Source organism: Lathamus discolor, chromosome 2 (genome assembly GCF_037157495.1).
Source record: "Lathamus discolor isolate bLatDis1 chromosome 2, bLatDis1.hap1, whole genome shotgun sequence".
Taxonomy (NCBI): Eukaryota; Metazoa; Chordata; class Aves; order Psittaciformes; family Psittacidae; genus Lathamus; species Lathamus discolor.
This window is the reverse complement of record NC_088885.1, coordinates 87574532-87646269: the sequence shown is the minus strand read 5'-3', so window position 1 is coordinate 87646269 and position 71738 is coordinate 87574532. Positions and strand designations below refer to the sequence as shown.

Below are 71738 nucleotides of genomic sequence, written 5' to 3'. Positions count from 1 at the left end.
ATCATGCTGTTCCAGTATTTAAAGGGTGGCTACAAAGAAGACAGACTCCTTGTTTACAAGGAGTCACATGGAAAAGACATAAGGGTAATGGGCACAAGTTACCTCTGGGGGCATTCCGACTGGACACAAGAGTGAAATGTTTCACAATGAGGATAATCAGGCATTGGAATACTCTCCCCAGAGAAGTGGTGCATTCCTTAACACTGGATACTTTTAAGTTTCAGCAGGACAAGTAGGTGGGCCATCTAGTCTAGGTTATGCTTTGCCTAGAAAGGTTGGACCAGATGATCCTTGAGGTTACTTCCAACCTGATACTCTGTGATTCTGTGATCATAATGTTTTTGAAAAGTGTGTGGCCTGAGGCTGGTCATACTCCACAGAGTCATTTCTAGAGGGTGCTGAGCACTCCACATTGTTGGTCTTTAATGCTGAATGGAAGCATCAGTAATTGAATAGATCCTGGAAGCTGCAGGACAAGCCGCACAGGAAGGACATGGTGCTGTTACCTAACCTGGCTGGCAGTAAAACCAGCACTGCACTGGGAATCTAAAGAGCATAAGCTAGGGAGAAGCATGGGTGTGCTTTGATGAAAGTAAGTTAGCAGTCATTTACTGGTCTGCACAAAACAGGTAAGTGGGCACCACCTTTATGATGTTCAGGTTATTCCTTCTCTGAAGCAAGGTGCAAGTCTGATTTGGCCCATTCCAGTCAAAAGTCAGCCTGAGGAGTGGTACATCACGTGTGCCTGTCCTCAGTCACGTGTGGCAGATACACGTCTCCCTCATGTATGTGCAGAGTCTGTCACTGGAAAATGTCTTTTTATCTGCTTCATTCTTGTTAAAATACTGTGTTGTTAAAATTGATGATCCTCATTGATTTAATCCTCTTCTGCGCAGGCTCACCAAAACCCCTGGAATATCTGCCATGACTCCTTGATAGAGTTACAAGCCAGTCATGGTTCCAAATCTGCATTCAAAGATGAGTCAAAATAAACTGGAGGAAAGAGGAGTAAGCCTGCATTATGAAATGGTCTGGAGCTCAGATGCTTCTCATAGTCAGGCTTTATGAACTATGGAATGACTAGATACTTCTCATGTTTCTAGGTTTGTGTTACACATGGTAACAAACTCCCCACTGCAGTAAGAAGCATAGGGCTTATTCCCATAATATGCACCCATAAAAATACCTAAAGCATCACATGCTGTTACTGATTTTTCACATTTTCTATGAATTTCTATAAATGTCAAATTGTCTATAAATTTGACAAGATTTATTTTATTAGAATATACCTAGTATTGAAGTGTTCTATAATTATTACACGGAGGAGGATGTTTCACAGTTAGAGCGATTAGGCTGAGGAGAGGTGATCTGAGTCTAGCTTCCAGGTTTTGCTACTGAGTTCAGGTGAAGTCATGGGCAAGTTGTATAACTTCACTATATTCCTCTTTCCCACCCGTGAAGTACAAGTAATCCTCTTGCCAAAGGTCATATGAGGATACATACTTAAAAGTCCTTGTAAGTGGGGGCTCTGTGGGTGTGTGTCCCTGTGCCTAGTATGAAACATGTTGCAGTCAAGAGATTGACACATTTGTATAAACAGAGGAAAAGCACATTGGCTTATGACTCTAATCTTACCAAGTTTGATCTTAACTAGATTAAATGTTCCCAGAGGTAGCCTGCTTTTTACTCCTGGTTGTTTTAGCTTTGTGAAACTTTGGTAAATTTTGAGATTGACATTGTTGTCTCAGGTATTTGTCTTTACAACCTCTTTTAATGGATGGATTGAATTGCTTTGCTTTGCTTGGGTTTAGATCCATGGCTGTGTTTAACTTGGGTAACTACTTCAGGTTACTGATGTGGAGGACCTGTGGGCTGAGGCAAAGACAGGTTGTCATGCTCCAAGCGTTTTCACTTGGACTCGCTCTCAGTAACTGCTGGTACCTGATCCGACAGAGGCGTAGTCCAGAGAGCTCAGCAGAAGGCTGAAAATGTCCCTTTGTCATTAGACTAGCAGGTGCCCATTTGATGGGAGGGGACAGGGATCATCTCTTTTGACAGACACCCACCTTCTCCCTGGAGATGTTAGAGGCACCTTCCAAGAATGTGGTTGGCTGCCAAAATTTTCACAGAATCATGGAATGGTTTGGGTTGGAAAGGATGTTAGAGATCATCTAATTCCACCCCCCCTGCCGTAGGCAGGGACAACTTCCACTAGACCACGTCCCTCAAAGCTCACCCAGCCTGGCCTTGAACACTAACAGGGATGGGGTTGCCACAGCTTCTCTGGGCAACCTGTTTCAGTGACTCACCACCCTCACAGTAAAGAACTTCTTCCTCATACCTAATCTAAATCCACTCTTTCAGATTAAAGCCATTCCCCCTTGTCCTGTCACTACTTGCTGTTACAAAAAGTCCCTCTCCAGCTTTCTTGCAGGCCCCCTTTAGGTACTAGAAGCTGCTCTGAGGCCTCCACAAAGCCATCTCCAGGCTGAACAACCCCAGCTCTCTTAGCCTGTCTTCATAGGAGAGGTGTTCCAGCCCCCTGATCATCTTCAGGGCCCTGTGCTACAACAGGTCCACATCCCTCTTCTGTTGAGGACGCCAGAACTGCACACAACACTCCAAGTGAGGTCTCACGAGAGCAGAGTAGAGGGGCAGGGTCACCTCCTTCGACCTGCTGGTCACGCTCCTTTTGATGCAGCCCAGGATACGGTTGGCTTTCTGGGCTGCGAGCACACACTGAAGCCGGCTCATGTTCATTTTCTCATCGACCAACACCCCCAAGATCTTCTCCTCAGGTCTGCTCTCAATCAGTCTCTGCCCATCCTATATTTGTGCTTGAGATTGCCCCGATCCAGGTGCAGGACCTTGCCCGTGGCCTTTTTTCTTGTTCTTTTGCCAATGTAGACTTTGTCCCACCCATACAATGCAAGAAGGGAATTTCTTAACCCTCATCTGTACTGAAATCGTGCTGCTTACTCTGTGCTGACTTTAGGAAAAGTGAAGTACAAGTGCTCTGTAGCTGTCAAACAAGGATTGGGGCTGTAAGTGTTTATATCGATTAAGAGCTGCTTGCACCAGACTGCACACAGACAAGTGAGTGTTAATAATTACTCAGCTGGAACTCAGATTTTTTTTTCCTGGACAAATAACAGTCAACTCCCAGAAGGAGCAATTTAAAGGATGCTCTAAAGCTGGAACTTGCTGAGTTTTCACTTCTTTGTGTGGATTAATCTTAAAAAGGAGACCAAAAAAGGCGTGGAAATACTGCTTTAGAAATTACACATTTGCAGGAAAACATCCCATTTTTAATTCACTTATGCTGCATCATTAACAGTATTTGTCTACATCATTTTCTATACTGCTTTGTTTTAGCTATAGCTAATAATTATATATAGTGTAGTATAAACTGTGTGCAGTTTTTGAGACATGATTAACTGTGCCTCATCAGTACGTCAAGAAAAAAATATAAACCGCGTAATTGGGAGGAGAGACCATGTATATTGCACTCTAACAGTGATGTTGTGACACACTGAGAGCATGACAGTAGCTTTAGCTACTTGCTTTACCATGGCTTTACTTTTGAATGCTTCCCTAAAGCCAGTGGAAAGATTTTTCTCTGAAACTTATTTAAATATTCTAGAATTAGACTGGTTCAGGCTTAAGCACTGTATTCTTCTGTTACTTATCAGAAAAGATTTGAGTATGTTTGCATAGTATGCAGCTCTGAACAGTTGAGGCCCAAAGCTATTAGTCTCTGGCATATTAATGGAGTACATTATGTACTGGAGACTCAGTGTGTGTTCCAGCTCTTAGAAAATCCACCGGTACTGCATCATCTATAGAGGAGCTTGGGACAACAGACTTGGAAAATGGGCATATCCTTGTGGGTCTCTTTCCTGTCCTGGAGGGCTCACCATGAACGCAGTGTGTGGCACAGTGACTTCCAGCAGTCTTTTATGTACCTCTCTAAACCTTTGCTTGTTTTCTGTCTCTTGACATTTACCTAGAAGTGGGTCACTAAAGTCTGCTATAGAGATCTCTTAAGAGATAAAGAGAGAATGAAATTGTACCCATAAACCGTTATGCTGGCTTAAACAATGGGCCACATTTAGCCCCATGCAGAAGGCAGGTGTGGCATCCCTGCCCATGGCAGGGGAGTTGGAATTAGATGATTTTAAGGTCCTTTTCAATCATAACTGTTCTATGATTTTATGATTCTATGGTTTGCCCTTGGAAGACCAACCCTGAGTTATTTGCATATCCAGGACTAATGAAAGGGATGAAGGGCTGCGGAGTTTGTGTTAAGACCAATGTTAACAATGTGATGGCATGCCTGCTTCTGAGTCTAATAGCTGTGTATTGTTTGCAATGAATACATCTTTTTGTTAACCAGTCCAGGAAAAAAAGTCTAGATATGCCTTAAGGGTTTGCTGTGGCATCTTAGAGATGTGTAGCACAGAGGCTTATGCTGTTTCCAGAATAACCTCAGTCTTGTAAGGGCTGATGACCAAGTGCAATAAAGCCTGGAAAATTTGGGACCTATTAACACAGGGATTTGCATCAGGAGAGGACTGAGCACAGCCTTGCAGGATTCAGGGCCTGGCTACATAGTGCCACAGCTGACCTGTGTTGGCAGTTCAGCTCCAGGTATCCAAGTTGGACTTAGAGACCTCCAGAGGTCCGTTCCAGCTAGTACGCTGGTGACTGTATGATCCTGTGAAAGAACGGCCACCATTATGTAGTCCTGTCTTTCAGGTCGTGCCCACAGTGATTCGACATGGAAGCACACCTGACACTGCGTGCTATGCTAGAACTGTTGGAATTGCTATGGTTGGTTTGAGAGAGAGAGAAATCCCTTCATCACTGCCAGAGAAATGCCACTGAGGCCATCCTGATTCTGGAAATACCAGAAAAAATGTCAGCACTGTTTTTCATGACGCAGAGGCCGGACTTGGCAGATACATTGTTGTAGTGGGATTACAAGGCTAAAGAACTTCAGGCTTCATTCTTGGTATCTCAGTACAGGACTTAACTCTGTCTTTGCACCACTTCATGACATGGTGGTGTTGGGGAAGAAAAGATATGGTGCATCGCTGATAATGATACTGAAGGATATTAAATAGCTACTAGATGTTGAGTTGAATAGTTTTGAGGATGCACTTCAGTGTCACATAGCCTTTGCAAGAGAAGGACTTGCTGGTGGGTTCGTGATTGTGGAAAAATGTGTAGACTGCTGTGGCATCATTGGGAAATAGAAAAGTTCCCAGATTTGCCCACAGTGTTCTGTAAATATGGGTGCCAAATACATGTGAGGTTTACCTCAGGTCTTTTGCAGGAACTGTGCTCCAGGAGGTCTTTCTCCTGTCTGGTATCAGGGTTATAGACTGGATCCTTATCATCTGTTTGTTTAATAGCATTAGTTCAGTTACAAAGAGTAGACAAGTGGCATGCAATTGCTCACTCTGTCATGCAAACCAGCTGCAGCAGGATCATGAGTGAATGAGGAGGCTGAGCGCTGCACATATTCTTCTGAATTTCAGCATGGCTGTGTAAACCAGTTGGATGCTATGGCATTACTTTCACCTTTCATATGTTTCTAGTGTGTTAAAATTATATCTTGAGAAGTACATTGAAGTCACAGCAGATGGCAAAATCTGAAATGTTCTCTCCAACTTTTTATCCCTTTATGAAAAGCACTCCATGAGCATCCGAAAGTATCACAAGTATTTAAATAAGCTCCTGGTGCGACTTCTCAGAGCTAAAGTCAACATTAATATCTTTATGAAAGGCTTTCTTGGGTTTTCTCCGTTGTTTTTAATCTTTCTGGAATGTTTTGATCCTGTTCAGATGCTGGTTTGATACCTTTTCTTGATCCTGTGCTGGGCACATCAAAACACTGGCCATGTAAATGATCTGTATTTCTTACCATGGCAGTAGTGGCATGCATGGTTTAGAGGTTGGTCAAAATGCAGTTGTGCGCAACTGAGCTTTGGTCAGCATTGTGTTTACATACTGCATTTACTGTATTTATCATATTTACAGAATGCAGCGGCTCATAATTTCCTGGGCAGAGTTTAAATGACTGCGTGTTTAAGCAGCAGTCTGAAAATAAACTGTAGTCAGAGCTGGTAACAGTGCCTGTTAATGTGTTTGATGCTTTCATTTGTAATTGTGCCCAAAATGCCTTTTTTTTTTTTTTTTTCCTGGTTAAACTTGGGAATAGCTTTGTGGGAATGGCGAAAAGCTAAAAACCATTAAGACAGTAGATACCACCAAAGTATAGACTCAAAAGTGTCTGAACTGTTGGCTGAAATTACAGCCTTCTTTCTTTATACCTCAGGTTTGCTTGAGGCACCAGAAAGGGAAACTTTTAGTCCACAAGGTTAAATTTCACCCAAATTATAAACATCTGGCAGGATATTGGTTAATAAGAGCCAGTGCTAACCATGCCACCCATAGTTTCTGTCTAAACATAGAAATACATGGGCTACACTGGGGTAGGATTAGCTGGTCTTTGATGGTACAGTTTACATGCAACCTCCAAATGGTACCAGAATGGAAGTGTATTTAATGATCCATTACATTAATAGCAAAGAAGTATGAGAATAAACTCATGGAACAATGCTAATTTAATCTGCTGTGGCTCCATTAACATTTTAGATGATGTGATATTCACTGCATTATTGCAGCACCAAAGAATTCTTACTTAACTTGTTTGAAAGCAGTACGTAGCTGACACTGAACATGAGCGATAGGTGTTCTCAATGCAAAGATCCTATTTCTAGGTACTGATTAGTATTAGTGCTTTGATAAAGCTGGAGAAGACATGGATCATACTGTGCTATGAAGGTATTGAAGGTATCAAAGCCTATCAAGTTATAGAAGATAATAAGTGTAAGACAAGAAATAAATAGCAAATGAACCTAATCCAGGAATTAACTAATAAAGTAAGTTTATATTTGCTTTCGAAAGTATTCCTTTGGTGAGAATTTGAAGACAGTATTTCCTGTGCTGATTTAATCTTCTGTTGTACTTTTATCTTTTCCTTTGTTTCTCTAATATGCTTCCAAAAAAGGCTCAGATTAGGAAGAAAATGCAAAACATGTTTTGTAACAACAAAAACAGTCCTGCGGGATATGTAAGATAATTAATTAGTCAATGAAATTTTAAAAATATGTTACCCGGTTTTATTTAATTATTCCTTTTGTCACAAATAAAAAGAACATCCTCTAAGAAAATTTATTGTCTGGGATAAATCAAGTACCATTCAAATCATCCTTTTTTGGGAAATATTAATTGCCAGATTAGTATGGGGATGGGGAAGGTGTCTTGCTGGTTAGTGTGTCAAGGGGTACTTAAAGAGGAAATGCATTGTTACTGTGAAAATGGCAACTAGGGAGAAAGGCAAGGAAAAGCATCGAAAGGTAAAATAGCTGTTTTTGTGAAAAGCAGAAGGGTATAAATTATCTGTGAGTAAATCGAGGTGGGAATTAGAGGCTGTTCCTAATCTTTAGTTAAGGTAGGCTCTGAAAGAGAAGTCAAATCACACAGAAAAATTACTTATTAAAACAGGAGTAGGAAACAGATCTTTTATCTCATGTGTCCATAGTTTCATCATAATAGGGACGTTACTGCATACAAAAGCCTATCTGTGCAATATTGTGATGACTTTCTAGAACAAAATGATTTGTCCACACTGCAGACTAATCTTCCTCATTTTAGTCCATAAAAATAACTGTGATGCTTCATGAACAGAGTTTGGGTTGTTTTTTTTTCCTTTTTTCCACCTCTGTAAAACTGATTACTTTCTCTGTACAGTTTGTTGCAGGCAATTACAAATACCAATTTTTTGCTTGAATTCCAAATTAACAGTAAAATATGGGAGGCAAATGGTGGCCTGATGCAGCTTTTGAGCAAAAGAATGGAAAAAATGAGAACATGCTAACTTAATTCTTAATAATTGTCACACTGTAATATGGGATCTGCTCACCAAATACCATTTATTCTAAAAAAGACTTCCAGTAAATGCAGTGTATCAAAAAGTTATTAAAATTATTAGACTTGTGATTTTAATAAACTTCTATTTTGTTACAAACCCAGTAGACATAGAAACTTTAAAGGGTGCTATTGCTGTAGAGTGGAATAAGTCTGCAACTCTAATTCTTTCTTGTGTCTCTGTTAGTTGGTAATTGACATGGGCCAATGTGAAAAATAAGGTAACCTATTAATAACTTAGTAAATGTCTCTGTTGCCAGACAAGATTTTGAAATTGTATACTGCCCTGCTTTTAGAAGCAATATTTGATTGCAAAGGAATGAAGATGCAGTATGTTTGAATTTGTGTATTTCCATTTATTATCAAACTTGTCAGGAAGGGGTAATAAACTAGAATTTTTCATGTAGGTTGAAAGCAAGTTGGTTTTAAGGTGCTCCTGCCTTTAAGAAATGCCAGAGCTATTCCTTTCTCACGGGTCAGGTTAGAAGAATGGAGTGCGTTTTGTGGGATGGATGTAATTTTTAGTGACATTTTACGTTGGCAGTGGGGTGTGGGAGGTGAGATATTGGGTAGCCCTGAGACATAGCATGCAGAAACACTCTGCTTTATGATGGTTCTCCAGGGCTGCTGACTAGACCATATTACAAATGTGTCATCAAAATTGGTTTGAAACCTCTTTCCGCCCCCCATTCCCAAGCTGGTACCTCAGCACCATTTGCAGCCTGCCTCCTTCTCCACTCAGGGCCGCTGACCCTGCGGGACTAGAGTGGCCTGGGGAGCCTCTTCTTCTTTCACAGCTGAAGAGGGCTGAGGGGATGCTCGCAAAATCCTTCTGTCCCCAGGAGCCGCCTTGCTGAGGTGCCTTTGCTGTGGCATACTGGTGTGCTCCTTGCGGTCCCTGTCTGCTTAGGGCTGCACCCTGACCCTGTGCAGTGGGCATGAGGGTTGGCACACCAACTAATTTATGGTAGAGGTCTCTTGATTTATTTGCAGGGGTCCCACGCAGCAGAGATGGAGGCGAGCTGTGTGGCACAGCCGCAGCAGCCACCGCTGGTTGCTGCATGCAGGGCAGCATGCCAGCACAGGGGCTTGCTGGGAAGAAATAAGCCCAGCAGTTGTCTCTTTCTGTTTTTTTCCCTCCTTTACTGCATATCATTTTTAATCATCTCTGATAATGCATTTGTCTGCCCCGGTTTGGGCACTCTCTGCTTTCTGGTACCCGTAAGTGAATGCCTCTTGGCCTGATGCATTGAAAAGTTAAGCTGTGGTTTCCAGCGGTGTGTTCGCATGTTTAATGAAGGCTTTCTTTTTTGTTTGGTGCAGGGCCGTATCTGCAGAAAAGCTGGCAAATCAAAAAAGTCATTCAGTCGAAAGGAAGCTGAAGCAACATTTAAGAGTTTGGTGAAGACCCATGAAAAGTATGGGTGGGTCACCCCGCCGGTCTCTGATGGCTGATGTTAGCAACCTGCACTTGACAAAAATGCTGAACAAAAGTACTGTGACATCTCCTCAGTGCTGTACACCGCCCATCCTTTTCTACTTCAGCTTCAGTTACATACCATGAATGTCAAGGAGGCATCTAAGTTATTTATGAACAGATGTGTTTACAGAGGGAGAGGAAAAAAAAATGCTGTGTAGGATTATGTTTCAAGACTGGAGAATGGTCATCATTGAAGTCACTTGAGCGGATGCTGAGATTGCGTCATTTGCCCCCATACAGCCCACATTGTCTTCAGCTTCTTTCCATGACAGCAGCACCAAACAGCAGTACTGGAAAGTCTGTCCATTACTGCTCAGTTCATTTAAATGTAAATGAAACAGTTAATATTTAATAGGGAAGCAGTGCATTGCAGGTACATGTTTGCTGTGCTGTTTATCTTTGTCTCCTAGCAGGTCAACATAACTTGAAGATTTGTCTTTATGTGGAACTGTGGTCTGCTGTGACTAAATTTAGACCTCATTTGTGCTCTATATATGACCTTTAATTCATAAATGAAACCAGAATGAAAATGCCGAAAGGTCGTAGTGTTGAAAAATTAAGTGGAATCACCCAACTGGTTACAATGTGCTATCTATGCTGATATTGTGATGTGCTGTTCAGAAATAAACCAGTACAGTTAGCTGAAGGTTAGGTGGTTTTTTAAAACGCATCCATGCCAGGGCTCAGAGTGGTTGGTTGGTGGTAGCAGAACCATTATTACTCTGTCGGTACCTTCTGCAGTAGCATGTGGCCTGTCCGTTCTTCAGAATGGCAAAACAAACAAATGGAAATGGACAAAGCAACCTTAAAAAAAAAAAAATCTGCTTAATTTTAAGATGAGATGCCAGTAAGAGAGTAAAAATTTTCAAGTCAAATGAAACATGGTTTGTAAGATGATTTGCATGACTGGAATTTTCTTTTTTGTTTTCACTCAATAGGCATTGTATGTACTTAGAGCCCAGTATCTGAGAAAACCCACTGATGTATATAAATGTCCTCTTATTTAATCATGAAGATTTAAGTTTCTGGTAAACAAATCAAAAAAGAAAAAAAAAAAAAAAACAACCAACTTTCTAAGCGACTCCATAAAAGCTGAAGGTAATGTTTAGAATGGTGTAAGAAAAGCATTGAAAAATGTGGATTCCAAATGGAAAATCGTATTGGAGACATGCTGAATAAAATCACCAGTATCGTTTCTGTTGCCTCAGGAATTTAATCATTTTGGCCAACTTTTGTATTCAAAGTAATAGGTTTTCTATTGTGAAAATCTAGGCACCTTGTAGGTAATACCTGTTGTGGTGATGCTTTAATTGAAAGCAGGACAATATAGATTATAAAACTGATTTGGAGGGGGAAGACAGTGTGTGTTTGAAAACAGTTTCCATTATATGGCTAACACAAGACCAAATTGAAATGGTTGACCAATTTCTGTTTGTATTACAGCAACAGTGGAGACTGTACAGAGAGCTTTGGAGGGGTGGAGTTTGATTTAAAACTACAGCAGAGAGAAACAAAAGAGTAACAAAGCATAGTGGAGTTTGAACACAAGCAGAGAAGCAGCAGAGCAGGTGTTCTTGCAGTGTTGGTGCAAAACCACTGCTCAGGTTATCTATAGATGCTTTGCCAGTGTAGCAGTTTGTCAGCTAGATAGGGGGAAAAATAATCAAAGCCTTCACCAAAACGGCTGTGCAGGGCAGAACCACTCGGTTTTGTGGACGTAGCTGGTTTCTTACACTTCTCATTTGCATCAGTTGCCTCTTCTCTTTCTCTGACCATTGGTGGTACCCACAGGGTATGGCTTACCTCAGTTATAACTGGAAATGCTTGGTAGCGCAAATCTGCCCAAATCATGCTGTGGATTTATCTCACCCTGCTTTGTACTTGGAGAGAATACTATAATCAGTGTGCATGTGTTTTTCCCCTCAAACTGTGTATCAATTCTGTGCATCCAGCAGCAGAATGTGGCTTTTGAGTGAGGAGTAACATGTCAAGGAGTTTATTTACTCAGTTTTATCAACACTTCTTTTTCTATCCTTTCTGAAAGAGGAAACAAGGATGTTCAGGCATCGAATAATTTGCCATCCCTACAAGGACTCCCTGAGAACCTGTAGAGGGATGTAGCACTGAAAAGCATAAGATTTATTCTTTCCCTTTGGAAAAACTGTTCCCTCATCAGCACAGTAAAATTATGTCAAAAGCAGTGTGAGGGTATGGTAAATCTTGGAGGGAGGTTATTTCTTTTCTGCTGTTTTTTAACCTGTCTTCTTTTTCTGTCAGTGGGTTATTTTAAATCTTCCTGAGAACCGTATCTTTAATATTTAATTAAAGGGTTAGCTAAAAGGAACATAGTGGGTGGATTGCTACCACTTCCCTCAAGCCTACTTATTATGTGTCTTCTTAAGTGTGCTTTAAATAGTTATAGCAAACATCATTGCTAAAAGTCACAGTTACTTTCTGGTTGTAGGAGGTTCTCTGTATCACTCAGAGCCTTAGAGCAGTAGGAGAGGCAAATCAAAAATCTGGAGAGCTTTGAAGCTGTAGCAGAAGGGGAGCAGAGCGCGTGTGGTAAGCTGCAGCACCAAATCGTGCAAGGAAGAAAGAAGGAAAAGTACACTGTATGAACTGGGGCAGGATGAAGTTCCTGACACACCAAAAATAAGGCTGCTCCTATTGAGGAGACAACAGCTTATAGCAGGAGCAGCCTGTGCTGGGGGAGATGCCGGAAAAAGGGGACAGCAGGGAGCACAGAAGTATTATGCTTGTGACCAGGGAGGAATGGAGATGGCTGGCTAAGAATGTAGTTAATTAAGAGATTTAGAAAGAGGGTTGATCTATTTTAGGGAAAATTAGTCCATGTTTTTTTCTAGCCGTGTGCTAGACAGGGTCTACTTTCTCTGCAACAGTCAAGCCTAAAGAGAGTATTGGGAAAGGAAAGGTCTGTTAGAGGAAGGGAGGAAGACCTGAGCAAGAAGCGTAGGCTGAAGAGGATGTAACTGGGCAACTGAAACTCAGGATAAAAAAAGTCTGGTGATGGAAGGGTATGAAGCGAGGGGTCAAAGGAGAGCAGCACAGCACTATAAAAAGCAACAGGGAGAGGTGAAGGACAGCAGTTTAGATAGGACCTACTGCAGGAGCTGGTTTCAGAGTTGCTCCAGGTGCCTTTTTGTTGAGGAGCTTCACTGAAAAAGATCCTATAATGTCCTTTTTGTTTGTATCCTAGAAAGTCATATGTGCTTCCTCCTTGTTCTGTCCTTGTGGCAGCTGAGAAAGATGTTAAGCTTTGGAGCTGTGGTGTGGAACTCAAACCAGGCCATTGCCTTGCTTTTGTGGCAGGAATAAAGCCAAGTGTCATTCCCAGATCCCAAACTTGAGGAAGCCAAAATCAAAGTAGATTGGCCAGTTGTCTGCTTTGTCAAAGTTCCTCAGTATCAAAGAAGGGGGAGGGTTTCTTTTCAGACAGTAAACATCAACAGTCGCCCTTTACCCAGTCAAAAATCTCCTTAGGACTTCTTGTACAATTAGCAGTCAGCAGAAGTCCTCCAGCTCTCATTAAACCCATTTTATCAGGGATATTATTTTCCATCTGCTGTCCCCAGCACAGATGATTAATTTAAAATGAGCATCTGGGGAGGTGTGACGTATTAGGAAGTTGTTCCCTGGCTTTTTTAGAATATGTCCTTTCGGAGGACCTTCTTTCAGTCTGAAAAAGCTACTTGGTCGAATACACGCACGGAGAACATTTCTGATAAGGGGAGAAAGCTATCTCTGAATACCTAAACACTGAAGGATATCCACAAGGATGATTTGTATGGGAATGTATTTTTGTGTCACTAGGAATCAGTCCTAAAAGTTCAACAATTGAAAACTCACCAAAGACCTCTTGCACTTGTCTTGTTTTCTCTCCCGAAGGCAGTCAGTGCATCTCCTTCATTCCAGCCCCTAAACTTCAGTCCTGAGTCCAAAGAAAGATAATAGGTGTGGTCTGTTCATTTGGTGCTATGACACTGTATTATATAAAACACTCACTTCATTCTCCTTGTCCAAAGCAGGACATAAAATCCTAAAACAGAATTTCTTGCATGAACAGCAGGGTTGGAACAAATCCTTTCTAGTACAACAAATACATGTGATATGACTGTGTAATATACCCACTTTCAGAAGACTCATTTTGAAAGCCATTCAGAGTCACAGCTGCCAAGCAGTGATCGATGTGATGGCCAGTGTTCTGATGTGTGTTTATTTGCATTCCACAGGAACCTGCAATAGAGAGAAATCTATTCTTGATAGGCTGGCTGTACAGAGAAAATACTTCAGAGCTAACTGGCACTGGGATTGAAATCTCAGCGTATTTGCTATATTTTACTTCTCTCCTCCCCATTAAGATTTTCAGGCACAGACCTGGAACCATAGTGTCTTTGCTCTGCACTAGCATTATGCCCAGTGTGGTAATTTACATGATGCCAATGAGGTGGTAAGTTATGAACACACTTCTTGTTGAGAAAGTTTTTTAGAGGAGAAATGTCTTCCAGCTGAATGCTTGGGTGCGGAGCTTGGCTGATGTACTGAGGATTTACTCTTTTGTGCTGGATGGCCAGATGTGATGCTTAGCTGAAATTACATGGGGAAGCATTTGCACAGAGTGAGTCAGTGTGAAAGGTTTATCTCTTCCATGCAGTAGGTAAGTTCTGGGGAAGGAGGTTCCTCTCAAAGTGTACTATGAACCATACAAACAGAATTAAGTAGGCCGACCTGCTGGTACAGTGTAACCTTCCAGTTACATATCCCATTCCAGCCAAGTGCCAACCTGTACTAAATAGCCTGCTACAGACTTCACATTTCAGAGGATGACAATCAGTAGAGATGCTGAAGAAAAACTCCTGGGTATGTATCTCCTACAGCCTTCTTGGTGCATTCCTGGGGGGAAGATGCAGCACTGATGTAAATAAATGAGAGAGACTGAGAGGGCTGTGCACATGCTGTGGGAAGCTGGAGCAGCAAGCCTCCGAGCTTACCTATGCTGTGTGCATCCTGTCTTGTCTGCGTATACTGATCTTGCAAATAATTTACAAATGTGTGTGTTACTTGTACTGAGTCAAAGGGTTCAGTGTATCTGATCTGAGCAAGGATTTGCAGAGCGGATGTGTTACTAAATACACACTGGAGGTTTTTGTGTAAGTTAGCGACACATTTTAAGTTTTTCTTTGCTCATTCTGAACAATAAAGTGGCTGTCAAACTAGGTCTGAGGACAAATAGGTTGAAAGTGAGTCACCTGCTATTATCAGCACAGCTGCATTGGAGAAGTGGTTGCGTTTGTGCATCAAAAGGTAAAGGTAAGGTACTGCAGCAAGAGCAGCTAGTAGGACATTACAAGACAATATAAAGATGGAGCTTGTCTCTGTTCCCCCCCGGTATTATTGACTACTTAATTGCATTCTCTTAAATGTACTTTGCTCTGCTTTGTAAATTTACCTCCCTTTTATATAACTCCCAAGTTTTACTGAAACGCTAAGGAAACATTAAAACAAGTCATGTAAATTTACATTTAAAACCTGCATTTCAATCTAGAAGCATGCAAATGCCATGCTGACACCTGTCAAATTTCACCAACAACTTTCTCACACTGGTAAGTGTTGGACAAATCCATGATGACGGTATTTAACACAAAAATAGAAACTGTGGAATTTGGATGTTTGACTCTTTTTCCCGGATTGCTTTGTCTTTCAGTTTGATTGACTTCAGACGAGAACGTCAAGCTAACAGCAGTGAAGCTGTCATAGTGTTGTTTATTTATAACAGCTCCTTTTGTTCATGCTGCTAAATAAGGTGGCAATAAATATTCATTGCAGTTGTGTTTCACCAAATGGGAATTCAGAGAGAACTCCTCACACTCCTAAACCTTTGCATTTTATACTTAGTGTTTGCCACCACACTTGCATTCATTATCTTTTGCTGACAAACGTTCTTGTATTTTCTCATTCAGTGACCTCATGTGTTTTGAATTATTTGTGGTTTACTAACAGAAATATTCGAAGTATGTTGCAGGTCCTCTTGGCAAAATCAGGGAAACATGACTCAACCAAATCTAATCATCTGTGTGACTTAGAGGAGTTCTTCACTTCCCATTTGCATTAACAGCATCCATAGACTTTTACTAAAGATTCCCCTTTTGAAGTTCCTCAACAAACCAAGACTTCAAATTCAGCCGGAAATCCATGCTGACGTAGATTAGCCTGTATCTTGGGAATGAAAGGAGACCATCCCTAAGAGATATTTAAACCATTTTTTCATTTATGCCAGTATTGTTCAGTTCTGAGAATGCATAACAACAATACAAACACAGGTAATGCCTTATACTGGATGAGATGATTGTTCTTATTACATAATATAATGTTACATAATATGTAATGTATTAGTAGAATTTATGATATTCCACCAAATTGTGAGGAATGATTGATACTCTGGGAGGCAGGGCTCACATTAAGTGAGTCCTAGACAAGCTGAATGAATGGGCCAACAGGAATATCATGAAGTTTGGCACTGGAGTAAGTTGCCCAGAAACAATAGCATCTCCATTGTAGGAGATTTTTGGGACTCAACTTGATAGTGCTGAGTAACCTGATCCATCTTATAAGTTAGCTGTGCTTTAAACAGGAGTTTGGACTAGAGATCTTCATAGGTCTCTTCCAAACTAAATGTTTCTATGTTTCTTTTACATTATTTATATCACAAATGTTGCTGTTCAGAGCTATTGGGGAAACAAATTTCATGGCCAAAAATATGCCTGTGAAGCTCCATCTGATTCATAAAGCTGCTGACCTCCAGGAAGGGCCAGCTGATCATGACTTAATGTGAAGTACTCTATTCCAAGCACCCTATGCTCTAGCTTAACTGCATGGAGGTAGGTGTACAAGGTTGTGTAAACACATTGAAGGTGTCACTAATTAGCATATCCACAAACATTTTTGCATACATATACCAGATACCAGCCCACTGTTATAAGTATTTTCCATGTAAATAGGTGTTCTGAGAGAACTTTTAATTGTGTTTTCCATTAAGAACTCTAAGCTTAACAGGTTTTTCATGTTGTCTGTTATCTTGCAATGCAAGATTGAAATATACTTCCCTCAGCAGAAAAAATAGAAAGAAAACCACATAAAACAAGCCTGGAGCTTATAGATGGGATCTTCTGCAGGAAAACTTTAAATGCTGGAAAGTAAGTTATTGTAATTGAAGTTGTCAGACATTGCAAGGCTATCATGGTTGCTAAGGTGAGCTGTTCTCGAATTCCTAGGGCCAAATCCCCTGTTCTCAGTCTTGCCTGCATTTCATTTTACCTCCATCCTCTAAACATTCTGCAAACTAATGCCTGAGGCAGAAAGGATTTTGGTGGCATTTCTGACAGGGATTATCACCTGGAATGATGTGTTTGATGTCCCTGTTCTGCTGCACAACGTATCCCAGTCTGGTCAGTACACATATTTCCCCTGCCCACCTTACAGAGTCAAAAACAGTCACTGTATGGACCTAGGTTTGTCTTTTCTTTCCCTGCTCCCTTGTATGCTTTGCATCACTGTTCCTGGATAGGAAAGCCTTCTCTGATTGCGCTTATTTTGACCCATTGCTCAGATAAAGTTGTGTTGTCAAGTATCCTTCTCTCACAAGCTCCCTCAGAGCACTTGGAAAAACAAAGGGATCGAACAAAGGACTAATGTATTCAAAGTGACTAGCCCTAGATCCCAGCTGTTCACATTGCCACAGTGAACAGTGTGTGATTCAGCTTGTTCATCCTCTGTGCTGGAGCAAAATGGAGTAATACTGGAAATGCAGTTGTTTTGAATGTTAAGCGCTGCAGGAGCAGTTCTGCTGCTTTCAGTGAGCACAAGAGGTGCTCAGCCTTTACAGGCTATCTTTCAAACAAGGGGTATCTATGTCGAGTTGCCTATCACCTCTCCACCACCAGGCAGAAAGAATCTGAGCCTTGGCCTGACCTTCTGGACAGTTACTCTACGGGCACTTGGTTATTCTTGATGGTTTTTTTTAATTTTTTAATGTATTTTTATTTTCTAGTTACATATATATGTATATATACACACATATACATGTGTGTGTATATATATATTATATATACAGGGGAAACTTGGACCTAAATCAAAAGCAAAGCTGAAACAGACTGTTCTGATATTCTTTCCACCATAACACCCATAAGGCTTTCAAATCTGGAGCATAACTACATACACATCTTCTGCAGCATTAGGGGTATAAATGACAACTTTCTCTCTAAGCCGTTTCTGTTCTTTCTGCACTGGCAATAATAAATTCAAAGGTTTCTACCCATTGGATGTGACCTGGAAAGAAAATATGTTTCTTGACATGAGTGTCACTGACAGATAACATGACCTGCTTGCTAGTTGTAGCTATCTACTCTACAATTCATGCACCATCTCCCAGATGGAGACAGCTGGACGGTGTCCATAATACCCATGGTAAATTCTTTATGGAAAAAGCATAAATGTAACTAGGCAAGCCGCAGTATGAGTGGTGAGGATCCACTGTGGCGAAGGTAGCAAAGGAGGAGTCAGAAACAGTCTCCACCAGTACACCTGCTGACCATAAATTATTGTAGACAACCATGTTCCTGGAAGAACTTACAGGTCCTTTGGAAGGAAAAGAAGCAGAGGCTATTGCAGCCTCCTGAAGGAGAAGCTTCAGTTTGTGCAGTCGATTTCTCTTTAAATCTTCTTTTGACAGAGAAAAACATAAATTCTTGTCAGTAAAGAAAGCCCCACTGGGGTGGACGAGAAGTCAGGGGGTGCCTGGGAATTTGAAGAACTACCAGGAAATTAGTCCTTATACTCTTTCTCCTATATTACCTCACATGCCTGGAGCAGCCGTTCAGTTTAAATGTATCTTCCCTCTTTCCCAGTGTTTTCCCAAGAGATGCGGAGTACACATGGCTCATACCCAAGGGGCTTTGTCACTGAGACCATCATGGGCCAGTGTGGACTCCTTCTAAATGAAAAGTTGCGAGCCCTAGTAGGAAGAAAAGCACTCACAAATGTTTGTGTCCTCAGCCAGCAGGCATCTGTAAGTTGCATGACTTGTACCTGCTTTGCAGAGCTATATGCTTGATTTGGTTATTTTTAGGTAAGTTTCGTGCAACGTACCAGCTGGAGAGAAAGTGGGAAGTTGTCAGTGTCACAAGTAAATTGCAGTGTGTACTGAGCTTACAGAGCACAAATAAACATAGCTGCTGCTTTTTTGTGTGGCTTAAAGTTATGCTCTGCAATAGTGACAGCTATCTCCTGTTAGAGCTAGTGTATGAATCTGAGCGTAGGCAGCCCTGGTTTATACCACGGTCATGTCATCTCTGTCATTGAAATTAATTTCAAGAAATAAAGTCTTCCTTCAGGACACTTTTTCAAGTGATCTGGGATGTTGTCCCATGACATGTAACAACAGCTCTAATGTAATAGAGAAAATGAAATGGCGTTTCATTTCCCAGTGCCTACATCCCTTTAATACTGATGCTGTAAAACAAATCGTGAAAGCTTAAGCATACTCATTAACTCATGAAGTTAAACAGCCGGCATATCCAGCTCCAGCTGAACAGGGCAAAGCATCAAGGAGTTTTTTAAATGTTTGGTCAGATTTTTCTCTATATAAGCAAAAAATAGTAAAAGGATTGGACCTCCCTGTTTCCAACTGAAAAATGTCTTCAAAAGAATCCTTAACTTCTTAGGGAGGCTATGTTCACACCAAAGGCAAACAATCTTTTTAAGCAGAACCCCCTGCACTGTGCTTCCATCTTCCACAGAGGTATCCAGCCCCTGGTTCCGTGGTAGACTCAGCCAAACCAGGAATACCATTGCTCAGCAGATGACAACACTGGCAAAGTTTAGTCAGCGTTAGCACCAGTAACATAGAGATTATCCCCTCCGATTCAAGCAACTAGTAAAAATTTAATCCTTGTAGGCATTACTTCAATTAAATTCTTTCAATCTGGAAGAGAAGCATTTTGGTATCTTTGATGGAATCCACCCACTTGTAAGAAAACACGAAGTCTTGGCTCCTTGACGTCAGAACAAAATAAGGGGACTTCTTTCTATTTTCACAGCTCCTTGACCAGAGATACCACTTTGTTTACAGGCTACATATTGGAAAAAATGGTTTTCTCTGCCCAGTTTTTTCCTTGACTTCTCCAACTGAAGCATCTGCTACTGCCTAATGGATAAACCTACCAGATCCCTTGTGGTGGGCTAGAAATGGAGAGGTGCTCCAGCCCCTTGGTCATCTTTGTGGCCCTCCTCTGGCCTGGCTCCAAGAGGTACATGTACTAAGGACTCCAGAGCTGTACACAGTACTCCAGGTGGGTTTTGCCCCACGTTGCTGCTTCATGTTCAGCTTTTCATCCACCAGATCTTCAGTTTACAGTGATCTCTGTAGATCTTTGTCTGTTACTGCCCCTGATCTCACTGGAAACTTCCAACGTGCTCAAAGCTGGTCAAAGAGGAATCCTAGTTTTCATATTGCTATGCGTGGAGCAGCTTTGGCTAGTTGGTAATTGCCGAGGCATTTGAAGACTCTGAACACGATGTACGAACATACTGGCTTTTCCTAAAGAATGCCTGACAATATTTATATGTTATAACTCATAATCTTTCAATATTACTTGCAAATTCCATTCATGTGTTCATGATATGCAATAAAAACAACTGGTTTATCTTGTGCTAGGCAAAAGTTGAAACAGGCATCTGGTTTGTATTTCTGATATAACACAGAAATGTTGAGATCAGTACAAATGAATTACACATCTGGATGAGACAGTCATTTAGCTCTACATCCTGATGGCTCAGAGGGGAGTGTCCGACTTCTGTCCTGGGGATCAGAATGATTCAGGCTGGAATGGAGATGATCTCGTTCAACCCCTTGCTCCAAAAAGGCCAACTTTGAGGTTAGATCAGGTTGCTTAGGGTCTGCTTGAGTCCCAGATATCTCACAAGGTGGACATCCCACCACCAATCTGCACGGCCTGTTCCAGTGCATAGTCCCCCTCTGGGTTATTCACCTTTTCCTCCTGTCTAGCTAGTACTGTGCCTGCTGGCTCTTGTCTTCTGTCATGGGCACCTCTGAGAGGAGCCCACGTTTGGGAGAGGTGAGTATAAAGCCAGTTCAAGACGAGAGTAAAGAACTTTCCCTACTTTGTGTGTCAATGTCACATCTCAGTGTTGTACCTGCCTGGAATCCCCCATCAAGCAGAAGTCTCCCCTGAGCTGTGTACAGCAGCACCCAGATCTCACCACCGTGTCGGTGTTCTCTGTCTGGAATTCAAGTGTTTGAGGAGTTTTATCTTTTCCCCACAGTGCTCCTTCCTTTGTGTTCACTATGGAGAGCCATTCGTCACGGTATCTCCATTTGTTTGTCTTTCACTAGGTTCTTCTTCATTTGACTCGCCTTGTAATATTATCAGGTTTTAGCTAAATCAGATAGCCATGTGGCCTCTGCAGATCCCGCTAATTCATTGTTCACATCCTCTTTCCAAATTCCCAAGTATTTCGTATGTTATGCAGATCAACTGTTGAAGCTTAATGTTCTTGAACATTTTAACATTTCTCATCTTTTTCCATCCTGAAGATTGGTTTCTCGCTCCTACCCTGTTTGCTGTATCATGGCCAGACCTGTAGCAGAAAGGAGATTCTGTATTTTTGTATCTGCTAAGAAAGGACTTCCTCAAAGGCTTTTGAATGATTGATTGTGTTATGTTGTCCTTTTCTTCATTTCTATTTTTGTGTCAATCGACCCATTAAACCTGTTTGCCAGCTGCAAGCGCGAGGTTTTACTGGCTCTTGGTTCTCTGGATCACCCAGGAAGCTTTTTTTAACCTGAAAAATAAAACCAAAACCCAACCAAAAAACCAGAACAGAACACTCAGCATTTTGCTATCTTTAACCCTATAGCACAAGATCAGGTTTCAGCCGAGTGGAACAGGATAATTTTTATGTGCCATTTGGTTTGGTACCTACTGTTTTGTTCACCAATTTGCCCTGGTACTTTCTGTCTTTACAAGACTTCATCATTGCTCCCAAGCCCAGAACTGCCATGTCTTCAAATTGACTGCAGAGGCAGTTGCCATTAAGAAGTCATGTAGCTTGCTAGCAATGCCCTGAACTGCTCCCTTTAAGCACTCAAGGGATCAGCTCTTGCGTGGTCACATTTCCCTCAGGAGCTGGAACCAGTAAATGCATCAGTGCTTAAATGTGTTGTTCGCTCCTGGGAAGCCACAGTTTTAGCGCTGTGCATACGATGCCCCAGGTGCATGTTTTTATTTTAACATTGGCTATTTGATCTTCAAAATCCTTCTAACATTCCTGTCATCCACAGCCAGCTGCAATCCTTCGTTTGCTTTTCCTTCCAAATGTTCCAGGATTCCTGTTTCACCCAGGAATCTTCCCCAGTTTCCCAGTGCTTATCTTTTGCCACCCTGCTTCCCACCCAGTTTATCACTTCTCCCTGAAGCTTTCTCTGCCTTGCAGCCTCCCTAGGGACTCACAGCTCATTTCACTTACCAGCTGGGAAGCACAGAGCCATTTGTGAATGGACACATCCGCACAAGAAGAAGCAGGCGCAGCGTTTAAGGGTGTATTCACAGTCAGGCCAGACAAGCTTTTCCCCTGTTCAAGGTAAAATGCTGCAGGGGTGTCTATGGGAGGAAGCAGCTTCTATTTGGTGTTTGCAATGGTTCTGCTCTGCGGAAACATCGCTCATGCGCACTGCTCCACTACAGTGCTGTTTCAGCATCCTGGGCTCCTCCAGACCTATTCTAAATAGAATCATAGAATCATAGACTGGTTTCAGTTGGAAAGGACCTTAAAGCTTTTACAGTTCCAACCCCCCTGCCATGGGCAGGGACACCTTCCACTAGACCAGGTTGCTCCAAGCCCTGTCCAACCTGGCCTTTAACATCTTCTCTGGGCAACCTGTGCCTCACCACCCTACATCCTTCAGGGGTGTGGGGAGACTGTGTTTTTGAACAGTTTGTTGAACAGGGTCATCCCCCTCCAGAGAACATTTACATAATGGGAGCTCGTGGAGCTGTTATCACAGGCTGCATATGCTTCAGCTTGACAGGTTGTTTCTGGGCCGTCTCATATGTGCCATATGTGAGAGCCATTTGTTGCTGGTAGCACACTTCTTCCACACGTAAGGGGCAAACAGCTCTAGTGCCAGAGCCAATCTTTCTGTCTGTGACCTTCAAGCTCAGTCAGGGGTCTGGAGGCAAATACAGTGGATTTCCAGTGATCATGATGCCTTTGTTGGACTCCTGTCCCCAGGCCTTGCTTAGGAACACTAGTTGACAGCTTTGCTTGGTGGTAACAAACATAAATTCAAGTCTTGCTCTTACCAGCTGTTGAGACTTCTTTTTATTATCAGCATCTGCTGTTCATTTTTGCACAGTAAGGCCCCTCCATTGGCAATTTTAGCAGTTAGCCTGACAAAAGGTATCATCTGTATACATCTCTCTACATTCTCTCTGTAAATCAATGGTAATTTGTCGGTAACCACTCATTTCCTACCAAGACCTCCCTGTTCTCCCATGTACGGGCTTTGTGTGTGTGTGTATTAAACTCGAGTACTGCATTTCAGGAAAATACAGTAGTATTTCAGCACGACTGTGTAAAAGTCCAGCTGGCTTCTCTAGAGCTACATTTTGCTGAATGCTCCCCTGCAGGAATGGGTGAGCACTGGAGCAGTGCCCACAGGTGATGGACCCTCCACCCTGCAACATTCCCAAGACCCGCATGGACCCTAAGCAACCACCTCCAGCCTTGAAGGTGATCCCTTGTGGTTCATGGGGCTGAACCTTCCCAAGTCCCTTCCAACCCAGCTTGTTCTGCTGTTGTATGGTCCTGTGCTCTTGGTTTAGCGGACAGACTTGATTTGAAACACGGTCTCATCTGCCTCAGAGCATAGCCCGGAAATTAATCTAGAGAGACAGAAAATTACACTAGCTTTTTGTAGTTGGTTGGCACGTTACAAAGGACATATCAGGGAAAAACCCTGCTTCATGATGTATACCTTTTCAGATTAAATCTGAATTAATGTGCTTTTCTATGAACTTCAGGAAAGAATTGGGATGAGTTTGGCTCTCCTTTCAATGTAGTTCACAGGAGTCAACAGTATTGCCCTGTTATCATAGCACTACCAAGGCAGGCTGTGGTACAAAACGTTAATGTTCTGCCCTGTACTCAGAAAAACAGTTTTCAGCACTAGTATTACATTATCCCTGCTGTTTCTTCTCAGCGGGAACAGCACAGTCTCTATAATAGCATGATCAGAGATTTCGTATTATTATAACCCTGCAAGCCCTTTCGTATGACATCAATTCTTAATAGAGCATGTCACTTCCATGGCCTCTTGCAATTTGTCACAGGAAACATTAAAGAGTCAGGATTAAGTTAGGACAAAGAGCTAAAGAGTTAGTTCTTATTTGAGGGTTTTGAGTGAGGTACTACGTGAGCTTTCCCCAATGACGACTGTGAAAAGCAGAATAACTGCAATGGCCATAGGAAGCAAATAAATGGTTTGTCAGTTGTGATGACTGCTGTTATTATCTGACACCTTTTTCCAGGTTTTCCTACAGCTCACCTTTTTCCGGTGCAATTTCATAGCAGTGGTGCTTCAAAAGGCTTATTTTCTTTTTTCAGAATGAAACTCCAGATTAACTGAGTTGTTTTTGCTATTCACTAAACGCTGAAGACCCCCTGACAGGGAAGTTAGATTCAGTTGCCTTAATGTTATCTCTGACTGCCTTTAAGATGGTCTAGAGCATTGGAAACATCTCCACGGGACTGGCTGACGTGACATGGAACCTACTGCACACCCATGTATGACGTCTCTCCACAGACCATTTGCTTTGGGATGGTCTCATGAGCCATCTAGAACAAAGCAAACAACTTGCCATCAACACCTTCAACTAGTATTTCTTCCCAAAGGGGAACTTCCCAGCCTCCTTGAAACAATCCCAGCAGGATTAGTCCTCACATGCTGTCATTCCTTTCATACCAACATTTCCTTTCTGAAATGAGATAACTGAGAAACTGAATCTCCTGAGCCCCCTCATTTTACCACATGCCAGCTGGCAATGTCTTATATCCCCTCTGGGCACAGTGCTGGGGTGGAACTTATTCACGTGGATGGACATCTCTTGGCCAAAGTCAAGGGGAACATGAGCGTTGCTGTGCTGTCTGTAACCAGATAACCCTGCCCTCCATTTCATTTCATTTCATTTCATTTCATTTCATTTCATTTCATTTCATTTCATTTCATTTATTTTGTTTTCTTTCCAGGAAATTAAGATGTTCTAAAATTGCTCAGATCTGCCCTTTCTATCTGAAATTCATAGTTGTTATATACAACTCATGCTCTGCCTCTAGAGACAATGTAACATTTACAGCTGAACATATGACTTAACGAAAACAAGAACAATTCAGATCTGTAGATGACTCAGATTACTCGTGTACTGCAGCTTCCTTCAGTTAGGAATGCAGCATTTTGAAACACAGGACACGATTCACCAGCCTTGTACCTTCTGTAGTGTTACCGAAGCAATGGTATGGTGTGGTGACACAAAAAGCCAAGGTGGAGGCTCCTTTCTACCACAGCAATCTAACACTAACAATTTCATCAACAGTTTCAACTCAGTTCTCATTTATCCTCTGATTTATGACAAAGTTGAACTAACAATAGCGTTGTTCCTACTGCATTTTGGCAGATTCCACTGAATTAACTTGAACTACAGTAAGTGAAAAGCACTGGCAGTACTAAATGACTGCACATAGTAGGGGATGCAGTGACTATGCTGTTAAACCACTGCATCTGGTTTAACTTGAGTTAAACGTGTGCACATGCTTCCCTCATCGCTAAGTGCAATACTTTGATGTCTGAATAGTCAGAGGGCGGCAAAGGTGCATTGAGCAGAAGAGTCTCAGAGGGCTGCAAGTGTCTGTATATCGCTGAAGGCATTCACCTGGGGGTGATCCCAGAACCAGAGAAAGGCTAAGGTTTGACTCGGCTCTGGAGGTTAGCTCAAAGCACGGCTAGCTTCACGGCTAGGTCAGCTTGCTCAGGGCCTCCTCAGCCAAGTTCTGATGATCTCCAAGGACAAAGACCCACAACCTCACTGGGCACCCTGCCCCAGCGCTCACCTCCTCATAAACTGGAGTTTCCCTTGCTGCATCTTCTGTCCTTTGCTGTGAGTCCCACCACTTTGCCTGGAGAACTGGCTTTGTCTTTTCTATTGCCACCTATTACTTACTAGAAGACAGCAATTAGACCTCATCTACCATTTCTTCTACAGGCTGAGCAAACCCGTTTTTCCTGGCCTCACAGGTCATGGGCTCCAGCCTCCTAACCACATTGGTGGTCCCTCAGTGGTAGACATTTAAGCAGAAAAAGAACTCATAAAAAGAATGAAAACTTCTTCTATTTGCTAAAGTGAATGTAAAAGAATACATGCATCTAAGGAAGAAATATGTGAAAAATGAGATTCAATTTGGTAAGAGAAGTACAGGATATCAAGAAATCACTCTGCAGTTTGTTCTTACCTTGTTGAACAGCCCGAGGAAAACACTGATAAATAGATTCAAGGGAAAGGACTCAGCAGTTGATTTCAAGCTGACTGCCTATTATTCCCTTTGAATCTCTCCTCTCTAAATCGTAATTAACGTATCTAAAAAGACGAACTTTCCCTTTAAACAGATGGGGTTGTTCATGCACATAGTCTCAGTGAAAAGGTCTGAGGGACCAGAGAAAGAACGAGATAGAGAGTAATGAAATGTTAGACCTAATGGAATAAATAAATTAGACACCTTCAAATTAGACAGCCTTGATAAGCATTATATAAGGGTGCCTAGAGATGTGGCTTCCGCTGTCTCAGAAGCCTTAGCAGTCATCTGAAAAACTGCGTTATGGGAGATTAGAAAAGAGCAGATGTCTCTGAAAGGCTGGGAGAAAGGAGCTGGGAAATAATGAAACAATCAGCTTAACTTCAAGGCTGTCAATCTGGCACCTTCCACAAGCCCTGCATTAGTTTTACCATAACAATAAAAAAATACAGATCCAGGTAACTTAAGCTGACTTTGCAGCAATCAATTTAAACTCCTCCCCCCCCCCCCCCCCCTTGCAAATGTATGACTAAGGTGTAGAGGAACACATATTTCTAAGACCACTTCAGATCAGATGAGTGTACTTGTCCCTCTACACTCAAAACAAAGCCAAGCCCTGAAAGTTAGGAAATGATAGGATATAGAAACATGCATGAAAAATAAGCTTACTATATAAGCACCATAAGGTTTGCGCGTATGCAAATGACAGATCTGGCACTGCAGAACTCAAGGAGGTGTTATAATGGCCATAGCAGCAATTAAAGTTTCACAAGAAAAGTGGCAATGTTCAGCCGTTTTGGGAAGCGGGAGGCTGGTTTCTTTTCGTCCTTGTGAACAGCCATTCAGGACAAAGGTGTCAACACACTGCTTCTGGGGATTCGTGCTTAAGATCCTATACGTGCTAAGAAATTACATTACAGAGGACAGAGGGAGCTTTCTTCAGAAAAGGTGGATATCTGGGCCACTAAGTCGCGGCTCCACATGTTATCTGTGGGAGGAGGTGCAAATACAAAGAGGTAAGAGCTCCTCTTTCTCTGTAGTTTAGAGAGGCTTTTCATCAGTGTGATAGGTAACCTGTTGCAAACAGAGACCTGTGAGCACTGTGAGGGCCTTACACTAAATGGTCTACATACTCCGGCTACGTGGGCTATCCAGAGGCCTCTTAGCACCAGCCCAAACCTAAGAAAACACAGTATCTTCCATCCACCATTCTGTCACAGTTACACTTTCTGCTGAGTTTCTTCCTTTTCTAGGAGGGGGAAGAAGTTGGGTGGATTCAACCCTGCTCAGGATCAGAAGCTGCGCAATCTCAAATCCTGACTTGTAGGTGTAACAGGATTTCAAGTCAAGGTGGAGAGCCCCGCTCAGAAACCTAGACAGGACCTCAGAAGAGGGGACGAGAAGCAGTTCGTACTGCTGCCTCACTAGTAACTGCCCCCGAGAGCAGATCCATTACACACCGACCCAGACAGAAAGACTCAAAGCACTCAAACACTCTTTGCCTGCAGGACATATGTGCGTAGGCAGTGGACGAAGCTGGGAGCTTTTGGCTGTTCCTTTTTTATCATGATGTAGTCATGCCCTTTGGCTCCACTCTATGCTGCAGTCAGAGATGAGAAGCATCTTTTCTGCCTCCATAGCCCGTATTTCTAGAACAATGTATTGGTTCTCTAAGTGGAGATCATGTGGCATTCCCATGAGTTCCAGGCCTTTCCTGCATTAAGTATTTTGAGGCGGAAAAAGAGGTACGCAGCTTTGCATTAAATACGATCCACACATTAATTATAGTTTTGAAAATCAACAGAGTAATTTACATTCTCATCACGAGTGTGTCACCACACAAAGCCCTTCAGCAACGATTACTGAAAAATCTGTGCATTTCGTTTTATCTTCTCTTTCAGTTCAAGAGAACCTTGCACAGCACTGGCTGTATCTTCTTGTGCAGTCAACTGGCGTATCTTGAACAGCTGCGCAGATCTGTGCCATCAAGAGAACAGCGATCTGAAAAACCAGAATATGAAGTTTCAAGGCACGGAAATCCACCAAGAATATTCCAGAGTAAATGCAGCAGCATATACTTCCTGAAATTTAAAATGATCATGAAGTAGCTATGGGTTTGAGGACAGTGATTACTCCCCTCTATTCGCCGTTTGTGAGGCTGTATCTGCAGGACCGTGTCAAGCATAGGTCCCCTGTTAGATTTCCCAGTGAACTGGAGATGGCTAGGAGGGTGCAATCTATGATGGATGAGGAGGGGAGAAGAGAGCTGGGCCTGTGTAGCCTAGAGAAAATGGTTAAAGGGGTTCCACCTGCTCTCTTCAATACCCCAACAAGCGGTTACAGAGAAGATGGAGCCAAACTTTTCCCAAGGGTGCACGTGATAGGACAAGAGGAACAGGCAGCAATTGTAGCAGGGAAAATGGGAACATGAAAAAACTTCTTCCCCGTAAGAATGGCTTGTCCAGACAGTTGGAGCATTGTTGGATGGTGCTTGCACCACCTTCTGTGCACCACTTGAGAATTCCTACATTTTCAAGATGGATCTGGACAAAGCTCGGAGTAAACGGGCCTGTTTGCTGGGAATAACAGAACTGCTGTTGTACCCACACTGCTTTGCTGGGCCTTGTTTACAGGACTGGTCCTGGAAAGGCAGCAGGGCAAGACCACGTGCCAAGCTCAGCTCCAGCAGCAACGTGGCACGAGCACACCGCTGCTTGCTTTCCGGGGTGGAGTGTCGCCACTGGAAGAAATGCATGCACTGATTTCCCTGTGCTGCAGCCCCAGACAGGGATTGTTCCAGGAACTAACCTGCTTTTTTTCACTGCCAAGGCTAACTCTGACGTTTTCAGGCAGGAATTTTCAAGGGCTCTATATACATTGAGAAGTCTCATTGGCTTCTAGTAGCACTCAGACATTTAAGAGAAAAATAAATCACTTCAGTGGCCCTACACTACTGTATATTGATTTTGCATCAATCTAAAGTATGAAAATTGTAACAACCTTCCAAAGCAATTACTACCTTTAGATAAATACTAAAGAAAAAGCTACAAAGGAATATCGCATGTGGTGTTTTCCTTCCTTTTCATTCTAGGCTTTTCAGTCTAGAGATTATCTTCTGAAGGCTGCAGCTGCTTCTCCTAAGGACATCTCTACGTAGAACATAATCACACCATTTAAATGCATGAAACTTTTTCTTGCCCCCCTTCTATCACATACAGAACCCCCTGCTATCAGTGCAAACATCTAGAGTCCTTTGTTTCCGAAAACCAGCAACGCTAACTACAGGACTCTTTGGACTTTAAATCTTTAATAGGGACTGCTTACAAGGATGGACTTAGTGAACTTGAAACCTAATGATTTTTAAGACTTTTACATTTTCAAACTTAACTTGATTGCACATTAATTCTCTTTCGCCTTTGTTTGCAGCAACCCACATTCAAAACCACCAAAGCAGAGGTTCAGCACCTGACCATCAAAGCTGCAGTAGGACATAGCAGAGACAGACAAACAAAACACTCCGTTTCACTAGGCTCCCAGCGCGAGAAGCTCGGACAGCATTTTCAGCCACCATGTACAGCTTTTGACATCTTCCTTTCTGGCAGTCAAGGCAAGACTAACTGGGACAGAGCAAGTGATGTAAGCAACCTCAGTCTCTGGGGGGTTTTTGAGATAAGGAATAAAACTGCTCATCAGCACAAGAAAATTACCCTCCCGGTTTCCTGATGAAATCTCCCATTTGCACTTGCCAGGAAAAAAAACAACTCCAAAAAAAAAAGCCAGATAATGCAGGACAATGGAACTATTCAAAGGATTTAAAATGATGCAGATGCGGGCTCTTGCTCTATGACAAGTCTAAGTTATACCCAATTCCAGTCAGTTTATGATCCAATAAGCTACTTTTCTTTACCGCCCAGATAAGATCTTTCTACTCTCATTTTAGTCTGCCAGTGGTAAGCTCAGTCCATAAAAAAACAAGATTCTTAATTTTCTATAAAGTTCATAGCTTTTGGTGATTTGTCTGGATTGTCTATATCACAAGTATTCTTACCAGCTTGTCATAAACTCGTATCCTTAGCAGAGCCACTGACTGAAACAAAGCTTAAACTGCTGCTGAGGCACATCAGTAGATACAGGCATAATTCAAAAACTAATCCTGGTTTCTTCACACGAGTTTTAACACTTGACCTTCTAGTAATTTATGGAGATCATTACAGCATAAAAAGATTAGATAGATTAAAATCAAGTCATCCTCAGGGTTGAGTACTGCAGACTGTGATGGTGATGAGGATTTAAAAATGATCCTGGTCTTCCACTTCAAATGCCAGAATAAATGCAATGATGTTTCACGCCTGAAGTTTCAAGTTGCTACTATTTTTTTCCTCATACACTTGTCAGAAATTGTACTCTGCATATACCTCGATTCAAAAGAAATTTCCCCTATGCTCTTCAGCCTAAGGAGCTGCCAAAAAAGCACCTGTCCAATTGTAGCTCCTGATTGAAAGAACAAACTCAGACGTTAGCAAAGTACAAGGGCAAGAGCTGATGTTTTATTAACCTATTTTACAGACTCTCAAGAGGAAACGAGTCCTGTCAATGGGTCTTCACTGCATAAGACTAGCATCTCATCAGAGGACATGGCATTATTTCACTTTTACATCTCTCCCTCAAGAATACTCCCTCTGATGAAGTAGTTCAAGGGCAAGCATCACAAAGTGCTGTAGCAAGGTACAGCAAACGGATCCAAGCCACATTAGCACGTCATCGGTAAAAATAAACATGGTGAAACTCAGTTTGACAAGCACCACAAATATTTGCATCACCATGTGATTGGCATTGTCCTACAGAAGGACAGTACCTTGTACCATGGGTTGCTTTTCTTTCAGGTCCACTTGATACAAGTATAAAGAGTACTGCTGAAACTAAGCCACAAAGGATGGAATTTATATTATAAGTTTCTGAGGTAGCCAACTATTTTTTTTTAAAGTCAGATTAGGTAAATTACCCTTCTGCACCTAAATAACCTCTTTTAGACATTTACTATACAACAATATTTATACCTCCACAGGGCTTTTTAAACTGTTATTTCAGCTATAAACAAGTATGTTGCAAAAATTAGAGATGTCTCGCACCTGAAGAAATGATGGAGAAACAGATGACTGCAGCAGATTTGAGGGAAAGTCACAGACTTTTAAAACAGGCACATTTCAAGGTACAAGTCTCAGGCATGCTCAGCATAGCTGAAGATCTAGTAAACAACATTCACTAGCTGCGCCTGTCAAGCAATTTGTCACTCTGAAGAAGAATTTCAGACATTAGTCTCTGGCAAATTGCGTTCTGCATTTTTTTTTTCCAGATGCGTGGTTTTATTAACCAGGTTCTGTTATTTATCCTACACATGCATTTTTATGCATACTGACACTGATTCCCTTACCCATTTAAGAACCTGTGTAAGTAGTCATCAGACTGGGTGGTAGATGGAGTAAGCAATATTAAGAGAAAACTGTTGCTCCAGAACTAATGTGTTTTGAATGAAGGTGTTTTCTTCTGGACGAATTCTCGACCAGTTACACAGGTAGTCTGTTTGTACATACCAGTATTCCATTTCAAATATGGGCTTTAGCTTTTCCTGGTGCATGGTCTGTTGCCAGCAACAGACACAGAAACCCAACAGTAACAGAGAGCTTAAAATGGTAAAAAGAAGACACACTTGAAAAGAAATAGCTTTATATAGTATTCACTTAAAAAATAAAATAGGTGGAACTTTAAAAGAGGAACATCCCATTCCAAATGAAATTTTAAAATACACTTCCATGCTAAAAGCACAAATCTGGATGTCCGCCTCACAGAAGCTGCCAAGTAACAGAGAAAGAAACCTAATCTTTCACATTACTCCTATCTGTGTCTTTGCTCTCCTGGATTACATGACTATTGGCATTTTTACCAGATTGATCTAAATCCTCGATTTTATTTTCTACTTCCATAGCACTGTTTTCCACAGGACTGTGGGAAGATTCTTCACCTATTTCTGCTTCCATTTTTGTGACTAAATCATGTTCTTTGTCTTCCACATCCATTCCTTCCTCTGTTTGTGCCAGCCTATGTTGAACTTCTTCCTCCGTTTTACTTTCCGATTCGTCATCTTTCCTCTTTGCTTTAAACACTTCAACTCCCATCATCCTCAGGTAATGAAGTCTCTCATTCCTGGGCACAAAGGCACGGAGTGATGTCTTCCCTTGCCAACCACACAGCAGTATAGGGCACTGAAGATCATCAGGTTTTCTACAAACAAGCAGTTACATTCAGTCGACTGTGAGAAAGTTAATCTTCAAAACTTAACTTTATAGCCATACCCTGTGTGCACGTACATAAGTAAGTGCGTAATCTTTAACTCTAAATGCATTATATAACTATTTACAGAAGACAAGTAAATTTGTCTTAACTTATAATACCTAAACTTAGTATCTAAACAAATGCATGGCTGTTCCCAAGCAAGCAAGCAAAATAAATAATCTCAATGTTATTAAATTTCTGCAACAGGCAAAACAATCTTCTGGCTCTGGTTTCAAACTAATATAAGCAACTAATATAAGCAACAGCAAGATGAAAGCTTACATTTTAGAAGTTCTCAAGAGCTTCTAATACTACTTTTACAAGAAAAAAGAACAAAAAAGTTTAGCTTTTTCTATTCCAAATACTGGACTTCACAGGGTAACAAATCACATGCGGTGATACTGTGAACCTCTCGCAGAACTACTAGCTCTCCTTTATAAAGCTAAACCCTACAGCTGTTTTAAGAATACATAGGCAAGATAGCTTCTTTCCCTGTTATATTCTTTGTATCCTGTCTGATGCTACTGCTGGCCTCACAGCCCCTCTATGCCTCCACTTCTGTTTTGGCCGAGTGAAGAATTCTTGTCTAAGTTATAAAACTGCATAAATGGAAAGCAACACATCTACTTACGCAGGGTCTGGGTCATACTTCAGAACTATACTTCCCATTGCTACAAGGAAAGGGAAGAGGGTGGGGGAACAAAACCAAAACAGATGAGTTACTTGGTACAATGTTAAAATTACTGCAATTTGAAAATGTTCAAGAAAACAAGTTTTCAGACAGTCACAAAACATGAGCTGTTATCTATGTCAGTACAGTGAGCTAAAGACCGTATCAGTTTTATTCTTTTTATTTTGTCTTTTTCTCCAGACCAAAGTGTTTCTATAATTACAAAAGCAACTGTTAACCCTACTGCCACACAAACAAAGAAATTTCACTAAACAACCACGTAGTGGATTACTTTACTCAGTGAACCTAGGAAGCAACTTTCACTTAAGTAAAATGAACATTAAGAGTATGCCAGCCCAAACTTTAGAACAATTGCTCCTCCCATTTCATCTCATCAAACACTGAAGTACAAGGACCAACGATGACTTGGAAATAAAACACCATAAACAAAAGACAGAAAACCAGCCTTCATTTCTTCAAGCATCCAGCACAAAGGAAATAAAAACTCACTATAACTAGACATTGATCCCCATATTTAAGAAAATAAAAACCTGAATAACTAAATTTGATAATCATGATAAACAATTGCAGATGACAAACAGTTTCAGCTGGAGCACTAACACATAAATATCAGTAGCATATATAAAATCTTTGGTCATCAGGTATTTTAAATGCTGCCTCATGCCACTGTGCCACAGAAGTCACAAGTTTGGCAACTCTTCTGTTCTCTGGAGTTCATAAATCTTAAAGGCTGAGATCAGAAAGGACTACAATTTGTAGCAGCACACTGGGTTTCCATAATGCTTACTTACTTAATTACCAAGTATATTTAAGATAAATCTGGTCAAAATTTTTAGCAGTTTATGTGGCAGGATTCTCATAGTTTTTTAAGCATATATATAATATATATATAATTTTATACTATATATAAAAATACATATGTGTGTATATATATTTTACATACATATAAATATATACAATATGTATATGCAATCCTTTTGTCATAGCACAGATTAGAAGGCTTACCCATGTCTTTGACTTTCTTCTGTGTTTCACTGCTAAATTTACTTAAGAATGGATTTTCCTGGGTTAGCAGAATTTTAACATCTTCTATGCAGACATTTACAATCCTCGCATGAATAAATGGGTACAGAGTATAAATTCCCTGTTTAATAAATAAATATAATTATTTCAAAATGCAATCTCTACTTTCTGAAGAAAATTGTTATACTAAGTATTTTCTTTAGCTAATGTCAGAAAACAATTTTCACATTTTAAACCATACTGAAAATGCTAATTGTCATTAATCTGACAAAGTTAATGCCAGCTGTGCTATAGACTTTAGGAGAAATGAAAGTATCTCCATTGAAGATACATTCTGAAATTACCTCTTGTGCTAATCTGAACGCACATCCAAACTGTTCCCCATCACTGTTGCGAGACCAGACTTTTATCCCTGTGTTAATAACCTGCAAATGGCAAAGCCAAAGATTATCATTAAGGAGTATAAATTCTAAATTACCACTCTGAACTTTACTTTTTCTCAACTGTTTCACTAAAAGGAGGAATAAAGAATAATTCTGCTGTAATGTTCAATTCGCACTGGACACTAAATTAAATTCATGTGAAAATTAATTCAAGAGAAAAAGAAATTCCTGCTATCAAATCACCATTCTTTCTCAACATAAACGTTTTTTACTCCTCTTCATGTTTAAACCTGAACACTGTGAAGAAGTGGCAGTCTTAAAATGAGGGCAATGAAATATTAAGATCTAATTTTAATTTTACTTTGAGAAAGAATTTTCTGGGCGATTCTGGGAAGGTCAATCAAGGACAGGATTTTTAAAAAGCACAAGTGCTTCATATTAGGACACGACATCCTTTGCAGTACCCCAGAGTCTCACTACCTAACATAACTGACAAAATGTTAAGGAACTGGTGCATTATGTTGCCACTTCCTGTACATCAGATAGAAGTGTAATTATTTATCCATCTCAAAGATCTGCTGCAAAGATGTAATGAGTATCTTTGGACATCTTCAAGATTTGATTGGACGAGGCCCTGAACTCTCTTATCTAGCTTTGAAGTTAGCTCTGCTTGGGGCAGGAAAGAAGCTGGACTAGATAACCCCATTCTAACTTAAATTATTCAACAAGTTATAAGACAAATCTTTAGCATTTGCAAAGCATTTTCTATGGGGAGTCATATATAAAATAAATGTATAATTTCCCCTTCTAATTCGGAAAAAATACTTATCGCATTACCATTCAGCTTAACAACTTCCCAAAATGTTCAGTAGTTGAAATTATTTAAACAATATCCCCATGTAACACAGCCAGCTAATAATTCAGCTGAAGTTAACCATTATTTCTGGTAGGTTTTCAAAGCTCTTAATACTTTTATAATGAAGGGCCTCATAAATAAAACAGCCTTAATGTAAACTTGTGAAAGTAACTGAAGACCATGCAAAAACGCTGGTACACACACAGTAGTTATAGATTCCCTTCCTCTATTCTCAAGTTCCCTTGCATCTGCCAAAAAACATACCGATTTTAACCTTGGAGACTGTTATTTACTTCTCAGAGACAACTCTTCATCTCTTGAAGAAAACATTAATACAAAAAAACCACCCACCCCAAACAAGGCCTATCAGAAGGCTAATCTTCTGTATAAACAAAAAGCTCAGCAATAAAGTTCAAGGTTACATTCACTGATGTTTATAATCTCTGTTGTGAAAACCTGAGGAGATGAACCGTACCTTCATCTTCTCACTGTTGTTCAGAAGCACATTCCTTAGCTCCTTAGAAACCATGTACAGCTGTCTCTTCTTTCCTTCTTGAGTTCGGGTTAGTAAATTCATCTTGGGAAATGATGGGTCCAATGCATAAAACTTCCTGTGGCCATAATACTTGTTCTGATTAACTAAGCAATGAAATTACATACTCAAAATGCATGGGTCTGCCCATTTCCTCAAGCTCTCTCTGCAAACACTTAACACTGGCTCCAGAACTAGACTTTCTAAGATGCATGACATCAGAAAAGACAAGCTGTCACAGACATGAAGATACACTTGAAAATTTCCAGTGCAAACTAGAGTTGGCTATTTTTATATAAGAGTTTTAAGTGTTGAAGAGAGGGGCACCTGGTACAAAGTCAGGGAAAAGTTTTATGTACGCCTAGCTGGACCCATCTTTTGTGACGAAGGGAATTACTGATATTCTTAAACTACTAGAAATCTTACAGCCAAAACAGAAACATTTTTTTCTTACTGGATAGGAAGGAACAATGGATCATCTTCAGGGAGAAACACAAAAGGGTCTTCTTTAAAACCAAACAACTTCATTTTTTTAGATGGTGGTGGTCTGAAAAGAAAATGCCACTGCAGTTTCAATTTTAATAAAAGTACCCGGTTTAAACTCAGTATATTCAGTTCATTTAGTCAACATCTGTCATATGGTAATGATAATATACCAAACAGAATACTGACATTTTCCTGCGCTTTATTAAGAAAACACTACCCACAATTTAACTTTCTCATTTTAAGAAGTGAAAGCAATGCTTGAGAATAGAAACCGTAGAAATAGTAAATAGAAATTTCTGAGGGAGTAATTGTGAAGACAGCAAAGATCTTCCAAAGGTTAACTTCTGAAAGTTTTTTTTCCTTAACAGAGAAAAAAGACTAACAGACTTTACAAATGCTAGCAAGAAAAGTAGTTATTTTCCTAACTTGCTGAAATACAAAACAGAAAATGTGGAAATAGAGGACAACTGATCAAATTAATTTATTCTTCTTGATCGACTTCTAAATGAGTCCAGTAACAAAAGAACTATAGAATGCTCAGCAATTATGAATCTGTCACAGGACAAATACTCAGACATGGCCTCTTACCCACATACTCCTTCCTTTTTGCTTTGTTCAGTGTCTGAATTCTGCAATTCTTGCTTTTTCTTAGACTCTTCATTTTCATCAAGTGTTGGTTCTTCAGTAATACGTTCAGAACCATTATCTGAATTGGCTGCTGTCACTTCAGCATCTCCTGTTCTTTCTGGTAATTTCTGATGAACCTATTTCAAATTACAGTATTTTCAACAAAGCAAAAATAGCGTCTAAGCTGTAATAAGAGGTACCTGTATTCTCTCTTTGCACGTACTTAATGCTTATCAATTTGTATGTAAGGGCTTAAGCAGATCCATTTAGGGAGTTAATCTGATTACTAAATGAAGATACCATTACAAGTTGCATTTACCTCTAGTACTGATCCAGACAACTTCTTATTAACTGTTCAGGAAAGCTATTTTTGTACCATTTACAAAATCGTGCTCAAGCACTCAAAGAGAAGACTATTTTAAGTCAGGATCTCCTGCTTTCCTCCTAGCACTCAAAATGACTCACCCATCTTGCTGCTGCACACTTTCTGTAAGAGTGCTACAACATTAAACTTAGAACAGCATAAACTGTTTGGATGATGCTCGCTTCTGAATAAATGCTTCTTCCTTACTGCCACATACACTTGACTCATACGGTGTTCTAATGATGCAAATCAAATAAACAGAAACAGCTAAAAAGGGTACCCACAAGAAGTTTTTCTCAAAGATATCAGCAACGTAAGAGATCAAATAAATCATGTCAACTTAAAATCCTGTTGACAGGATTTTAAAGATAATTGACAACAAACGGATTAAAGTCAGGTGGCTGAAGCTGCTGCTGCTCCTAACAGGTTTATATCCATTCCCTGGCTGCTGAGCTGCTAGACTAATGTTGGTGAATCACTCCTGAGCAACCAGCCCAGAGTAAGATAAACTGAAATCAGAATTTGCTTACAACACAGCAGAAAAAAGCCTTCAGCAGAAGGACCACACACAGCTGAAAGAAGTGACAGCTCTAGCGGCCCAATCTGATCTGCTTCTGTAATTCTTTCAAAACCTTAGCTTTAGGTTCAAGTTTTACCTTGCTATTTTACTATGATTTCAAAATCCCTCCCCCCCTTTTTTTTTAGATTCTTCTTTTTTTTTAGTTCTTAAGGGATTTAGGAATTTATTTTTAATTGACAATCTGAGCTATGACTGAAAGGCAGATACAAAACAGTTGTAGTATATTTTCTATCATATAAGCTTTCCAAAAATAATCCAGAAACGTTATTAAAAGTTAACATTTTAGCTCCTTTAAAAGAACTTACCTTAGGCTGGCGTTTATTCCATGGCATTGGTGATTTTTTAATTAACACAGCCACAAAGAAACCTCCTGTGTTCTGATGATGTGGCAATATCCTAAGACTAGAGAAAAAAAAATGTTGCAATGTATTCATCAGCAGCATTCAGGGTTTCACAGTACTAGAAGCATCACATTTATATTTACTTTCAGGGTAAACTAAGTATTCCCAGTAGGATTGTGCAGATTTAATTTATCAAGCTAGAAACATGATCTAAAGTAGAGCGTCCTGGCAAAACAACTTACACAAGTGCAATGCATTCACTTCACTATTCACTATTCTGAGTTTTAATGTCTCATTTCTGTAATTTACTTTTAGAACAGTTACAGAAAGTAATTAATAACAAGTAAGTCACACTTTTAAAATGTTTACGTTTTTACACTTTTCCAGCAATTTAGGCTATGCATCTCTACTGGATGCAAAGAATTTGGCCTGTTTTTGTGAGTACTTATTCCTTGTAAGCAACTTCCAATAATTTCTCTCAGTTCACTGGAATTCAAATATTGTGTACGGTCATTACTGAGACAAGGGGGGCACAAAATTACAAAATGGAATATATAAACCTTTAGAATCAGTTTTAAGTAATGTTAAGTTTGATGGCTTTGTAACAGTAGCAATAGAAAATTACTGAGGTGCATGATACATAGAAAAAATAGAGTGCAGAGAACACACTGAGAATTCTTGTACAAGATAAATCGCTACAGTTGACATAGTTTTAAGAAAAACAGTCTAGAAGAACAGGACACAGGGATAAGGAGTATCTGGGAATGGCAGGTGTCCAGGATGGGCTACAGTTAAACTAACTGATAAGTAGGAGGATAGGAGGATTATGTCTCTGGTGCTAACGAACCAATTAAACTGGTATGAGCATCTACTGCGTGTGCTCCAAAGGCTGCCAGAAGTGATGAAGACTGTTGGAAGAAGTAAACGACCCTCAGAGACCACCACCACAATTCTGTCCGCATGCGGGGAACTTTCTGGAGAATGATGTAATGTATGTATGCCCAGGGACTATATAAGGACGGCTTGTGTAGCAACACAGGGACACACATTAGGAGGAGCCATCCCCCGTGTCTCCTGGCGCCACAATAAAGAATACCAGCTTGTCAGCTTGAAAACTTTGTTGGTAAGTTTGTTCCTGGAGTTTTCTCTGAATCATTCCACATAAAACAATTAAAATATCCTAAGACCTATACAAGCACATTCCTAATTTGACCTAATGATAATTTGCCCACCACCACACAAAATAAACATCAAAACCTAATAAAATCTACTCTGGGAAAACTTACCAACGCTCTAGATTCATTGCCTTCAGCTTCTCTTCATCTTTTACAGGAAACATAGTGGGACGTATTTGTGTTTGTCTATTTGAAGGCACATCTTTCCACTCTTCAAGCCACTGTCCATCTTTCAGCATTACCTTCAAAGGAGTAAATATAAATACTGTGAAGAATACACATCACCATTTTACAAGTTTTAATTAAAACACTTTCAAACCAAGATTCAGATGCTAAAAAAGGAAGTTATTTCTGGTATAGTAAATTAAGTTCTTTAAAGTATATTGTTTCTTTGTGCACTGTATGTGTGCATGAGATTCTTGCCAGCTGCACCTCTTAGCTTCTTGTATGCTTCAAAAAGTGTGTAATCAAGTACAGACTTGTGCAGAATAAAATCCAGTAATCTCTGGTAACTTGCTACAACATACAGACTGCCAAAATCCAAAGGAAGAGCAGTAGTAGAATATGTAAGAAGATTAGTTAAGACATCACTACTTTTTTGCCATACAACTGGCTGTGAAACATTCTGCTATAGGCAGCTTCTGTGCAATATACAAAGACGATACTGCAGCTTAATAAGGGTTTAGAAACAAGGAATCCCAATTTCATTACCTAAGGAAGATCCAAGAATGCAACACAAAAGCTTGGTAAGCATGGAACCGCTGCCACAGTACATATAGGTCATGATAAAGATGTTTTCAAGGGAAGTTACTGAAGAACCATGAATTTTGTAGTGCTTGTATTTTCAATCAGGATTCAGAACATACCTATAACTGCACTCTAAGATTAATTATATAATATAATATTATAGGGAATAAGATATACTCTTAGGGATCTTTATATATATATATAGTAGCTCTATGCAGTAAAAATATAGTAAAATTAAAATCATAAGCCAGTTATGCATTTTACATTTATCCTTCAGTTACAAGCATGAAATTCAATTTTTCAGAACTTTCAGAAGAAAGAAACCAGCTAGTTTCTAGGCTGAATTTCCAACTGCAGAACATGACCAAATCTTTATTCCATACATCTTGTGGACAGGCATAAACCTGCAAACTACCATTGAAAGAGACTGGTGAAATGGTGAGAGAAGACAGAGCCACCAATGGGGTCACAAAGGCACATGCTCATAATTAGAAGTTCATCAGAGCTTCTTTTCCTACTACCAGGAAAACCTTCTACTCTTCTGGATTATACTCTTATCACGAAGCTGAAGCAGCTCTGGGGGGTTTTGCTCCTCCCTGCCAGTGTGCTTCCAGAACTGAAACCATGGAAGTTGTGGAACAGAATATATAATTCCACTAACATTCTAGGATTACTCACAGCCCTGCAGATTTTATTGCTGACTTCCAGAAAGGGTTTAACAGCTTTTACTTCCAAATGATTCAAATGGACCAGCTAAAGAACTGTAAAATCTAACACAGGTTGGAGGGGTAACTTAAAAGTGGATGAAATTATGTTGCCACCTACAGGCCACACGCACACATTAGAAAAGGGAATTCTATAAAATACAGGAGACAGCAAAGAAAGCTAGAGGAAAAAGATGACAGCAAATGAGGAGATAAGAACTTACAAAGAGAAAGCTTTTTAGCCATCTCCCCTATAATGCTATATTGTCTAAAACTCTAAACAGCAAATTACTACCATTACTTCAGCTCAATCTTATGTTTTGAAATGTTAAACTTCAATATCTCCCTAATTTAACTCTACCACAGACCAAGAACTTCACAGAAGTATGAGGTTCAGTACCTTCCATTTTGTAACTCCTGGCATCCTCTTCAAACCTGGTAACTCAGAAGAGACATCAGCAAGTTCTAAGGCACCTGAAATCAAGAATATACACGTTCTTTAGAACAGATTTGAGAGTTGTGTTCCTAACTAACTTTTATAAAGACAGTTTTCTGTCAAGTTTAAAGACCATTTTAAGACCATTGCTTTTTAAAACTTTCAAGGAAAAAAATATCACAAAAGCACTGCCATGTAAATTAACAAGATAGATGGCAAGAACTGTTTGTAATAACTCCGTATGTTTGCAAACTATAAATTAACCAAAACATACTGGTATTTTTTGCAGCAGCTGCATACAGCACTACTGTACAACCCGTATCATAAACATCAGTGCTCCAGGCAATGCAGTCATAGAAGTTTTTATCCTCATTTACTCAGTATTTCTCAGAAAGGTACTCTTTGGGATGACTAAGCCTTTTAAAATGCTTGACAGAGTCTCATTTTATGGACTTAAAATCTTAATTTATTCCAGTGTGAGAGGAAAAAGAATTTATTATTTTTTAAATGGAAAGGAAAATTTCAAACTGTAACAGTAAGGTACATGGACCTGCTTAAACAGTTCCAGAGGAGCACCATGAAGATGATCAGAGGGCTGGTGCACCTCTCCCATGAAGACAGCCTGAGAGAGCTGGGGTTGCACAGCCTGGAGAAGCCCCAAGGGAGACCTTATAGCAGCTATCCAGTACCTAAAAGGGGGCTATAAGGAAGCCAGATAGGGACTTTCTACGAGGGTGTGTAGGGACAGGACAAGTGACAATGGCTTTAAGCTGAAAGAAGGTAGATTTAGATTAGATATAAGGAAGAAATTCTTTACTGTGAGGGTGGTGAGGCACTGGCACAGGTTGCCCAGAGAAGCTGTGCCTGCCTCATCCCTGTCAGTGTCCAAGGCCAGGTTGGATGGGGCTTTGAGCAACCTGGTCTAGTGGAAGGTGTCCATGCCCATGGCAGGGGGGCTGGAACTGGATGATCCTTAAAGTCCCTTCCAAACCAAACAATCCTATGATTCCACAACAAAAGGCAATGTGCCTAGAATATATAATGCTACAAATAACATATAAATACGTCATGCTACCAATACATATAAAATAAATACATCTACAAATGACACAACAGAGTATAACTTCCTCTACTGGATAAGAACTTAAAGCTGCCCCAACTCCAGAAAGAATGGTAGAAAAATTTACTGTTTAAATAGGTGATCTCTCTAAAGAAGAATAACCTGAAAATTTCTTTTTTGTGATTCTGAATTCTAAGAGCTAGGTAGGCTTTTCCTCATGTTGTACACAATTTAACAACCTGTTCTAAATGACTAACCATTTACTCTTACAGTGACACTTTAAGCAGGTCTTAAATAAATGACTGGTACATGAATTTATGGATGAATTCCAAAAAAGACATTTCAGATCTGATTAAACCTGATGTTTGCATTTGTCCTTTAAATATTCCTGCCTACCTACAGCATGACTTCAACTGATACCTCAAGACTACATCAGACTGAGCAGGCACTAAACAGTTTGTCAGAAATACTACAATTCTCAGGAGAGAAACACGGTACGAAAGTGCCTTTTTCTTATTCCAGCCCTAAGGGGAAAGCAATCTCTGATCTGCTCTACAAGTAGCCATGTAACACAGTGCTAGGATTAAGTTAACACCCAAGAACCAACAAACCTTCTAGACTGACCTGAGCAAATACTTGAGGTTCAATGCCCCCTGCAGACTACTGTGCTACTTCATCCTTCTTTCACTACATCTACATTCAAGCCCCAAGGATAACATTCACTCACTGGGACACATCATAGCCTCCAAGTAAGCTTCAGAATACCTCCACTGGGCAGAGACAAGATCCAAATGCCATAATAGCCGGTCAAGAACCTTATTTTCAAGTACTGAATTTGCCCAAGATGCTGCAATTGTTGGCCTCATTAACATCCATACTGCTCTATGCTCCTACCCAAATTAGTCCTTATTGCTTTCCAATAACCTTTTAACTTAACTCTGGTGTACTCCAGCCTTCAATAAGCCAAGCATACTGTAATTTACTTGAAACACGTCTATGTTGTAGAACATGTTGTTCTCCCACTCACCTACCAAAAAAATTACCTCTAAATAAAAATGTCCTTTGACTGGAAATTATGAATAGTCAATTCCTAATTATCTCCAGGCATTTTAGCTAAACTGCTGTTTCTGAGACAATGAAATTTCACATGTAATTGGTGGCCAGAATAGTGACTGGCACAAAGAAAACACTACACAAAACAGACCAAATTCCACTGATCTGTAGAAGTCTTTTGTGTATTACTAACACAACTTGCTCAGGTTTTATATTTGCACCTGATTTAAGATGACTGCTCATATCGACACTGGCAAAATCCTACAGGTACCAAAAAATTGCTGCAGTTTTGCATACTGGGAGCACATTACCTACACTAAGCTTATTACTAGTAGTTTCATACACATACTGTGTTTTGGGCTCAGGAAAAGATTTCCCCACCTTAGGAATTCTCACCTTGGCTCTTTTCCAGCAGAGATGCGATCACAGCTTCATTTTCAATGGGGTTCAACGAACACGTGGAATACACCATTCTCCCGCCTTCTGCCAGCTGTTCAACACCACGGGTTGCAATCCTTAACTGCAATCTAACAGAACACTCTTGATCTAGCCAGGTATCATTCAGGAACCAGAAATATTTGTCATCAAGTTTCTTACATGTGAAGCTATACCGCAGGCACATAATGCTCCATGGGCTAAATCAGCACTTACCAATCTCCACAAGTGTCACCAGTACACAAAATAAAGTCAGCTTTAAAGTAAGTCAGCTTAGTGCAGCCTATACTGCAGACACACTCACAATTACATCTATTAAAACCGCAATTAGGTCAAACATTAACACTACCGCATGATAACTTTTAACATAACATTCTGTATGTTGTTCTTTCTAGTGTCCCATTAAGTTTATTATAAAGTATTCCATACTAGAAAAATAACCCCTCAAAACCTGGCTCTCCTTCTCAGAAATCTACAGTTAAAATGAGAAGCAATCTATTACAAATATTATGGACAACACAGCTTAGCTAGTACTGGCTTTCTGAGAAAAGTATCACTGAGCCAGACAATGAGCTTATAACCTACTTGCATACTGACAACTAAAACAGAACCTGCAATTATGAGTTATCTAGCAGTAACACCACAGGTCAGCTGAGTCACAGTAACTGACAGCATTCCCAACTTGTTACAAAGGCACAGTAAAAAGTTCTAAGCTTTTCCATCTGTGTTTAAATTACTGCTTTTTTACCACGTGCCTGCACTAGGCTAAGTACTCATTCACCATCATTTAACATAAACCAGCCTCAGGTAACTGAAACCGTGTATGTATCATCTCTAATATTCTTAAGACTTTAAAACATTTCTATTAAATCTTGCAAGTTGCTGTATTTTCCAACAGTATTTTACCTGCCTAAACACTAAGAATCCCAACCAAATTATTTGTTCCCCCTTTCATTAGCTACCTTGTCTAAATTAGTTCAATGAATGTTGGTATGTCAGATATGCTTAAGAATACAAGCAATTTAGATTCACATCTCATATCTGAAACACTACACTTACTCTGAATGGTACACCAGCTCTTGATCTGAGAGAAAAGTGACTCTTCTCAGTTTCTGCTTTGTTATATATTAACATATGAATGCATGCAGATGTTAACGGGAAAAGGAGCAGAGAGAAATGAAAGTGCAGATGTGTAATAAGCATTTTTACCCATGGAGCTGTAAACTGTTTTGTGTTGTCCACTTCTTCCATACATCAATGTTTTTCCTCATAGTTCCATCTCCACTGTAACAGAGGTCAAACAGATTTGTATTGTTTGTGGGTGAAACTTATTTCATATCAAAGTCATTTATAGCAGCAAAGTACTAACAATCCCTCTCCCACACTAACTAGTCCTCCTCTGCCATACTGTTTGCTTCAATACTATCTTTGTATTTCAGAATCCTGAGCCCAAGTTCAAAATTGGTGCAAACTTAAGTACCACTTAGAATGAAAAATGTTCACCTTGATTTGGTATCTTCTTACCTAAGACAGTTTAAGGCATTCACCTGCTTTGGAAGTTACTATAAATCATAATTCACAACTCAAAAAGCATAACTCAGTAAGACAAAAATTGTAGCACTGCACTTAGTGCATTAAAATCTGCACACTGAAGACTGCATGCAAGATACCTGCAGGGGACGTCACATAAAATCCTGTCATAGAAGAGGACCTCTTTTCTTCCATCAACATCTATTTGTAGATTAGGAATGCTGGAGGCATCATGATTTACCACCATGATGCACGGACTGTTTAACCGCTTAGCCTGATGAACCAGCAAATAGCAGCGCTTGTTGTCGACATCATTAGCAATTACAAAACCCTCTGGAAACAAAAATATTGGGACGATGCTTTACTATTCAACAGCTAAGTAATTTTACATAGTTTACTGCTTTATCTTCAAAGTTGGATAAGCCTTTCACTAAACACTTTTATTCAAAAGACTACTTATGAATAGAGGACCCCTTACTGAACATAAAATAACGTTAAGTATGCTGAGGTTTAACTCATGTGTCAAATACAGTCTCAATAGTTCTAGATTCCATGCAGCCACAGTAAGTAACTTCTCAAAGTAAAACCTCTGTAACAGAAAGAAACTCCACTGCCACAGAAGACAATCTCTGTAAGTCAGATTTCCAGAAGAATTCAGAAAGAATCTGCTCCCCACAACTTCACAATTTCCATGGGCAGTATTTTCTGTGAGCGTCTGACTGAAAGTAAAGATTCTGAAGCTTAAAAAGAAATAAACAAGATAAATATAATGACCATTCTAAAGCTAAAGCTCCTCAATCCAGCATTTGCAGGATACGACTAAAACACAAGGGCTTATGGGCCACCACCTACTAGGTAAACCTTATATATATAAAAAATTAAGTGCTAAGCAGATCTACTGTAGTCTGAACTGTGAAGATATCTACCTACATCTGTATGTAATCTCTCTCTCTCTCTCTTCTAGCCAAGGAAGCCCACAAAGTGTCAAGGCAAAGGTGGGGGTAGTTCCCATCTTGTATCATTCCAACACACTGGGGATTCAAAATGTAGTTAAGTGCAGTTACTTATCTGTGATAATTATAACAATCTTTTACAAGAAAAAGCAAAAATTCAAAGTCACAAAAGTTTTTGGTAGTTTTTCCATACTTACTGGGAAAAGGATCATTCATGTCTGCATGTAGCATTTCAATCAGTTGGGCAGTCTTAGATCCAGGTGCAGCACACATATCTAGAATCTACAAACAGTAGAAAATTAAACAAGTCCTACCTTTACATGGTTTTTAAGTCTGAGAAATTTACTATGTGTTCTTGTTGAAATTAAGTATTTTTGCATTTGCAGAATTGTAATTGTTCTGAAGACCAATTTACGAAAACATAAAGTTCTGGTTTTTGTATGCTTTATCTCTGAGGGTCTAATATGTAAAAAGGACTTTAGTTTCTAGGGAACAAATACACTAGCTGAAAAAGAAAGATTGGAAAGAGAAATATGAATATAGATGGGGGAATACAGTCCTTTTATCAGCTCACAAACAATTTCAGCTGAACTGGAACTTTACATACACACATACATTAAAAGCAAAGTTACACTAAAGAGCAAGTAGTATTTTTCTTTAACTATCAGTAAACTAATCGACCCAGTTAATTATCCAGATTTCATAAAACTTAAGTGCTATCTCTCCCCACACATTTGCATTTTAATGCCAAAAAAATCAGGGAAGTACAAACTGTTTGTTTCTAATACCCTAGAAAAAGCACTTGGAAATTATCTGAACTGTCCTCAGCAGCAGAACAGAACAGCACAGATACCAGCACCTGATTTCTAGCATTATTTCTCACTCCTGGCTCACCACAAACTTGACTTGCGATTGAGTCATTCATACAGTCACTTTCACAGCAAACCATTTGACACCTAACACTGCTTTCTTAAGTAAGGAAGCTTAGAGTCTTTCTTCTTGCCCAGTTACATAAACATATGACTATCTTCTGGACCTTTAGCTCCAGAAATGTTAGCTGAAATTGCACAACAGGATAAAAGACAGGGATGGATCTGCTCTAGTCCCCACACAAGCTCCTGCCATGAACAAGACTAACCTGGATGACAGACCCCAGAGAGATGCAAAGAGCATTTATGCAAAGCTTCAGGCAGCGTGTGATAAGCACTGATTAATGCATCATGAAGAACACTCAGCAAGACACTGTCATACCAGCCATTCAAAGTAACAGTTGTAACACTGCCAGTTTCCGCTTTTGCAGACAATGCACAAAATAATCAAGAACACCTTCTCCTGGAAGGCACATGAAAAACAACAAGGTGCTTGGTGACAGCCAGCATGGCTTCACTAAGGGGAAATCCTGCCTGACCAATTTGGTGGCCTTCTATGGTGGGGCTACAGAACTGATGGACAGGGGTAGAGCAGTTGATGTCATCTACCTGGACTTGTGCAAAGCGTTCAACACTGTCCCACACGACATCCTTGTCTCTAAATTGGAGAGACATCAATTTGATGGATGGACCACTCGGTGGATAAAGAACTGGCTGGATGGCTGCATGCAGAGTTGTGGTCAAAGGCTCAGTGTCCAGCTGGAGACCAGTGACGAGTGGTGTCCCTCAGGGATCAGTGTTGGGACCGGTCTTGGTCAACATCTTTGTCGCTGACATGGACAGTGGGATTGAGTGCGCCCTCAGCAAGTTTGCCGATGACACCAAGCTGTGTGGTTTGGCTGATAAGCCGGAGGGAAGGAATGCCATCCAGAGGGACCTCGACACGCTTGTGAGGTGGGCTGATGCCAACCTTATGAAGTTCAACCACGACAAGTGCAAGGTCCTACACCCAGGTTGGAGCACTCCCAGGCACAGCTACAGGTTGGGCAGAGAAGAGATTCAGAGCGGCCCTGTGGAGAAGGACTTGGGGGTGCTGGTCGATAAGAAAATGAACATGAGCCAGCATCGTGTGATTGCAGCCCAGAAAGCCAACTCTGTCCTGGGCTGCATCAAAAGGACCGTGACCAGCGAGTCGAAGGAGGTGATCCTGCCCCTCTACTCTGCTCTTGTGAGACCTCACCTGGAGTATTGTGTGCAGTTCTGGTGTCCTCAACATAAAAAGGACATGGAACTGTTGGAACAAGTCCAGAGGAGGGCCACGAGGATGATCAGGGGACTGGAGCACCTCCCGTATGAAGACAGGCTGAGAAAGTTGGGGCTGTTCAGCCTGGAGAAGAGAAGGCTGCCTGGAGACCTCATAGCAGCCTTCCAGTGGCTGGAGGGGGCCTACAAGGATGCTGGGGAGGGACTCTTCACTAGCGACTGTAGTGATAGGACAAAGGGTAACAGGTTCAATCTTAAACAGGGGAAGTTTAGATTGGATATAAGGAAGAAATTCTTTCCTGTTAGGGTGGTGAGGCACTGGAATGGGTTGCCCAGGGAACTTGTGAATTCTCCATCCCTGGCGGTGTTCAAGGCCAGGTTGGATGAAGCCTTGTGTGAGACGGTTTAGTGTGAGGTGTCCCTGCCCATGGCAGGGGGGTTGGAACTAGATGATCATGAGGTCCTTTCCAACCCTAACTATTCTATGATTCTATGAAGAATAAGCAAGCCTAAACATGCTTCAAATTTGTCCAGCAAGCTGGCGGTGAGGGAAAACCAAATTGTGAAAAACAGATTAAAAATTAACACAACCACAGAGAGGTTTGATGGACATCAAGCTGATTCTTGCATAACAGAATTTTGTACCAGCCTTGATATCACTCTTGTAATTTGTAGTGCAATCAAACTATCTACTAGGGAAAAAATCCAGTACACAGCATATTCTAGAGTTACCTTATGATGAGGGCTAACATTAAGCAGCAGAGGTGGGATCATACTAACAGCCTCCTGTCGACTGATATTTCCCTTGAAAGGAAAAAAAGAACAAAAATAAAGATCAGCACCCCCTCCTTTTTATTACACAAGAGAGCACATTTCTTTTGCAATACTTTTTTTTTAATCTCTATAAAATAAAATAAAGCAATCTAAACCACACTATTATAAATTCAGGATTGAATTTTGGTAGCATGTAAAACAACAACAAAAAAATCAACATTTTTCATCCAACTGAGGTCTCTGATAATTGCATATTTACTCTAATTTTGTTAAATCTATAGATATAATTTCTGCTCAGAAGAGATGAGAAACTGGCTTCAAACAAATGAGAAACATCCGTTACTAAACCTGTTGTTACATATACACATATGCTTTTCACAGAATTTAAACACCTGTTTTCTAAGAACAACTCATTATTTTACAGGGACTCATTTTCACATTCTCAAGCAAAAACCAAATGCAATTAGCATAAGAGAAATATTTGTAACTGCAGTTATGTGCCAGTTGTAAGATGAATCACTGTCAACACCAACATTAAATCGGGAATCTTCTGAGCTACTCAGCTGCTGAGAGAAAAGGTGCAGTCTCAATGTCTCATAACACAGTTAAATTAAACACAGCTCAGGATTTGCAGGAGAAAAGAAACAAATCCAGGTATATCTAGAACTTACACATTCTGTCTCGCTAACCAGAAACTGGTGAAACTTCTCTAGCTGTGGTGACTTGCGCAAGATTTTTCTGCTGAGGTTGGTGTGCCAGGCTAGCTCTTCTGGGTACCTGGGGCAAAGAGGCAGAAGAAGGGCAAAGGCAAATGAAACCAATTCGCCAGGCGGTGTGTCGGGATCGCACAGGATGCCTGTTTGGCTTGCACCCCGCTCACCAGCTCAGCGACTGCGGTATTTCGACTTTCTGGCCATCCACTTCCAGGTCCTCCAGCTCCTTGAAGTATTTTTCCTTTAAGCAGTGGAGAATCTCTCTGGCGTGGCTGCACAGAAGGGAGACACGCAGGGTGAGGCAGGACGGGGACTCGCCTTCCCCAGGCAGCAGGTAAAACCGGCGGCTACTCCCGAGCCCGAGGCCCCCCGCCTGGCCCCTACCTGCGGTAGCCGGTGATGCGCAGCGTGGCGGGCAGCGGCTCCCTCAGCGCCGCCATGAAGTCTCCCCACTCTCCGTGGGGCACGATGCCCAGCTCCCGGTAGTACCGCTCGAACAGCTCATTCTCCTTCACGATCTCGGGGTAACCGCCGGCCCAACCCTGAAACACGCCGGCACCGTCAGCCCGGCAGCGCCGCCGCTCCGCTCCCCGCCCGGCCCGGCCCGCCCCTCCCCTCACCGCCTGCTCCCCGCCGCCGTCACCGCCCCGCTCCTGCCGCTGCCGTTGCCGCCTGCGGTCACGCGCGCGGCGGCCCATGGCGGCCAGGCGCCGCGCGAGCCCCGCCCCGCGCCCCGCCGTCGGTGCGGCCGCTTCCGCCCCTCCCGCACACAGGGCGCCCGGGCTCCCGCGGCGGCCGCGCCTCGCGCTCGCGCCGGCACGCGCATGCGCCGGCCCCGCCCCCCCAACAGCGCCTTCCGGGTCACCTCTTCCGCGCCTTCCGCGCCGCCGCCACCGCGGCGGAAGTTCCGTTCCACAGGCGGCGCCCGCGGCGGCCCCCACAGCCGGAGGGTGGAGGAAGCGGGGCCGGTCACGCCCCCCTACGGCGCCGATTGGTCCGCGGCGCCGGTGGGCGTGCCCTCGGCCGGCAGATGAATGGAGGCGCCCGGGTGCCTTCGGGCGTGTGGTGTGCGATGGGTGCCGGTGGCGTTTGCGGGTTCTGGCTGTGGGTGTCGGGCCCGGAGGAGCAGCGGCTGCTGGAGCTTCTCTCCTACGGGCTGGTGGCGCTGGGCGCCGGCTCCGCCGTCCTGCTCCGCTTCATACGCATGCCCTATGGGCGTTACTCCTCCCGGCGCTTCGGCTGGCTGCTGCCCGCCCGCCCTGCATGGGCGCTGCAGGAGCTGCCCTCGCTCCTCGTCCCGATCGGGCTCGTCGCCTGCGGCGGGGCTGTCTCCGGCGCCTGGCCCAACCGCGTCCTGCTGGGCTGTTTCTTCGTGCACTACGTGCATAGGTGCGGCGGGGTCTGCGATGGAGTGCTCGGCTGGGGCGGGGGGGGCCCCCTTCTGTCTCCCCTGGAAAGCAGGGCGGACGGGTGGTGGTGGCAGGGGTGCGGGTGCCGTTCTGCAGCAGTTATGGGTCAGTCCCGGCAGAAACACCGGGCTGCTGCTCTCCGGCTGCAGGGACAGAAATTCTGCCTTTGATTAGTTAACTCTTACTATTCGCTGTAACAATCGCTGACGTCTCTTCTGCATGTGTTAAGATGCTCTAGGCTTTTACATGAGCTGAGCAAGTAATTGTGGCGCTGCCGTGCTCGCTGCTTTGCCCTGCTGTGTGGGGTGTGGTGGAGTGCTCGGGCATCTTTCGGAATAGAGTATCTGGTGTTGTGAGAGCAGTGTTCCAACACGGAAAGTTCAGCTCTGGATGCTGATACAATTTTACTGTGGGGAAACGGTAGTGATTTTCCAGTTGGGGTGTTCACTTCGGCAGTTTGACTCAATGATTCTTGTGGGACCCTCCCAGCTCAGGACATTCAAGGAGTAGTTAAAGCACTAGCAGAGCTGGGGCTGAGTGCCCCGTGTTACCATGCAGTCAATGGTATTTGGATATTCTGTAAACTACTTGGGAGAAAGCAGACTGACTATAGCTTAGGCAAGATTTTGCTGTTCCCATGAAATCATAGTAGCTACTGGTAATAATCCACAAGTGATAATATGGCAGAGAAAGATTTGTCAGGCTAATTTTGAGTGTGTGATACATGTGTTGGTGTCAGCTGCGTACAGTGCTTATTATGACGGGCTGTTGGTTTTAACCAAAAGTATTGCATATCCTGGTGGTAGAGAAGGATGCAATGTGCAGTTTGCCTGGTGGCTAACTGGCTTTGCAAACCCAGGACTGTGTCTTTACTCCCTCTTTTCCAGCCTTATGAATAAAGAGATTAGGGTTGACATGGGATGTTAACTCATCCTCTGTGTCTGGGAAAATCTGGCAACAAAAAGTCAAGGCTTGTACAGAGAGCTGAGCTGTACTGCAGTTTCTGGTTTTCCAGATGCTTACTGCTGTCTCTGAACAGAGGGACTGTTCTGTAGGTGAATGTAGACTGTTACCCGCTTGTTGTAACCTAGCGGTCTTTAAATAATCATATTAATGATTTTGTTACGCTTTCTTGAAAGCTGTCATGGTTTTGCTTCCTCTGGAGAGCCTCCTCTGAAGCAGTAATCCTGGGGTAGCTGGCAAAACACTCAAAGAAGGCTCAGGCTTCAGTAATCCTGTTCCTGTATCATTATAGATTGCAATTAAATTGATAGGTGATGGAAAGTTGGCTAGCCATGAGAGACAAAGCACAGAAACCCTCACCTGCTTTTCTTGTTTGGAGCCTGTTTGTTTACTCATGTAATCGCCAGGAAAAGCAATCAAGATTCCTTTCCAAAATGAGATAGCAGTTGTGGATTTGTCACCTGCCTTTATCAGGTGCCATAGGATAGCCCAAGATTATCAAGGCAAAGGAATGAATATTTTCAGGTAACTTTAAGAGTAAGGAGGAAACTGGGTTCAGTTAGGTTAATTTCAAGGGGATTGACTTTCCCCGGGAAGGGCTCATGGATTTGATGTAGGGATTATGAGACCTGGCTCATTTCAGAAAGCTTTATGATACTAATGAGGACTTGGGAACAAAGGTGGACAAAAATATGCCATGTTTAAAACATTGGTTGCCTTTACTCCTGTGGTCAAAGTAATTGCCTTGGATACAAGGTTCAACAATTCTGTCGTAATGAGTGAGAGGACTGATCTTGTAATTCTGATGAGGCAACAAAATCATTCAGGTGTCAAAAGAAGTGTTAACTCTCCTTCTGAACTGGGATTAAAGACTGCTGAGAATTTCAAAAGCAGGGTAATATGGGCTATGGATTACCGTTCCAGACACCAAAAATATCTTTTCTATTTGTTAATGCAACAGTTTTTTCTTTCTGTGTCTGTCATAGGGCACTCATATTTCCTCTTCTGATCCGAGAAGGAAAACCAACACCATTTTTTACTTTTGTGCTGGCACTTCTGTTCTGTGTTTACAATGGATACTTGCAAGGCCGAAGCTTAAGCAACTATGCAAAATACCCTTCAGGCTGGTTAAAAGATCCGTGTTTTATTACAGGTGAGTTAAAACACACTATGAGAATATTAGGCATAGTTTTCCTTTGTCTTCACAGCTTTTTATTTTTCATTATAATTTTATAGTGTCTTCAATCCCATTTTATAACTTTTCTCATAGTTAATTCTTTTGTTTGAAGTAGCTGGAAGCCTTTTAACCTTTTTTGTTTTAGAATTGTGAACTTGCACTTCTTCCCACAATGTCAGTCTTAGCTGAGCTGACTGTCATATTTATTCTTTAACACCAAAGTAAATATGGGTCATGTGGTTAGGTTTTTTTTTGTTGTTGTTTTGGTTTTGAATATAAGAACTTGAGGCCTGAAATGAAACCATCAATATGCAGGCTTAGAACAAGCAAAGCAGACTTTCCACATAACATGTAGATTAAACTGAAATCCCTTGTTTCTCAGTGTCGTGGGTACTAAAGGTTTGTATGTGGCCAAACAGAAGTGAATGAATTCATGGAGTACAAATCCAGTGAGGGTTAATACCAAGATACCATTTCTAATGCCCAAAGTCCTTGCTGTTAGGGTATTTAGGTGTGCACACACACACATGCACCAGCCCACCCACACCTGTAGTAGGAGTGGGCTTTGCCAAGCAACATAACTGGCCCTCCAAGAAGGGTTTGGAGGGGTGGATCACTCACTCCTATCAGGAAATGAGGTTCCATTTATACTTGAAGCCATGCATATGATTAAATGGCTATGATGTATAGTGGCACCAGGAAGATCTTTTTGATCTGAGGATAAACCAGAATATTTTTCCTTGTCATTCAAAGGCATAATACTGTGCTGTGTGGATCCTTGATCTGACCCAGTACCACTCTTGTTATTGTAGAGTCAGAGCAAATTAGTGTTTCTGTCAGATTTCTCAAGACTTTTAGAATAAGAAGCTTTTATCTTTACTGCAGTGTTACTGTGGATGACAATAGACTGCTGTGTTAAATGCTGTCATGACGGTAAGATTGACAAAATGTAAATCAAAATAGATTCTCTTGCCAGGATTAGGAGGTTGTACTGCTTGTGTTCCAAAAATGGAGAACTTGAGGCACAAGGGAGTTACTTCAGTGGGTGGTAGGCTCTTGAAGTGCTTGAAATTCTCTCAGTATTTTTGAAATTCCAGTCTTGTTAAACTTGGATCTGCCAAAAAAAAAATAAGAGAGATTAAATGATCAGTGGACCAAAACTGTTGAAGACTGATGCACCATAGATTTGTTTCTGGTGCCCTAGTTTAGTACCTTAATCAAAAGATATCTCAATATAGTGCTCTTAAATCATGAGTCAGGAGCCATAAAACAATTCATCCTTACTGTAAGATCTTAAAAACTTAAGGTCATAAGACTGCTGCTCAGGTTTCACTAGTTGGTTTTTTGTATCAAGGATTTCTGATAGACGCAAATGTATAAATAATAATAGCTGGATTTATCTGCCTTCTGTTGTGAATACTTCTGTGTATGAATTAGTTTAGTTTGGATTTGTTTGCTGGTTTGGGAGTTTGGTGGGGCTTTTTGTTTGGGCTTTTTTTCCCCAAATAATATCAGTTTGGAATATATGCTTGTGTATATTTCCAATAATGCCAATTGTAAGCAAATTGTTGCTTTCATGACTGTTTTGAGTCAAAATATTGCTTTAAAAAGTTATCCTGAAAACTATGAAAGTGAACATTCCTGTTAATGGTATTAATGGTACTATTATGAGTACTATTAATTAGTATTACTAATTAATGCTGTTATCAGTTCTATTAATAGTAGTATTAGTACTATTAGTAATGCTGCTGTTAATGGTAGCAACCATTTTGGATGTCACTTGCTGACTTTTCTGAGTGTTACTACAGTAAATCTTTAGTTTGGCATGGCTATGAAACAGCCAAACCGAAGATGTCTTGTTTCTTCCTGTACTAGAACATCTTTTGGGCTTTTGGGGTTTTTCTTTTCATTTTGTAGTGCACATCAAGATAATTGGAACACAGAGGATATTTATAATTATTTGGTATTCATCTCAGCTAGGTATCACCAAATTTGCAGTTTCTGCTTTAGCTTTGTTCAACTCAAATGCATCAGTGCTGTACTGTACACTGGATACTCCCTGAACAACAGGTTTATTATGTTCTGGTTCTTAAAAAACATCTGTCAGAAAAAAATGAGTAGAAGATTATAAACTAAAAATTACAAGAAGGCATATTTGCTGAGGGTTAATGAGGTATTTCTTAAGTCCATATGAAGTTACTGAGTAGAGGAGAAATGGGAGGGTGTTTACAAGTAGCAGCCAAACAAGGTTCAGTAGTTGGAAGCTGAAGTTAGATAAATTTGCAGTGCAGACAAAAATTTGGAGAAGTGAGGCTGACTGACCATCATGGTGGGAGGTTTCAAACAGCTGATGTGTTCTCTCTGAAGCCTTAATATACAGACTGTTTTCAGATGTTTAGGAATTAATTCTGTGGAAGAAATAGCTTATCCCTACACCAGCAATTGTTTTGGAGCAGCATACAGTTTTGATGTGGTTTGCTCAGTTTCTCTGGACTGCATGCAGGTTTAGGTCAGAGCAATGAACTTCAACACTTGATAAAACCATGAGCTTGCAAATCAGTGTGGGAGCAACTTTGTAATTTTTTAGCATGTACCTTACACACATGTGCCAGTAGAAAGCCTGTGAAATTACCAAAAGAACCCATGATACTCTGAAGTGGTGAGTGCTGTAAACGGGTATATATGCATCTGCATGTTTCCCCTTTCTGTTCTTTCCTAATCTGTCTGCACTTCTAGTTGGAAGCTCTTTTCTTCCTTTGCTTGCTTTAGCTTCATCAAACCCTTTGTAGTATGGGAGTGTGCCATATGTCTTACTACTTTAAATCCCCCTTTAACCACTTCTTTTCATGTTGATGGCTGACCCTTCTGTTCATCAAAACACTTCTCTTTGCAGCACCTATGTGAAGCAGAGCAGTACCTGTAACTCAGAAGGTGCAGATGACAGAATATCAGCACTTAATCTGCTGTGTGAGGCTTTTTATCTGGCAGTTGGCAACCAAGCACGTGTGCCAACTCGGCTGTCTATACAGAATAGATGTGAGGAGAGCATGGGTAGTGTCCATATCTTCATATTGTCTTGTGACCAAGGGATGAGGGTTAGTCAGTATATCTCCGAACATCTATTGGCGTCTGGATGCTCCAAATGATTTTGTGCCTTCTTGGAGAGACTCATCACAGAGATGAGATGAGGCACTTGTTCACCCTAAGTGTATACAAGGCACTTCTGGCACCTGTAGAAATTGGCCTCCTGCTGTTTTTTTATGCATAATCTTGCACTGCATATTCCTGAAACCCAGAGTGTCGAGGTGAACCAGATGGCAGTTATCATGCTGTCACTCTGAAATAGTCTGAAGAAGGGTAGGTCATTTTGCATGGGATTCTATATACGTATGGGTGAAGAGGGCACTGGTGCAACAATGCGTACGTGCTCTTCTGTTGCACTACATTGTTTGGTAATACACACCTAGTTGTTCTTATGCAAGGGTTCTCCTAATATGAGGCCAGGCCTTAACCTCCAGGTTTATCCAGATGGAGAAAAGCCTCTTGAGTTGAATAGATGACCTCACAAGACTATTATGTATGGGGTACCCTGTGGTTCTGAGAATCTACTGGTATATGCTGTGGCTTCCTTCCTGTTTACATGTCCACATTTCCCTGTAGTGGAAGCCAAGTCAAGTAGATTGTGGTGCATAACCAGCTCTTGGCTTTGTAGAGTGCAGTCCTAGGACTTAGTCATGGTGAGAATCTGAGGATTAGGACAGTGAACCAATCACAGAATAGAATAATCATATACCATATCATCTCTCTCTCTCTATATATATATATATATAAAATCTCTGTACATACACACAAATATCACTCCTTAGTCAATGGACAGTCCCCATAAAGTTTGAGTTCATTCAGCCGATGATGTTGGGTTTCATCTGTCGTAGCAGTCATTCAGGGCAGAAGAATGGTGTTGGATTGTTGCCTACTGATGTCAGTTCTGATTTCATCATGACTGAGCTTATCTGATTTCATCAAAGTTCATCCGTTGTTGGGGTGATGATTGAAATGAAGTCATATTTAGTCAGTGGTGATCTGTGGACAGTACTGGGAGACTCCCACTGCTGCTGCCACAGCTGGCTTTCCACAACTTTATTCTCTGTCCATTGAGTATAGGTGCAGGAAACACAGTTAGGCGCAGTACTTCAGCAGGGGGAAAGTGGCTCTTCAAATCAAAGAGGGGTGCTGTTAAAATAGCCTACCTTCATTGGCTTGCTGTCTATGAAGTAAGATTGGTTTCCTTTTGATGTGATAGTTTTCAACTAGGAGGGGTAAAAATGCACAAAATCAAAATAATCTTCTATAGTAAATGGACACTTTTAAAACAAGCTCCATTTTTTTTTTTTTTGCATTATCTGAAAACTTCTTATAGTAATTTGCAAACGGATATGAATACCAAATACACAGATAATGTTCTCAAAAATTATGGTGGCATTTCAGAGTAGAAATGTATGGGTAGAGACAATGACTTGCTTATTTAGTTGTATGAATAACATCCCTTGTTTTCCAAGGTAGTCTCAATCTCCTCTGGCAATTAGTAAGTTAATACATAATTACTAATGCTAAGAGAAGCAAAATACTTTTGTTGCTGGATGCACTGGGGAGTCAGTATTCTCTGTTGGGATAGAGATCTGTTCTGAAGGAAAAAAGTTAAAATTATCTTTTTTCCTAAAAGTGGAATTCAACAGCATTTGAATTATTCATCCTGTGTTTTTTGAACATTGTTGTTATATGAATTGGTCTGTAAATTCCTCAGCACGTTGATCTAATTCATCTCTAATCTATCTCATGATGATGTCATTACTTTGAATATATAGTTGAAAGGATTATGGTAAAATTTCACTGCAAAAGACTTCACATACAGCAGCTACACACCTTGATTGCTACTGGAAACTTACTGCACTGTGCTGTATGAGCAAAAGGTTAAGAAACACTCTTGTCCACATGACTAAATTCTGCAATTAGTTTTGTAACATAAGCAGATTGTAACAAGCTAGTCAAGCAACTTTCTTTATATAGGTAAATATGGAAGGAGCTTTCATGCAGAAACCTTCATTTCTCTGCAGAGTAGTCATTTCCTCCTAATCCCTTTGAAAGCAGACAGCTAGATGCTGTAGGTAAATGTATCCCATAGGGGAGTATGAGAATAAGCTGCCCGTTTGTTGTGGTTTAAACCCAGCCACACAGCTCATCCACTCACTCCCCCCATTTTTGCACTCCCCCTACTTCCGGAGGGACAGAGAAGACAATCAAAAAGGATGCAACTCCCATGGGTTGAGATAAGAATGGTTTAGTAACTAAGGTATAACACAAATCACTACTGCTACCACCAGTGATAATAAGGAAATAACAAGGTAAGAGAACACAACACCTCACCACCAGCCGACCGATAAATTGCCCAACCCCACCCGACTGAGCACCGACCGATACCTCGTCCAACCCTGCAGTCCTAGCCCTTCCCGGTAACTCTCTGTTACATGCTGGGCATGATGTGCTGTGGTATGGAATACCTCTTTGGCTACTTTGGGTTGGGTGTCCTGTCTCTACTTCCTCCTGGCTTCCCCTCCTGCCTGGCAGAGCATGAGGCTCAGAAAGTCCATGGTCAGACTAAAACATCAGTGTTATCAGCTCTGTTCTCAGGCCAAAAGTCAAAACACAGTGCTGCACCAGCTACTAAGAAGGAGAAAAATGACTGCTACTGATGAACCCAGAACACTGTTGAACAACATGTTTGAGAGGCAAGGTTCACTTATAGCTGTAGCTTCACTTTGAAATGTAGCTTAAGTCTTGGTAAAGTATGCTCTGACAACCTGCTCGTCTTGCAACATGGCCCTTTACATCCTGATATCCACTTAGTGTCCTTGCTGAGATGGTTGTACTACTGGATTGCTCTGTATTGAAAGAGAACCATCTGAAAGACTCGCATTATGGGTGCAAAAAGGGAAAGCTGTCTCAGTCTGGTATGTAAAGGACTTTGTCCTAGAAGCACATCACTGGCATATTCTTGATTTAAAAAAAAAAAAAGGCAATAACTTTGGAGGTAGATGCAAAGCAATACAACAGATCTACCCTCAAAACCAGAATCCTGTCTGCTGCTAGTAACAGGGAATGCTGCCTTCAAAGGACAATAACATAGGTAACATAGCCAAAGACTGAAAATCAAAGGGTGAAAATACCAGATTTCAATCCTAAATTCCTTTTGACTTTATCCCATGCAATTATGGCAACAAAAGGGTGCAGAATGCAACAATAATCTTAGTTTCTGTGAAAGCCTGGTACAAATGGTTAACACATTTTATTGATCAACCCAAGTAAATGGTGCCTGAATTCTTTCACAATTTCATTATCTCTCCTATTACACAGAAGCCTGCTGTGGAAACTCTGGTGTGATGTCAGTAAAAAAAGAAAAAAGTGGGACAGTGGGAATAAGATGTATCCCTCTGTCCTCCATCAGGAATAAAAATGGCTGTTACTTTCAGTGTTTGAAATTTTAATGTATTTTCCTGTATGGAAGTCAGTGAAATATTACATCTGTATATATGTACACATGCATACATTTATATAAGAATAAACTTTATACTTGCCGTTCTATTCCTTTCTAGAGACCTGTTGATCACTGTGAGGTCTGCTGAAGAGCTCAGTGTGGGAGTGGGATTGTGTAGCATGTCAACAGAATTGCTTATACTGCTTACATTATTACTGTTTTGAGATAATATGCCTAATAAGTGATATATGACTGTAGTTTGTTTTCTGAACATACTTTGGCTCAAGTGTATTAATGAGAGTACTTCAAATATTTCTCTTCAGGTTTTATGGGGTGGTTGATTGGCATGGCAGTCAATATTCATTCTGATCATATTCTCAGAAATTTGAGAAAACCAGGAGAAACTGGCTACAAGATACCAAGAGGTGAGTAAACGTGTTAGAAATCTATATAGCAAAAGAAGCATCTCCCATACAAGGAGAGGTGGAGAGAGCTGGGACTGTTTGTTCAGCCTGGGTAATTTAGGGCTCAAGAGAATCTTGCTGATGTGTAATACATGATGGGAGGGAATGCAGAAGAGAAGAGTTGGGTTCTTCTTGTACCTTTCATGAGAGTAAGTAGGTGGATGGAGAAAGAAGACCTTAGATAAGGTCTTAGGTAATCGGAAAGCAATGACTACTGTGATAAGGGAGACACAGGGAAAAGGGGACAGACATCCAGAGGAAATTAGGCATTATAAATTCTGTTCTTTGTGGGGGAAAATGAAGGCTATGAAATGACTTTTTATGGAGTCTAGTGAAGTGTTAACATTTATTGACCCTTTTGGAAACATTAGACTTTTCCAGTTATATTACAAGGTATATTGCACTCAGTGAGAGAAGAAAAATAGTAGTTACCTCTGAGTTCTGATATTTCTAAGTATTTCCCTTAAGTTGTTGCTCTTTGGGTTTTTAGTGAGACTTTAAAAACTAAAACTGGAATAACTATATATATATATATATATAAGGCAATAGATTGTTATTTTTCACCAAGGCAACTAATTAATAGAAATAAATCAAAGTGCCCGTGTGAAAATAAGTGTACTGTATTACGTTCAGTGTACAAAAGTTCTGAAGGAAATAACATGTTATTTGATGTACAGTCAGGACGAGTTGGTCTTTTTGATATTGGTTATCCAGTTCAAGTCCTAGAATTCTGCTTCTCTTTTGTCAGAGGCTAAGGAATTAAACAAGGTCAAAACATGTCCTTTATTACACTTGGCAAATACTTGTTTGTTTAGTCCCACTGCTAAACCACATTAATCAATTTGTACACTAACGTTGGAACTAGGGTGAAAGTTCTTCTTTTATAAAACTCCCAGCAGGTAGTACTGATTGTTTATGTGTAATTGGCTATAAAACACATTTAATGCAGCCTGGTAATTACTACTTTCACTGAGTGCTGGGGCTGAAGCAGTAGACCAGACAGGGGATGATCTACTGCAACACATTTTAAGCTAGAGGATAAATTTGGAACTTTAATTCATAATAATGTTCATAATTAACTTAATTTCTGAACTACTTAAAGAAATAAAACATTGTATGCGAACTAACCCTATGGGTATTTTTTGGGACTCTTAAAGGGGAGCATATTTTCTGGTTTTATGTATTATAAAACAGGTTTAGTTTGTGAGCAAAGAAACAGTTTTATATAATTTTAAAGTAATAATTTAGAAAAACATGAACTTCTGATATTGATAAATCTGCCTTTCTTTCATGATTTAAAGAAGAAAAATAGAACTGGAGAAGGTCAGTCTAGGAATAAGGTCTGAAGTGATCCTTTATTGTACAGCTTGAAATGAAAACCACTGCCTTTAAAAATTATATAGAGACACTGGTGGTATAGCTCTTATGGAGCTCTCCTTGAGCTCTTATTATAGCTCTAAAACCTTAATAAGAGTTTTAAACTAACTCTGTCCTGCTTTCAGGAGGAATGTTTGAGTATGTCAGTGGAGCCAACTTTTTTGGAGAGATCCTGGAATGGTTTGGGTTTGCCCTTGCCTGCTGCACCATTGAAAGCCTTGCATTTGCGTTGTGCACACTTTTCATCTTGGGTTCAAGGGCAAAACAACACCACCAGTAAGTGTTTGGGATTTATAATTTGTTGTCTCTATGCCACTCTTCATTTCCATTTCACAAATTAGCACCTCATTCCAGAGGGATGTTGCAGAGCAAGTCTTGTGAAAGACTGCTACTGTGGTGGAGAATACAATAGAGAACACTGGGTAGTATTAAGTGCTGCTGAATTTCAACAGGATAGTACTGAGCATAAGTACAATGAGGTGGTCAAAATAATGCTTAAATGAACACAGCTCATCCTGGATCTGTAAAGATTATAGGTAAGTTTGGGGAAAATTGTCTTAATTGCTCATCTGCTAAACTTTCCCTTCAATTCAAATTTATTGCTATAATATTAAAATCTTGAAAATCACTCTGAAGTCATCTGTCTCAGGCACATTTTATAGTCAAGTCTGTATCATATTGTCTATAATCAACTGTATAGACAATATGAAGACACTTCTGGTAAGTGATATTTAATAAAGTTTCTGCTTTGTAACTAAACAATCTGACTGCTAATGTGACCTGCCTAACAGAAGGATTGTAGCTTGAGAAGACTTGTTTCTTGAAAGGAGTGGTGCTTAGGAACATGGTTTAGTGGTGGACTTGGCAGTGCTGGGTTAATGGTTGGACTCAATGATCTTAAAGGTCTTTCCGACCTAAATGATGCTATGCTATGGCTCCCTTTAAGAAATAGCATTTTTAAAGGAATTTGAACACCTTAATCTTGTTTTGGTTATTTTCAGCTTCCTGCTTTGGTTCTCATGCTGAAACGTAGTGGCATGAGAGGAAATAAGCGTGAATTTATGGAGGAAGTAGGTTGCGGAAAAAAGAAAAAACAAACCAAAACATTGCTAACAGTCTGTCAGGACAGCCATGGCTATGTCTAGTGAGGTCTTGAAAAACTCCAGAAACAGATGTTCTCTTGCAGCTTGTATGCAGGGTGTTACAGATCTGTATTATTTTCCCAGTGAACAAGCAGCCTGCACCTTCCAAGCCTATTGCCTGTGCCATCTCTCCTTGTTTTACTACCTGCTGTTTCTGTGGAATCACAGAGTATCTTAGGCGGGAGGAGCATCCAAAGTTTGTCCAGTCATCTGGCATAACCTGCTCCAACCAGGGCTAACTGCAACTATACATAGTTGCCCAGGGACTTGTCCAGTTGAGTTTTGAGTGTCTCCAAGAGTGGAGGCTTAAGCACATCTCTGGCAAAGCACTGGAACAGGACTTTTTCCATTCTCATTGGGAAAAGAGTTTCTTCCTTGCATCTAGTTGGAATTTTCCATGCTGCAACTTTTATCCCCTGTCACTTGTCCGCTTGCTGTGTGCTTAAAAGGGAGGATATGGCTATGCCTTCTCTCTAATATGGTGGTAGGTAGCAGAAGACTGCAGTTAACTCCTAACTTCATTTCCAGGCTGAACAAGCCTAGTTCCCTGAACCTCACCTTTTATGTGTTGCAGCGATGTAGTCATCTTGGTGGCCATCTGCTGGATTCTTATCCAGTTTGTGGACATCTCTGTAGCACAGGAAGCTGAAAACTGGAGGCGGTAATGCAGATGCAGGTGCTTAACTGCTGAATAGTGGAGAATAAGCGCTTGGTAGCTCTATACTTGTTAAAGCAGGACAGTATGTGGTTAGCCTTCATCATTGCAGGAATCCCTACTGACTTGTGTTCAACCTGTACACCAGGATGTCCATACCCTTCATGCAGAGCTGCTGTCTAGCCAGTCAGTCTCTGGCCTGTACTTTTGCATGGCGCCATTGCATTCCAGCTGCCAAGTTTGCATTCATTCATAGTTTGGCTCCATTGTCTTTAACTCCCCTTCCAATACTTGTAGGCAGCAATAACAGTGATTCTTAGTCTTTTCCTCACGAGACAAAGCAATACCAGGTTCCTCAGCCTCTCATTGTATGTTACGTTTTATCTTATGCCTTGACAGAGCTCTTTCAGAGCTCTTGACATACAGAGCATTATGAGAAGGTAAATGTTGTTACAGGAAGTAATTGGCACTAAAGGAAAAATCCATAAGTGGAAGAGGGATACAGAAAGAAAAAAAGAACCAACTATTAAAAATAGCAAATCCATGTAAATCAAGAAATATTTTGATGTAATCTGTTTAGTTTGAAACACTTAAGTTACCAGTATTACACTATCTATCCTTTTCAGTATTCCACAGCTGCAGGTTATTGTGCATTGCATGCTGCTTACTTCAGCTTTGATCTTGCAGTTAGCTATTGATAATATGAGTACCTGCACCTCTGAGGAGCCCAGATGAAGTTAATTTCTTTTGTAGTCTTAGAGAAGCAGAAGAATAAATACTTGAAAATGGGAGTAAATGTGTCTGTGTTATAAGGTCTAGATTTGAAAATTGTGATGGTCTTTGAGGGGGATTAGCAGTAAGGGTAGTGTGATGTTTGTCACATTCAGTTTGATTATCCCTATCCTGACTGGAGCTGATGAGCCACAAGAGGACTGTCATTCCATTATATGAAGTATTCCTTGCTTCCACATGAAGTCATACAATTTGATGTGTTATCCCCTTGAATGCTTTGGATTCTTCTTTCCCCTCTACTTCTAAAATGCAAATATTCAGGATGCACAACAATATATTTTGCAACAGCAGGCTATTCCTTCCTTTCCTGGCCTCTCTCACCGCATCTGTTGATTTGATTTCCCATTGCTGGCAGCAGTAACTTTGTTTCCTTATAGTTAGTGGTTAGATGTCATAGGGTGAGGATTGGAAAACAGTTCTCTATCCGGAGTAAGTTCTAAAAGCTCCTTTTGTTTGTTTGTAGTTTTAGAATATATGAATTAAGCACATTGTAAAATTACATTATTTTCTTGACAGCATTTTGAAGATTCAGTATTCATGAGATTCCCGTCTTTCTTTTTCAGATGGTACCTTGAGAAATTTGAAGACTACCCGAAGAACAGAAAAATTGTGATTCCATTTGTGTACTGAGCTGTCCTTTTAACATTGGTTTGTGAAATGAATGCTTTCTGTAACAGCTAATACTTTACAGTTGGTACTCTGATCATCACTGTGACAAAGGCCTTGCATCAGTACTACTTAGTTACTGCTTTTCCTTTTCATGAAAACCTGGAATCAGATGGATGTGCTGAACAGAAACAGAAACACTTTTTCAACAGTGGAGCACCATCATAAATACATTAGGCAATGTGTCTGAGTTCACATTATGGAAAATACTGTATGGGACTTCAGGTGATTCCTTTTCTTTCAATGCAGGCTTCTGCTGTTTCCACTCAATATAGCCACTGTTCTGAGGATTACGCTGTTAGTCCAGTCACCCTCACTGCAGTCTGGATGGTGTGTTACTTGCCAGCATACACAAATGGGGTCAGTTTTCTCCCTATGCTTTCCTAATCCTTTCTTCCACCAACCTGCATTTCCAGGAGAACTGATGATGCAGACGAAGGACATTAGATGAATATAGTTGCTGTTAGGTGAAAGACAGTGTTCTTCCTCCTCTGCATAGGTAAGACTTAACACCATTTACGTAAACAGTTTTGTGCTACCTTTCCCAAATAATAGATTATAATCTACCTCACAATTTGATAACTATCTCAATATTAATCTGTCTTCTCACTCCAGACTGTTTTTTGGAAGACATTATGTATTTTGGGATACTTAGGCCAGTACAGCACTGTGAACAATTGTGTAATGTTTTCTAACTTATTTTATAAAAAAACCTTGGATTTTTACAAGAACTCCTTACTATGCTGTTTTAAAAAATTCAAGTGTCTTCCTGCTCCTGTTGGTAACACCAGATGATTTTATATTCAAAAAATCTGGAGTGTTCTAGTGCTGTTCATTTTATTAATGTCAGTTCTCATACACCTATATTTTCCTCCTGAAGGACTCCAGAAGGGTTTCAGAAACATGATTGAATCCCAGGTATACTGACTTTCAAGTTTAAGGCATATCTGCATCCTTTGCATGCTCTTGATGCTAAAGAATTTTTCAGAATTGCTGAAAAAGAAAATTCTAAGAAATTCTAGAGAAAACTTAAACCTAAAACCACAAACCTAAACCAGCCAAACAAAGCCACCACAAAGTCAACAAACCCAAACCAACAAAAAAATAATAATAATTAAAAAAAACAAAGCCAACCAAACCCACCAAACCCAAACCAAAAAGCCAACAAACAAAACAACTTCCCACAAAAACCAAAACCTGCTGCTGATATGCTTCAGAAATCAATGGAAATCAAACTTTTGCCAAGTATCTTGTGATCTGTTTACACTTGATATTTGGGTTATGTTCTTCTAAAGAAATTGGTAATACAAGTTTGCCAGATGTTGACTTTTCCAGTTTGGCATTGCAGTAAGCTTTGTCTCAAAATCCTGTGTTTGCTGTTGAGTTACACTGCTGTACTAACCAGAGTAATGCATATAATGAGATTTACCTTTAAAAAAAAATTAAATGCAAGTTTAAAAAAGTACATTCAGGAAATGGGCAGTGAAAAAGGACTTTGTGACCCAAGCTTCTGAAATGTTTATTCAGTACTTGCTGCATGGAAGTCCTGGCTATCATTAAGGATTTATTCAGTGGTGTAGCAAAAAGTTCTTCCTTTGACTATTTCAGTCTATAGTGATAGGATGGGAGGGAAACGGGCAATCCTGCAGTGATAACTTATTTAGAGTTCAACCCTTGGACTGCTAGTTGCTCCTCATAGCATTGACGTCCAGTTCCAGGAGCACGTAGTAGTATCTATTCCTTTAATACTAGTGTCATTACTCAATTTTCAGATTGTTTAATAATTTCTTTAGTGTTTATATCTTTCTTTAGTGTTTTACAGGAAGTTTGAGGCTTCCCTTGATTTTGTTATCACACTATAATTTGATATTTGATCCTAGCTGTTCTGATGAGCATGAAGTACCCTAAGGAGAGGAGGGTGAGAAGGATAACTTGCTCTTCAGTATATTAAAAGTGCTAAAGTGGAGTTAGTGGACAAAAGAAGTTCACTAGGACCACTTAAAGCATATTCTGAAGAGAATTTTAGAAACCTAGTCTTAGATATTAAGATATTTCTAAACCATATCACATCCCTGTGGCAGTTTTTCTAAGTCCTGGTATCTAAACCATCCAGCTATCAAAATCTGGTTTAGGGGAAGAATATAGGATTCAAAGAGCACTGTCTACTCTTGCAATGTTTAAATACTTGCCTAGTTTATGGTAATCTAATATCTTTAGGGATATTTGTTATATAAAAAAAAGTCACTAATGGTACAAGCAACCTGTAAAAAAAAAAAAAATCTGGCTGCAGCACTTTAGTCTCTAATCCACCACCTCTTTTGGTTTTTATTTTTTGGCCTTTATGAAAAGGCAAATATTATTTTAGTAGTAAATAGTGAGAGAAACTGCTTAGTGTTAAGTATGTATCCTCATATTTAAGGGCTGTGGCTCTCTGTAATTGGTAGTCTTTATCATAGTTTACAGAAAACTTGTACTGATGCCTCAGTTTTGCTGTGGTGCTGTGCTGCTAAATACTTACCTGACTAAAAATTCATCTCATTTGCTGACATAATGCTAATTTATGGTTAACCTATGGCAGGATGGGGATATGATGCTTGACAGCTGATCTGTGTCCTTTCTCTTTTTTTATGAAAAAGCAAAGCTAGGGTCTATGGGCTGTTAATATCAGTGTGTTTAGAAATTCTGGTTAATTGGATATTTAAAAAAAATAAAGACAGTTTTGTTCTTTGTGTGTTTATATTTTATATTCTCATTATACTGCTAGAACCTTCCTTGAGTAAAGTGTAGAATTTGAGGCAGTTCATTAGAGGAATGGCTGAGGGTACTAGGTTATTTTTTTTTTTTAGCCTGGAGAAAAGGATGCTAAAAGGAAGCCTTGCCACTCTTTGCAACTGCCTAAAAGGAGGATGGTGCAAGGTGGGTGTCAGTCTCTTCTCTCAAACAACAGGAGGTTAGATTGGATAGGAGGAAAAATTTCTTCACCAACAGGGTTGTCAAGAACTGGAACAGGCTGCGTAGGGAATCACCCAGGTGGAATTACCATCCCTGAAGGTATTTAAAATGATGCATGTAGGTGTGGCATTTGAACTTGATGATCTTATGGGTCTTTTCTAACCTAAATGATTCTAACATTCTTGCATTTCAAGACCAAGGTATATTGGTGAAAAGCATACAATCAACTTGGTCAAATGCTAGAACTGCCTTTTGATTAAACAGTATCCCGTTTATTTCTCACACTTCACTCATGCTTGCTTCCCCTTTCAGCAGCTTACAGATTTTCTCTGTTTGAAAATATCTGATACTAAAAAATATTTTCTTGAAAATATGTAGTGTGAAAGTGAACCCTGTTTTGCCTGTTCCAGAAGGAGAAAACACGTATGCTTGCTGCTGGGTATAATAGCTGTAGCAATTTTTAACAGAGACATTTCCATCTTTTCCCAAAATCCTCTACTAATAAAATAATGGTTTGCGGGGTCTTGCTTGAGTACTTTTTTTCCAGCTAGTAATCCTTGCTGCAACTTGTGAAGGTTGACCAAGGCTTTTGTGCAATTGATTTCATTATCTCAAATGAGGTCTTGAGGACTGCAATAGTAAGGTTGTATTAGAATAACATAGATGGATATGGGAACTTGACAAGATGTACTCAAAAAAAAAAAAGTCATTAAAACTCACAATTTTTTTTTTTTTTTTTTGTCTAGTGATACATTTTGAATTACAAAAAAAGTAGGTAGCTGACGTTCTCTACACTTGCAATTAGAGCAGAATTAACAGAAGCAGAGGTTACTTGTTTGGGTTTCTCTTCTGTTGATAGGTCATGGTGAACTTTTCATTTGGGACAACTGTAGTGCCTGCTGTTTCAACTGTTTTTAGTGTGATTCAGCTATTGCTGTCTTCTGAGGAATTAAAATAGGCATAGCAGGCAAAGAGGTACTGAGTGCCTAACACAGTTTTTACAGCCTGTTTTGAAAGAAAAAACACCTCTAGCAAACATTTGCTTGTTAACTTAGTATGGGAATGTCCCAGCTTGTTCTATGCTGTTAAGTTTTACCAATAAGTTGCACTTGTTGGGCAGCCTTTCATACCTATGTCAGTCACATTTTGTGAGGAAAACAGACCTGTGGGTACAATTGCACCACTTTTTGCAGTGATGCAATGTGTTTATCGGCATGTATGTGCCCACGCAAAAACAGATGTGAAATGGTGGAAATGCCTATTGCAAGGCAACTGAAGGGATGAGGGTAAAACAAGGTTTGCATTTGTGAGAGTTGCACAAATGCAACTTGTTGTTGAGCTTCTAAATAAAACATACTTTGCACATCCCATGCCCCACTTACCATGTTTGCTTTGAAAGCAAAACCAATACATTATCTCTTGTTTTGTACAAGTGGATGGTGGAAGCAATAGGTAATTTGTTCATGGAGATGAAAAAATGTGTATCATGATTTGTACAACATTTGGTATAATGTCTTTCTGGAGATTACCAATGTGCTAGCAAGAGCCTCACAGTGATGATGTTTGTTCCTGCTCTACCTGTCCATTTTCTGAGACAACACAGGCAGCTGGATCTGAAGAGGGAGCACTAATGAAGCTATGTGTTCCAGCTGCTCTGAGAGGAAGGGCCCCACTTCTCTTGCACTACTGAAAGGGAGAAACAGTAAAGAAAGAGCTGTGTGATCATATCGATGAACTGTTCTTTTTTCTTTTTTTTCTTTTATTGATGAGTCCACTTTCTAGTAAAATTAGATATAAAAAAAGTCAAGTTCCATTCAAAACTTGGCATATGTGTGATCTGTGATTCAGTTCTCAATTTGTTACTTCCTTTGCTCATTGGGGCCTGGTGTTCTCATTAGAATACCAGGTAGCTATTCCTGGTGGAAGAGTTTCTTCCTCCAGTTTCTCTTCCCTTTGTAAAGCAGTTGGCTGCAACTCCCTACTCTGGTGATTTGCTGTTTTTTTTAAGTTGTGGTTAGAAGTACCTGTTTTCCCTTCTGGTGAGTTGACCCTGGCTGGACAGCAGGTGCACACCAAAGCTGCTCTATCACTGCACTTCTCAACTGGGACGGGGAAGAGAAAATATAGCAAAAGGCTTGTGGTTTGAGATAAGGACAGCAATGCCAATTACTGCCATGGGCAAATCAGACTTGATTTGGGAAATTAATGTATTACCAGTCAAATCAAAGCAGGATAATGAGGAATAAAACCAAATATTAAAATGGTTTCCCACCATCCTTCCCTTCCTCCCAGGCTCAACTTTACTTTTGATTTTTCAGTACCTCCTCCCCTCCAGCAGCACAGGGGAATGGGGAATGGAGCTGCGGTCAGTTCATCCCATGTTGTTTCTGCTGCTCCTTCCTCCTCAGGGGAGGGCTCCTCACACTCTTCCCCTACTCCATCCTGGGGTCCCTCTCATAAAGGACAGTCCTGCATGTGAGTCCAGTTCTCCAATGTGAGCCCTTCCCATGGGCTGCAGTTCTTCATGAACTGTTCCAGCATGGGTCCCTCCCGTGGGTGCAGCCCTTCAGGAACAGACTGCTTCAGCATGGGTCCCTTCTGTGGGTGCAGCCCTTCAGGAACAGATTGCTCCAGCATGGGTCCCTTCCATCTTGGAGCCAACTGGTATTGGCTCTGTTCGACATGGGGAAACCTTATGGCAGCTTCTCACAGAAACTACTGCTGTATCCCCACCTCTACCAAAGCCTTGCCAATACAAAGCTTTATTTTATAAAACTGCAAAGTAAAACAATTACATGGCACTTGCAGGCAAAAATCTTTTGTTAGTTGCTTTAAGTAAACTGACAACCGAAACACTGAAACTGTCAGGCAATGTTTTGAAAGGTAGACATTTCAATCCTCAGTGGATAATATGTAATTACTACTGTAATTACTACTTTTCAAAGGGTTACTAGCAAAGGTCCATAAAAGTGAAGCAATTGTATTCTGTTTCCTAATTCTTCATACTAGATGAATTGCCATTGCAACAGCTTTTAATTTGAATTCAAAGTAGGCATAACAGGCGACAAGTTACAATTGCCTTTGTAACCCCAAATGCTATTTTTTTCTTTGAATTAATTTCCTTTTAGCAAAATATATTTCCCTTAGCGATCTGAAATGGTGACATAAATACAAAATGTGCTCTGCAGCCATTAGCACAAATTGTCCACACATGGAATTTTAACTTCTCTATCCATTTCCCGTAAATGAAGTACTCATGTAAAAATAACTATGATGCCAACTGGCCCATATACGTGCAGGCTGAGCAAAGGGGCCTTCCAAGAATCAATAGAAAGCAAAGTGAGACTGTGGCCAGCTAGGAAAAGCAAGCTTCTGTAAGTCACTCAGATGACTTTGTATTAGTATGTCATTAGTATTCTCGTTAGTCTGACGGGATTAGTCCTTAACTGGGAAATAACTGTGGAGAAAGGATTGCTTACTGAAGCACAGTGTTTCTTTGTTGGGTTTTTTAGTTCTTTATGTTTTTCCTAAAAATAATATTAAGACT

At 40.7% G+C, this 71738-nt stretch overlaps 3 protein-coding genes across 4 annotated transcripts in view; 2 read left to right on the top strand and 1 right to left on the bottom strand.

Annotated features, from left to right (window-relative positions):
- The window catches only part of UBE2QL1 (ubiquitin conjugating enzyme E2 QL1), an 18795-nt gene extending 8122 nt beyond the window's left edge, over window positions 1-10673 (top strand). Inside the window, exon 2 of the mRNA XM_065669308.1 lies at window positions 9322-10673. Within this exon, the coding sequence (XP_065525380.1) occupies window positions 9322-9453 (132 nt within the window). The 3' untranslated portion in view covers window positions 9454-10673. The remainder of the gene's footprint in view (window positions 1-9321) is intronic.
- Window positions 10674-31847: 21174 nt separating this feature from the next.
- On the bottom strand, window positions 31848-50792 carry NSUN2 (NOP2/Sun RNA methyltransferase 2). Its single transcript, XM_065667666.1, has 19 exons — window positions 50686-50792; window positions 50450-50607; window positions 50233-50337; window positions 50024-50129; window positions 49311-49382; window positions 46644-46728; window positions 45634-45826; window positions 45173-45247; window positions 43925-44055; window positions 41380-41453; window positions 39640-39770; window positions 38318-38414; window positions 37030-37205; window positions 36410-36502; window positions 35899-36034; window positions 34529-34609; window positions 34167-34305; window positions 33102-33141; window positions 31848-32419 (listed from the first exon to the last, which is right to left on the bottom strand). Exons 1-19 carry the CDS (start codon window positions 50761-50763, stop codon window positions 32014-32016), a joined length of 2376 nt encoding a protein of 791 aa, XP_065523738.1. The 5' UTR covers window positions 50764-50792; the 3' UTR covers window positions 31848-32013.
- Window positions 50793-50971: 179 nt separating this feature from the next.
- Window positions 50972-69916, top strand: SRD5A1 (steroid 5 alpha-reductase 1). 2 transcript variants are annotated; one of them, XR_010610085.1, is made up of 6 exons: window positions 50972-51454; window positions 53424-53590; window positions 60467-60568; window positions 62110-62260; window positions 65137-65738; window positions 68086-69916. XR_010610085.1 is itself a non-coding variant. In XM_065667672.1 (5 exons), exons 1-5 carry the CDS (start codon window positions 51096-51098, stop codon window positions 65201-65203), a joined length of 846 nt encoding a protein of 281 aa, XP_065523744.1. In that variant the 5' UTR covers window positions 50972-51095; the 3' UTR covers window positions 65204-69916. The 2 variants fall into 2 exon arrangements, 1 of the variants encoding a protein (XP_065523744.1); XM_065667672.1 differs by having other exon boundaries at window positions 65137-69916.
- The last annotated feature ends 1822 nt before the right edge of the window (window positions 69917-71738 follow it).

Bases quoted from the DNA above. Each gene is read 5' to 3' on its own strand.
- SRD5A1 (XM_065667672.1), top strand. From the start codon at position 51,096: ATGAATGGAGGCGCCCGGGTGCCTTCGGGCGTGTGGTGTGCGATGGGT. The intron at 51,455-53,423 runs GTGCGGCGGGGT...TGTCTGTCATAG, and splicing joins TTCGTGCACTACGTGCATAG to GGCACTCATATTTCCTCTTC. The intron at 60,569-62,109 runs GTGAGTAAACGT...TCCTGCTTTCAG, and splicing joins TGGCTACAAGATACCAAGAG to GAGGAATGTTTGAGTATGTC.
- NSUN2 (XM_065667666.1), bottom strand. From the start codon at position 50,763: ATGGGCCGCCGCGCGCGTGACCGCAGGCGGCAACGGCAGCGGCAGGAG. The intron at 38,415-39,639 runs GTAAGTTTTCCC...TTTTTTCTCTAG, and splicing joins GCAATGAATCTAGAGCGTTG to TCTTAGGATATTGCCACATC. The intron at 32,420-33,101 runs GTAAGTAGATGT...GCTTGTTTGTAG, and splicing joins AAGTATGACCCAGACCCTGC to AAAACCTGATGATCTTCAGT.